A 72,089-nucleotide genomic window follows, 5' to 3' on the forward strand; every position below is an offset into this window, starting at 1 on the left:
ACTACACCGCCCATTGTGGCGAGGTATGGTTAAACTACTCACATGTTCAACACATCATGGAGAGGCATTTTGTTGCAACCGTATCTAGGAAGCCTAAGCCTGCCTCCCACACATCTTTACCACAGTTATAGCAGTGCAGTAGTGACATAAATTTATTTTGTGTGTTCATAAGGATCATAATGCATCAATTCCCAGGCAAAGGATAGTTTCTGTGAGATGAAGAACATTTGCACTTTTGCACACCTATTTTTGCAATTCAACATTCATGAAAAAGTTAACACCAAAATGTTATAGAACTACACCGAGTTTTGGCTTATTAGATTCATATACTCCATTTTTTTTATACAGCCTGCGATAATTGCAATTCCGCTATAAATCAGTGGCTATCATTTAAAAGTCAATGCCAAACCTTTCTGTCAAAGTCTAAAAAGCATGTAATGACACCTGCAAATGCCATGCATTTCAATGGTCTGTCATGTTGGGTATTATACAGAAAGATGATTGCCTTTTCTTACATGAGGCTGACAGACACGATGGTGTCTCACATGAAAAAGAATCAAGGCACGCAATTCAAAAATACTGCCTCTCTCATTGCGTACGCTTGGCACCACTTCGGGTCAGTGCACATATTGTGTAACTTTGATTAGGGCTTACATGTTTTAGAAAAGTACGCCGCGATGTGCACAGTTTAAACTGGCGGTACAATGGGATCAACTTGCAAACAATGATGAAACATAACGTGTGTTGACTCCTGTTAAGAAGCCGTCTAACTTCCAACTTACCTGACACTGTTCCATGGAAAAAAACCCATTGAGTGGTTACTCCAGAATGTCCCATTTCATGGTTCAATTGACTCTCGTGATTCAGTCGTGATTTAATTGAAAAAGCATTCAACGTGTTTTTTAGTTTTGCCATCTATTTTTGTTAACAAAAAATGCCACACGGTGCCCTTTCTGGTACATTAACAATAATGATAGGCGTCTTCTTGGTTCTTTCGGTAAAGTCACGTAGAAGGGAAATAATAAAACAATAAAAATAAAACATAATAAAATAGTTATTATGTTTAATAAAATAATTATTATGTTTTATTTTTGTTATTTTATAATTTCCCTTCTACGTGACTTTACCGAAAGAACCAAGAAGATGAATCCCTGCAGTCACGAAAGCATTAAATCGAAAAATATTAGGCGTGCGATGATTCACCACTCTCCACCCCGAAGCCTGCGAATATTCAATTAATCACCACAATTTGAGGGTTTTCTTGCTTCGGAATGGCAGGGAGTTGATCAGCAGCCTTTTATATGTTCACCTCGAGTTTGGTGTTTGAGCCAGTGGTTGGCTTTAGGAGTGGCCCGATTGGTGTCTGAAATACTGGCGGTGAATGACGGACAGAGTCCATGGGTTGAGAATGGTGGGAGCAGTTGCACTGTGGGCTACTCTTAATTATCCATCCACGTGGGAAAACGGGGCTGTCATGGTTCAATTGAATAATTGATTTAATTTAGTTTGTGCATTTTATTTCACTCTAAAATTGGCATAACATTAGTATATATTTTAATACATTATTCTAAAACGCATGATTCGATGCATGTATCTTGAGCATAAGAATCGATTTTAATTTACAAATCAACACTTAATTACGTGCCTAAATAGCAATATTCCACATGGGCACGGCCCTTATGCAGAGTATTATTATTTTGTTTACAAATCTCTTCGAGCAACCCAATTAAACATTTATTCTTTTATTAAAGTATCTAGGCCCAAATCATGTAGACTTTGTTTTTACGCTTGTGTGAAATTTGCTTTAGCGCTTTTGTCGACTTCACAGCTAACACCATAAACACCCACCAAAGGAACTCTCCATAGTTCATGCATCATTATTTGGCCTATTTTTCTTTGTAGAATTAGTGGAACACAATTCCGCAAAAAAACTCCTCCACAACCAATCAGGAACTGGAAAAGATTTCAATCCATCAGTCGGCTCATCCTACCAAGAGACCGAGCTGAGCAGTCAAGCTTTGAGCTGTGCTACGAACCCGGCGACCCGAGTTCGATTCTCGCTCATGGCCAAAAACAATGACAATTATTGAACCGGTCCTGGGCCTCCTCTCGATCGACTCAGCCTCAAATTAATACTTGGTGTGATGTGTAAACATTGCCACTGGGGAGAAAAAGGTGGCCGTGCATGGTGCTGGTCACGCACCCCCTCGTGAGCCGTGCTGCCCTTCATAGGTGCTCTCTACCTAATGCACCACCACTGACACACTAGCGCGGTGGTCTTCACTCATTTTCAGAGAGAGGGGGTGGGTACTTTCGCCAATAAGACATCGACGTCAGGGCTGCCACGCCGCCTGCGAGGGGTGTTCTCACATTTGTGTGTTGTCGGGGGGTGGGGGGTGGTCATGTCAGGGGCTGCACTAAAGGCCCCCAGGGGCCCCCCAGTGGCCCGTAGGCCTTGCAGCCTTGCATTGGCGAACACTGCCCTAATGCGCGGCTGGGACTTGCTCCGTCCTCTTTAAAAGTGTGGAATGGTGACACTGAGCCAAAGGTAGCTTAACACTTCCCACAAACAATTATGGTGACAGCAATGGTGATAAGAGTTCCGAATGAAAACGATAAAGGAAGATGAAGATTGGAATGAAACATGACGGTTTGATGTCGATGAATGATGATGACAAATGAAGATGATGGCAATGACACTGTCGCAACAATTAGAGCTACTAACCATCAATCCCCCAAATCACACGAACCCCTATCCTGTGGCGATCTGCAACATATTAGCTCCAAGGTACACACCACACAAGGCACCCATTTAAGGCTGAATCACCCTTAGGGGGGCTTCGGAGTAGGTGCCACTGAAGTGTGCCATGGCTGGGAACTGAACTTATGTGGGCAAGTATGTGGCACGGCATGCAAACTACTGTGCCACCATTCCCCATTGCAATGGAGACAACAAACGCACGCGCAAACTTGTACGGAGAGGGCGGACATGACCCCAGTGCTCTCTGTCCAAGCCACGCCGAAAGAAAAAAAAACATGGCTGATGCAATTCCACACAATGGCGGAAGGTTTCCACATATTTGTGGAAATCTCTTCTGACCACACAATTAACTTTTAAAACAGCCGTCATTCCACCAAAAAAATGGTCGCCAAAATAACTACATAAATTGGGCCCAGAATGTCTACCCTACATTCAGGCAGTCACTCCGAACTACCATTGACCTTTCATGACGGCCAGCAAGAGAAGCAAAACATTATTGGACTCCCCCTGTCCTTTTGGATTGCCTCATTTTCTGAGTGCAGGGCAATGAACCGGCAAAGCATTCATATATTCAGATGACTGGGCAGTGTGTTGTTGTAACGGCCCTCCTTCCCCTCTTCCAGGGACCCACTGGTTGATTTATGCTAGGCATGGTGCTCAGTGCAGGTAGCGTCAATGCAAGCACACACGGAGATATTTGAGAGATATTTATTTCGTGTCATGTTTACTTTTTGTTACAGGTCGTCGGCAAGCCACTTCTGGATGAAGGCCTGCCCATGCTGTATCGGTCATGAGAGTTGTTTGATCACAATTCACTAACCACACCACTGTTCCACACATGATATACAAAGTATTTATTTTACATACATTATGTACAGAAAATTTGGGCAAAGCGGTGATGCAGTGGTTCGTGAACTGCTGTATGAATCCAATCAACCGATTTAAATTCGCAGCCACGGCCTGTATGAATGGTTAGTGACATCTGAACTGTCCATGGGATTCCCTCCTCACTAACTCACACTGACCAGCATGAATTATAATCAAGCAACCTCCACAACCGACAGTGTGTTGAAGCCTTCATTTAGCAGTGGGATCAACAAAGGGCTCTGTTTTTTTTTAAGTTATTATATGCGAATAGCGATGGTCGTTCCGGCACATATGGTCGATTGCTTCATTTTTGTTGGGGCAAGGCTTAGCAATAAAGTATGAACCGTAAAATATGCCCACAACAGAGAGATATAAGCACAGAGTCCAATAACATTTTTTACAATAAAGGGCTCTTTGAACCTAGGGTTTCTGAGACCTTGAGTGCATTACCTACGTCCCAGATGTGTCAAAGCAAGAGGGTTAAATGAATCAGAGTTGCCCTGCTAGCCACCTCTACCTGAATACACTCCGCAGAACATCGGTTGCTTTCACATGTGTCTGTCTGTTTTAGATTCACTTTGAAGGTAAAAGGCGACTATCAATGTTCGGGTGATTTTTTGTTGTTGCAGAATCTCACAGGAGACAGATATGGTGGTTTGCTTTGCAGACATCCGTATAACTCCACGTGCATTCCAAACCGAGTGCTTCCACAAACATGCCGAGGGTTTTTTATATTCACATTGAAGCAATTTTCTCATGACACACCGGTCGGGGAGTGAATTGAGTGTGCCGATAATAATCGCACCGCGCTTCTCTGACTTTCATCGCAAACCCAATGCGATCAAGAGCTGAACAATTAAGACTTGGCCCGGCAGCCGCTGCACAAGGCAGGCGTACAGAAATTCTGGGCTATACCCGTCTCAGACGTGGTCCAGGGCTCCTGGGATTGCGTCGGCATGGGGATGAGCAGAGTGTCGGACTCCTACCACTAAAATCTACGAGCGCATCAAGAGGAAGATCCGTCTACCCCGTAAGCACTGGCAGGGAAATGCCGCGTGGCTGGAGTTTCATTGCCACTTCTTTCTCTGCCTGAGGAATTAAAGAACGATGTGATAACATTGTGTTTGGGAATCATGAAAGATTGTTGCAGATTGGAGAGGGTGTCATCAAGCAGTGTGTTTACCATGGCTGCAGATGATGATTAATATAATAATGACTATGACTATATTTTACAACTCTTTGTTAATTCAACGCTGGATGAAGGCCTCCCCCATGCTGTGTCAGTCATCCGAGTTATTTGACCATACTTCACCACGCTGGTCAATGCTGATCGGCGAAGGAGGGACCTAGGGCGAGTTGAGATAACACTCAGCTGTGATGTTATCTTCGGCTGGGGACTGAGCTCAGCAGGTTCATGGCGCAGGGCGTAAACCATTGTACCACCGCCCCACTTCGTCAGATGAATTGCAATGCCAACTATCACTATTAGCCAAGGTAAACGGCAGAGTATTTTCCAGCAGGCATGGTAATTGTTTGGATAGTGTTGCATTGGTGCAGCCTAGGTGCTGAATTATGACGATGCGTGCGTGTGTGTGCGTGTGGGGAGCGGTGGTGTATCGGTTAGCACGCTGCGCTATGAACCTAGCTACCCGGGTTTGATTCCCGCTTACGGCTAACACCTGTGACGAGTGTCTGAACCGGTCCCGGGCCTTCCCTAGGTCGACTCAGCCTCTAATGAGTACCTAGTGCGATGTGTAAACATCGCCACTGGGGAGACAAAGGCGGATGGGCGTGGTTTTGGCCACCCACCCCCTCGTGTGTCGTGCCGGCCTTCAAAGGTGCTCGCTAAAAGCACTTGCCCCTACAGTCTGTTAAGGCTATACGGGGGTTCTTTGTGGTCAGTACAAGTTGGTGAGGGGGGGTTGGATTTTGGGGGAGGGGGTGGGGGTCATGATAGATCAAGATGTTTACTCGCCACTGATGAGAGCCGTGGCTTGGGAATTTTTTTTCACACCAAATACTGCACTGTGGTTGTTGATATACCCCGGAAACCACTATCATTTAAAAGTTAATAATTAAATGTACGTGCATACGTAAACATTCCAACAGATTTTAGTGCACTAGAAATATATTAAAACGCTGGTGGCGTATACTTAGTTGACGTTGGTTTCTTGATATTTTACAACAACTAAAATTGCCAAAAGAAATGTGAACGAAACAACAATGTGTGTGTGGCGTCATCTACTATGTACGTGTCGCCTATCTTCACGATCGTTTTTTGGGGGCATGTAACCCAAACATTAGTTTAGTAATCAAATCTAATAAATGGGCGTTCATCAGACTGCTTGCTTAATTAACTGCTGCTTGAAGCTGAAATCCCAAGTGTATTCTGAACGGTCATTTAACAACTGCACTAATTTGCAACATAATTAATCACAAATTAAGTAGTTCATTTGCTCACGAATGAAAGCATTCATTGAATGCAATATTCTGTACAAATATTTGTATAATTAATTACTGCACACATACAGCATGTCCTGTACATTTGAAAGTGACCTTCGAGAGGAAAAATATTACTAATTTACAAATAAAAGGTAAAGGTGCAGCCCTGCAATTTCTTGCTCATTGTTACTGCTGTTGCCACCACTAAAGGGAAGCTCTAGTGGGCCCCTACAGAGGGCATTTGTATAGAGGCATTTAGTCAATGCTTCCATGCTGCCCAGACATCTGGGAAGAGGTTGGAGCACCCCACACTTTACCCTAACACATGCGGCGTGCCAGCTAACTAACTATGTTGCGCCTAAAATTTCGATTTAAAGCTTTCGTGACTGCAGGGATTCATCTTCTTGGTTCTTTCGGTAAAGTCACGTAGAATGGAAATGATAAAATAATAAAAATAAAACATAATAACATAATTCTCACGACGTTTCGGCCACAACGCAAGCAGCCGTCCTCAGGTGAAGAACAGGTCTGTCGAGAAGACATGTTGCGCCTATTTTGTACTGCTGGGTGGACCGATGGGGGGGGGGGCTGATTCAGGAAACTTGCACCATTGCTTCGACTGCCATGCCGAGAGATCAAAGGGAACCGGAGGCTAATGAATTGCAAGACCATTGTGATAACCATGACACCGTGGTGGCATCCATATGAATGTGTATACAGAGAAAATATGGTAAAAAATATAGTTCTGCACCTGAAAATATATTGCGGTCACGTTGATGTTTCGCTGTCATTTAGGAAACGAGGCTGATATTGAATTGAGTTTTCAAAAGACATCGCGTCTGGCGATGGCTGTGTCTGCTGCACAGCAAGAATGGCTGTGTCTGCTGCACAGCAAGAATGGCTGTGTCTGCTGCACAGCAAGAATGGCTGTGTCTGCTGCACAGCAAGAATGTGCTTTAAACTTCACGAACTCCAACCTCAAAGCCAGCAGGTCTCCTCTGAGACTCCGGGACCCTGTCACCCAACAATATGACCGCGACGGATGTGAAGTCGCACGGAAATATGTTTCGTCCAGACGCTGTCAGTTGGGAACCTTGGCAAGGTTAAATAAAGCATGGTCAAAGACATAGCTTCAGGCACTGTGCATTTACTATGCGGCTGGGGACTTAATTTGTACCTGCCTCATGTCACTGTCAAGATTGTATTTCACACTGAACCAAATCCAGTTCCGCTTTTTTTGTCTGCTGTGATGACGATCTGCATCGGGTTTTCCAAGTTACAAATGCCAGCCATGGCAAATCGGGTGGCGATGAACACATCGGCGAAGCATTCGGTCGAAATCCGATTTGCCGTGCCTGTAATGCAAGGGTGTAACAAACATCAATCGCAGTTAGGTGATACCAACTGATACAGACATGCAGCACCGCACACACAAACACTCGTCTGTATAGCGAGAGAGTAAGGGGGTAATGATTCACCCCACCCCCCACCACCCTCTACTCACCTCTGGAAATGTGATGAATTGTTCTTAATCAGGGCTGTAATTCAATTTAAGTTGTTTGATTTTTTTTCCCCACCCCCGTATTTCTTATAAAGTTGCATTCTATCCATTAATGTACATTATTTATGAGCATAATATTTGCATATACTGTGTATTAGTGTAACCAATTATACGTGTACATCACGAGCCTTAACTATTCATATTTATTATCGATTGGATGCATCATCTTTAAAGGTCACCTTTATCAACAATGGTGATATACGTGAGAACAATGTACGATGTAAGACGTCCTTTCTTTACCATCTCATTCAGTGGCTGCGAGGTGTTGCAATGCTGTCTATAGGATATCTTTATGACATAGGCTTTGCTTTAAAAGTGAAAGTGTTAGCACGTTGAAGTGGATACTATATAACGAAAGTAAGAACAAGTTCTAAAGTTATTTTATTATGCATTAAAGTTGAAAGTGAAATCCGCGTGCCATATCGCTATTTTGATTTAATATATTTTAGTACAGTAGTAAAATGTATAGGGTGGGTACATATTCCATGAAAAGTCTTCATCTCATGTGTTAGGATGATGTAGTTAATAACAGGCGCAGCACTACGGACACCTTGGCAGTGTTTTCAATTGACTTTTCAGTGTGGAATACAAATTAAAAAGGACACGGGGAAATGAAAAGTTAATCAAAAGGTTGGGGGAACGTGGGTCAAAGTGTCAAATTCATTTGACTGAAGATTAAAATATTGCATTGAACTCAAAAGTAATTGTCGCAACACAGCAAGATGAGTCTGGTTTTAATTCCTGACACGGGCACCTATCTGTGTGGAATTTGTATGATCCCTCTCTGTTCTGTGTGGGTTTCCTTTTCGTTGTTTCGTTTCCTCCCATAGTTAGGAAAGAAAAAACACATGTAATGTAACCGGTAAAGGCCAACGTTTCAGATTCTGAAGATTTACTTGTAAATTACTCAATTGGTTTTTAGCGTAGTATATCGTTTATCCTGCCTTCCTACAAAACTTCACAAGACTCTCCTGAAAATGAGTATCGAGGCTTTTATGGGTAAATTCGCGTAAATAATAGAAACGCAAATGAAAGGATGGCATTTGAGAGATCACTTGTGGATTTGGAAGGGCAAAAGGGTTATCTAGAACGAGTTGATCCACCTAAGGGTCAAAAGGTCAATGCTCAGTTACAAGGGAGGCAAAGGGCTCAGAGAGAATTACCATAATATTATAATTGTTAAAATGTGCACATTACAAATAAGCATACACATACCATATTCTCCGGAAAGCAAACATTGCCACGGGGCATCTTCTAGCCCGGTAGGCGTGTGCGTGCATGCATCTGTGTGACCAGATTTGTGTAACCTTGTTGTCCGGCAAAAACAACCCCCTACCTCCTCGTGGTGCCGGACGGCAATGCTGTGGTGGGCGGTGCCGTGGGAGGAGGGCCAATTTAGATTGGTTTTTCTCTTCATGGCGTTTGTAACCACCACAGCAGCCAAATAGGGGCTCTGGATGGGTGCGAGCGGCTGGTAACCCCTCCACCTTCAATTAACTACCACTAAACTACGATGCAAAAAACATATTAAGCTTGTGCCGGAGGCCCGGGGGAGACAGGCGTCTATGATGTATTCTGGCCAAATCCCATTTGACGGAGCCAGGAGACTGAATCCTTACCCTCAGGGCTTTTCCAGAAACAACAAAAAACCACTTTGGATGGTCACGTGGAATGTTCGAACACTCACTGTAGAGGAAAGGCTGCCACTCCTCTGTCGGGAGCTGGACCGGTACTGCCTGGATCTCTGTGGGATTCAGGAGGTCCGGTGGACCGGCTCTGGCTCCTGCCACCATGAGGGGTAGACAGTCCTCTACTCTTCTTCTGAACAAAATAATGAAGGGGGTGTGGGAGCGTGGCGGTGAGGTGTGGGAAGCTGTAAGCCCCAGGCTACTTTGGGCTCGCCTTCCCATCAACCAGAGGCGAGGAGTGGTTGTTGTGGTTACTTATGCCTCCACCGAAGACGAACATCCGTGGAGGGATGTAGGCAATGCCTATGAGGCAGATGCCTTCTATGACCTCTGTCACAGGTGCTGGCTAAAGTGGCCCCTCGGGATAGAGTGGCCCCTCGGGATAGTCATCTTGTTTGGTGACTTCAATGCCTGAGTTGGCAATGATGCTAGCACCTGGTTTGGAGTGATTGGAAGACATGGGCCAGATCATCTCAATAACAATGGTAGGAGGCTGCTAGATTTTTGTGCAGCCCATGGGCTTGTAATTACCAACATTTGGTACAGATACAATGGGAGGCTGATCGATGCCCGGGTGCGGTCAATGGATGGCTCCCTATTGCTCAACCATGTTATGTATGCCCATGATCTGGTAATTGCTGCTCACTCAGAGGAGGAGTTGGAGGCGCTGCTGCTGAACCTGGAGCTTGCCACTAAGAGGTGGGGACTTACCATCAGCCACAACAAAACTAAGCACCTGTCTGGGTATTTTGTACCATCGGACACTCCACCCCCACAACTCTCAATTGGTGATAGGGCAGTTATGGAGAGCGTGGAGAGTTTCCCATACCTGGGAAGTGTGCTCATAACCGCCTCCGGTTTGACAGCAGAGGTCTCACTCCAAATCAGTCGAGCGGCATTATCTTTTCATTGGTTGCGTAACGCTGTGTGGAAGCTACCTGGTCTGTCACTCCACACAAAGCTTCAGGTCTTCTCGGCCACAGTCATTCCCTCCTTTCTCTACGCTTGTGAAACCCCCTAATGGAACATCTTTACCAGTTAGATACATTTAGGCTGGCCTGCCTACGATACACCAAGGGTTTAACCAGGCTGGATTGTGTGAGGAGCTCACATATCCTTGAAAGATCTGGACAAAGTCCCATTGGTGAGCTCTTCCGGCAGGCAAGGCTGCGTTGGCTGGGTCATGTAGCCCACATGCCCAGCCACTGCATGCCTAAACAGCTTTTGTTCGGCCGGATCGAGGGGGCTCACCGGGCGCGGCACAGGCTAGAGAAGAGATGGAGTGATGTGGTACAGGAGGATGTGGAGCTGAGTGGACTTGCCAATGACTGGTACTAGCGGTGTCAAGATCGGCCTCTGTGGAAGGAGGCTCGTGAAGGACGCTACTGGGCAGTTGGAGGCAGTCTCCCTCCAACAACAACGGAGGGGGGGGAGCGACGCTCAGAACAACGAGCGGAGCGCCGGGTGGCTAAAGCACAGCAAGTTGGCACAGTAGGGGGCACAGGTGGTGCAACAGCCAGTCATCTCAGTCAGTCGACCCGTGGCACCTGGGCCTGCCCCTTGACCTCCTGCTCGCGGGCGTTCGACACTTCATGTGGCCTCAACGTGCACATAGACTGGCACACGCGTCATGGTGACGTCACTGCCACTTAGTGGCGAATGGCGGTTGTTGTTGTTGTAACCTTGTTAACACCGGGCACATGTTAAGGGCAAGTCTTACTTTCTGGATTAAAAAGGCACATCCATACATGGGGCAGCATGTGTTTGTTTTGTGCGAAATCACGTGCTACATGGGAGGTGAAGTAAGGCTGGAAAAATTGAACTATTGTTTAAGAAGTAGGTTTACTGACGTGACATATTTAGAGAGTTTGATGGTGGTATGGGAGGGTAATACAATGGAGAGCACATCCTCTCAAGACGCCATAGGATGTGCCAGTCGTTTACCAACATTACACAGAGGCTTCTGTAAAACATGAAAAAAAACCTTGTGAGCACGGAGACAGATTTGGTGGCATACTCCCACATTGATGGCGCTTTACATCTGACATCATTGCCCGTATTATGTCACAGCCCCTGCGCCTCACCCAGTGTCAGGAAACTCTGACCTTTCATGTTAATACAGGCAAGCCTGTAATCGTTCTCTTATCTTTTCCCGATAACATCTTTTCAAATGAGTGGGCGTATGTGGCTGGCTTGTAAGATGTACTCACATCCCAGTTTGCTGAATGTGTTCTGTCGAAGACTTCCCGCTGATCTGCGTTCGGCTTTAATCGCAAGACATTTTAAAAAAAATAAACTAATAACATCACCCGTGACAGTAGCAAGCTCTGTGAATCCTTTAAAGTCACACTTCCCCCACCCCCCAGCATTAAAATTGTAAGTTATTTGGCACCGACAGTTCTGCGTGCTTGGTGCAGCTGTCGTGATAATTGTTTGCTCGGCAGAATGTTTTTTTTTTGTTAATATGCATTTAATTAAAATGGAAAGAAAATCTCTTAACAGATCGGGCTTTTTTGCGTGTACGAGCGCAGATGTCTTGATCTGATCGTAATTCTTTTACACGTTGAATAGAACAGGCAAGGGGCGGTGCTGTGGTGGTGTGATCCCGAGCACATCGGATATGCAGAAGCCGTGGGTTCGATCTTGCGGGCGCCTCTGTTGTTAGAAGTTTCTTAATTCCCCTGCCTCTGTCCATGCAAAACTATGTATATATGTGTATCTTTCTGCGTCGCCTTATCGCCCTCTACATTCTCAATCTTTGCTGTCTCTCTCTGTCCCAGATGCTGGAGGGTGACACTGACGGCTGCTCTGTGCTTCCAGTGTTCAGGGGCCTGCTTAAGGCGCGGCTCCGGCTGGAGCACGCATACCACACACATGTTGGTGATGTGCACGTCTTCTTCGAACGCTGGGGAGCCGGAAAAGCCCCTCTCTGCACCAGCGTGGACGGCACCCTCGTGTTCACCTTCTGAAGAGCTCGCTCGTCACCGTGGCGTGCGCGATGCCCACCACCACGTGACTTTCCTTTCGTGTTGTGCGCGGTGCTTTTAGCGCCACAGCGCGTCGATTTGTAGCGTTTATTTTCATTTGTTTGCTGGTGACTTTGTGTATTTCATATTGAAATCGCCTCCAGTGCTTTTGCTGCTGGCTGCAATAAAAGTTGTTTAAACGTCTGTCCATGCAAAACTATATATATATGTGTGTATCTTTCTGCGTCGCCTTATCGGCCTCTACATTCTCAATCTGTGCCGTCTCTCTCTGTCCCTCCTCCTCCTTGCGCTCAATCCACGCTATCGCTGCTTTTCTCTTCTCGCTCCCCTTCACTGGAACAACCTCCCCCTCCACGTGAAGCAGTCACCTCCAGTCACTCGTTTCCGCTCCTCACTCAAAACTCACTTCTTGTCCCTCATAACCACCACCTTTAACTGTTCCCTCTTCATATTTCCATTGTATGGCTATCACTCATTCCCCATTCATCCATTCATTCATTCCAATCATCATCGTCATTATTTACTGTCATCACTTCCGCCTTCGCCGAATTTACGTATCACAGATTTGCCCATTGCTTCCTCTCATCTATTTCATTCACCTCATCTCCACCATTACATTCATATGTATCGCTCTTCATTAATAAGATAATATGGGTAGCTACACACGAGTCGATTGGAGTGGCAAGGGTGGAAGATGATATAAAATTTCCTTTGTAGGGGCTCTCCAGAGCTTCCTCGATTGGAGGCCCTACTGCCAGCAATTGCAGAGCCGCACCTATACCAGCCCTACCCCTTACTTATTCGTAATAATCGTTGTTCATAGGCGCACCGATTAGTAAAAAAATACGTATGGATGTTGAACTTCTTCCACACAGTACGTAGCCAATCGCGCTAATAGGAGGTGCGGGATACAATAACAACTACCGGGTTAAACCCCCCCAAAAATGGCCGTTTAATCCGAGTGTTCCATTATGAAATGTGGGTGTGCGGTGTTTTCTGTAAGGTAGAACGAAGCAGAGGTTTTTTGGGGGTATGGATTCAATGTTGGAAGCAAGAGCACAGCAATCCGCACGGACGCTCAAGGTTTGCCTTTGCATCGCAATGGAACGCATCTGGGGGGGGGGGGGGGTAGACCAACGCCATGGGCTCCACTGTTACCAAAAAAACGACAAAAATGAGCACACACCACGCTTCGTTTGTTTTTTTTCTTTCTTCCATAAACACCTTTACATATTTCAGTGGTTATTAGAAGCTTAGGGAACTTCAAAAAGTTTATAAGTTGCTTCATGACTATTTGAACAAAGTCAATTAAATATGATGTCAATCCTTCCAAGCAAGCAGTTTGCTTAAACATGATGTGTTCTTTGCGGTGAAGATTACAAAGAACTAAAATCAATTTTGACAACCAACCCTGAGTTTTTTTTTTATGTTAGCTACCGATACATGGCCTACTGCAATACGCATACACAGTGTAACATGAATAAATCCATTATATTCCATGCAAAATTAATCATGGATATTTGGACTAGCCATCAATCAGCAAGCATGCCTTTCCCTATGCTAATGTTTGCACACACACACACACATATATTACATATATACAGTGTATATCACATGCACACACTATATATGAAACGTTTGCAATACATTCGTTTTTCATCACAGGTAATTTTATTTGTAGGTCCAGAAAATGTTTGGACCGGAATGTATGAGGCTATCCTGCATCTGCCCCCATGTCTCTGATACTAATTGGGCATGATGAAAAGACATTTGGAGCTGATATAATGTCGGTTTTTCTCCACGTTATTACTATTTCCATGTTTTTATTAAGGCGATCGCTTCAAGATGTGAAGCGGACCCTGAACCTGCCGAACACAAGAACAGTTGCCTCTACAGAAAACCAACACTGCGGTAAGTAATTTTTTGATTGCAGGTTACATTTCTGGCTGCCACATGTCAACTGTTCAAAGTAATGAACAGCATTCGCCTTATACGCTCCATATGGTATTCTCAGAGTGCAATTATAGCTAAATAAGGGATTGTCTAGGTAAACCTATAAAAGTCGACTGTTAATGCAATTTTGCAGGGCTTGCGTGAATAATAACATTGCGAAATTAAATGAAGGTATTGCCTTGCTGGGAGTGTCGCATGTTGGTATATATTATTGCGTTCAGAGTCCTAAAGGATTGTGCACCTCACGTGTACTTTAATGGCACTCAGTGCCAAAACACACACATTACACAGAACACATTATTAGTTGCTCAAAGTGAATAATCAAAGCACCAATTTACCAGTATCGTAACTTGTAAACTGCCGTAACACCCGCGCACAGCATGCAAATGGGCAGTTGTCAAGTACATTTGTATTTATTCATTCAGAATAAGTAAGCAAAAGAGGGAAGGAGACGAGAATCTATTTACAGGTGAACACAAGCCCTTATTAATATATCAGCACGTTAGTTCATAGAGTAACATTTAGAAATCTCAACATGTATTGAATTGAATCAATAATACTGTATGCTCATAAATATGCTTGAATACCCTTCTGTAGATGGAAAGGAATTCTCCACTTAAAGATATCCAACAGGGACAATCCGTCAAAGTTAAAGATACAGCCGCATTTTATTTCAAAGTCCTCTGCACGTCTCCCACAAGTCTCGGGACACGTATTAAATAGTTTAACTACCTCCTCTGTGAGATACGGCGCCAGTGTCTTCACAGTTTCCAATCAGCCGTTGAGAAGAAACGACGAAGGGTCCTTAGGGAAACACTGAATGTAAACCCGAACATTTACGCATCACGTGACACATTTGACAACGTTTATTTCCACGTCGTTTGGTGAAAAACACAAGATTGCTATCAAATATTTAGAAAGCCGCTTGAACAATTAGTAGTCGAACTGCTTGGGAACTAATCATCAATTGTGTTCTATCAGATTCCGGCAAGCAGTGTCTTAACCGTATAGATTTAAACAGGGCTCGCTGTAACGCATTCATTTGGATGACAGGGTGTCACGGTGGTGACGTTTGTGCCGCAGAGTAAGAAGTTTCTGGGTTTGATTCCTGACTCGGATGCGTTTCTGTGAAGAATTTGTATTTTCTGTGTGGGATTCCCCCGGGGTCTCCAGTTTCGTTTCACAAAAGAAAAACATGAAATGTAACTTGGAATTGGCCAAACAACCCAATGCTGAACAATGACCTGCATATGACAGAACTGGGATTACAGATGGCAACATCGCCTCCTGTTGCAAACACATAGCAAGACCCTCTGCGAAAGAAGAGTCGTGAGACTCAATGAGACTTTCCTGGGCACACAAGTGCCACATTGATTGATAATGGGAGACTTTGTATGAAGAAAATGGGTGTTTTTTAAAGCATACATCACAGTATCTACAGATTACGCGGTGTTATTTTATTCAGCAGTGGCCCATTCGTCTGCACTTGCCAACATACGTCACACAGAGAAAGACGCAGAGCGAAAGTGATTGTGAGGCTGATTCTTACAGAATGCGAACGGCTGAGTGGGACGTGATTGGGGGAAGAGGAAGGAAACTCAACATCGAGGAAACAAGAATAAGAAGGACTAAATGAGCGGGGTAGAAGAAAGGAAAGGATGTTGTGGCTGGGATAGGGTGGAGGTGGTTTTGTCGACAGAGTGGGGCACGGTAGTGTAATGGTTAGCACGCTGTGCTACAAACCCGGCCAACACCAGTGATGATTATCTGAACTGGTCCTGGGCCTCTCCGAGGTCGACTCAACCGCCAATGGTGCGGTGTAAAAACATCGTCACTGGGGAGACAAAGACGGCCAGGGGTGGTGCTAGCCAACCACCCCCTTGCGTGCCGTACCGCCCTTCATAGGTGCTACTCGCTAATGGAACTTGCCCCAACAGTCTGTTATGTCTTTCCACGGGGCGGGGGGGGTCTTTCTCTTTGTCTTTCGGTGGTTTGGTGGACATGGAGCAAACCGAGAGAGGATGAAGCCTGGAAACATGAGGACGGAGATGCATATCCGTGCAACATGGGCACTGCGGGCCTCCAGCAAATGTGCAACAGAGGTGGTGAATGTCAACAGGAGGTTGCAGTGTCCTACTGCATTGTGATTGACCCAAGCTGATGTAAGAGCTGCGGGTGGAAATGCAAATGACGTACCGCTTAATTTTATAACCTTATCTAATTTCATATTTGTAATAATAAAAAAGCGGTAATATGCAGGGAATGATTTAGATGGCAGGGGCGTGCAAAGGATGAGGAATGGGTGACCACAGTAGAGGGTGCGTAGGGGTTATGAAAGAGCGGGGGGAGGGGGGGAAATAAAGGAAAGTTGGCGGTGAGGGCAGAGGAAGAGAACGGGCAATGGGAAAGAGGTGAGCTATGATGCTAGTTTAGCGGAGAAAGCCTCGTTGAGTCGCAACACTCTTTCTGAAGAGGGTCCTGCCAAGTGTTTATGTTTTGTTGCTGTCGGGAAATGATGTTACTATGCGTAATCCCAATTGAGTGATTTGTATATGTATATTTTCAGCATTGGGATGTTTTGACCAATACCAGTTACATTGTATGTTTTGTTGTTGTTGCTAAAGCTGTGGAAGGAAACCAGAGAACCGAGAGGAAACCGATGCAGAACAGGAAGAGAACACAGAAACTCCAAGCACAAAGGTGCCCCAGTCAGCAATTAGGCCCAGGCTCCTCCTTACTGTGCGGCACAAGTCTGGCAAAATGCGCCACCCCGCTGATTGTGCAATCGTGCGTTTAATTATAAACGCTCCCGATGTTTGTCACCGGTGACAGCTCAAATGAAGTCAACTCATTGATGGAGGCATCTAATAGGCGATGTGCAATCGTTTGCAAAAACATTGTTGTACATCATAAAGGAGGGCGATTGCGAACGATGCAATTCGAGATAATAACGTCATGCCATAGGCACTAATCGCGTCAGCAACGGTGGGAGCTAAACTGTGTCTGCTTAAAAAAAAATCCCATTACCTGCCTGTATCAAATGGTCAATACGGGCTATTACATCCGTTACATAGGAGTGCCATGAACATGGCTGCCATCTATGACGTACACACAGAACCGGCCCTAGACCTTTGGGGGCCCTAAGCAAAATTTGGTTGGAGGCCCCTTTGATGTATGATTTTTTTCACCCACTCGCTAGCAGTGACTCTAGGGGGCCCTCTGCTGGCCACGGGGCCCTTTGCAATTGCAAGGGTCGCTTCGTGGCTGGGCCGGCTCTGCGTACACAAAGACAGGGGGCTTATCGTTGGAAGGAGAACAGAGTGGAGATGTACATGTCACGTGGCTCTCCGTGTTGTGGGTGTGTTATCGCGCCCTGACAAAAGCAGGGTTTTCTGTTTTACGTCCCCGGAAAACAGATTTCCCAGGACAAGCAACCGCTACGATGAGGAGGAAGATCCTGGGAAAACCAAGACAGGTGGCAACCCAAGTTACGAGCCAAACTCTGTCCAAGAATTCGTGGGTAGGACATTCCCAACTGAGATAGAGGAACTCGGATGATATCAATTGATCCAATTTTTTTTTTGGTATTTCTCCCTTCTCCCCGCTGCTAAAATATGTAAGCACAGTGTTTACTATCCTAAAGTGTTCGTGCCACTCTGACACAAAACTATCCCTCCCATGCACGAAATTAAGTTACGTGGATCACTATTATCTGGGGGAGGGGGGGGGTCCATTCTGGCGTCACTAGTGAGTAAGAAACATTTGATTCTCATTACCAGCAAGTGTTGAAACAACTGTGCATTGGGCAAGGTTGTGAAAATCTGCAATAGCTCTCACGTTCTCAGTGACGGCGCGCTCTGCACCCAGACCTTGGGAGGCATCGGTTTCCCAAAGGCGCAAAGCCCCAAAGAAGATCTCGACAGCAACAACTAAAAAAATGAAACAGCTGCGGTGCGGCCGACTGTGACGGCGAGCTGTCTGTCACCGGGTGCAGCTGCGGAATGCCTTGCGGGGGAATTTCTTGCGATAATTATGTTACGGAGTTGCCGTGCGCGCCCGGCAAGTGTTGGATGTGCACAGCCACCCGAGTGAACTGTGACCTGATGCTGGCTGGTGGAGTGTGTTCTCTGCCCAGCTCCAAGCCTTCACACCCGCACACAAAGATCCCCCGTATAGCCTTAACAGACTGTAGGGGCAAGTGCTGTTAGCGAGCACCTTTTAAGGCCAGAACGGTACACGAACGAGGGGGTGGGTCACCAGCACCACGCCCGGCCGCCTTTGTCTCCCCAGTGGCGATGTTTACACACCGCACCAGGTACTCATTTAAGGCTGAGTCGACCTAGGGGAGGCCCAGGACCGGTTCAGATAATCGTCTCTGGTGTTAGCCGTGAGCGGGAATCGAACCCGGGTCGCCAGGTTCATAGCGCAGCACGCTAACCGCTACACTACCGCTCCCCACACACACACCCGCACACACACACCCACAAACACACCCGCACACACACACACCCACATACCCACAAACACACGCGCACACACACACCCGCACACATACCCACACACACACACCCGCACACAAAGAAAAAGATCCCCCGTGTAGGCTGAACAGGCTGTTGGGGCAAGTGCTGTTAGCAAGCACCTATGAAGGGCAGCACGGCACACGAGTGAGTGGGTGGCCAACACCACGTTCGGCCGCCTTTGTCTCCCCAGTGGTGATGTTTACACACAACACCAGGTACTAATTTGAGGCTGAGTCGACCTAGAGGAGACCCAGGACAATCGTCATTGGTGTTGGCCGGCAGTGTAGCTCACCGCTACACTGCCGCTCCCCACTACATCCGCACACACCCACACACACACACTCGCACACACACTCACACACACTCGCACACACCCACACACCCGCACACACACCCGCACACACACGCCCACACACACGCGCACACATCCACATCCACGCACACACACCCGCACACACAAGCACCCACACACCCACACAACCACACACACACACCCACACACACCCGCACACACCCCCGCACACACACCCACGCACCCGCACACGCACCCACACACCCACACACACACACCCACACACACCCGCACACACCCCCGCACACACACCCACAGGCCACCAGACAGCTGGCATCTCTCCCTTTGGTCTCAGTCGTTGCTGATTTGCTCGTCTCTCTCGCTCTCTCCTTTGAGTGAAGCGCGGCTCTCAGATGATATTTCCTGAATTTGCTCAATTGATCATCCAAGAGTGCTGCCAAACTGAGCTTCAATAAAACAACAGTTGCTTTTAAAATATTTTTTTCGTTAACTGCAGATGACAGATAGTTTGTAACGTGTTCATATTTTTTTTGGTTTCAATTGCATGCATGCATAAGCACATATATAAAAACATATAGTTGCATTGATGGCTTAGTTCTCCTGCAAGGATTTTAACTCAGTTGAACATGTAGGCTTTCGTGACCAAAATTATTCATAACGAAGGTTTTGTGGGTTAGATCGCATAAGTATAAATGTGTCTTCTTGGTTCTTTGGGTAAAGTCACGTAAAAGGGAAATTGTAAAATAATAGAAATAAAACATTTTTATAAAACATTTTATTTTAATTATTTTATTATTTCCCTTCTACGTGACTTTACCGAAAGAACCAATGAGATGAATCCTTGCAGTCACAAAAGCTTTAAATCGAAATTTAAATGTGTCTAGATTTGAAGCTTTCGTGACTGCAAGGAATCATATTCTTAGGTTTTTTCGGTAAAGTCACGTAGGTAAAACATCAAAATTAATGAAAATAAAATAAAAACAAAAAATCACGACGTTTCGGAGGCAACACAAGTCTCCGTCATCAGGTGGGACCGTCACAGCCAGATTAGCTGCAGCTAATCCTAAGAATATAAATGTGTCGTCACCCTCCACCACCCGACACAGCCAGTAAGGTTTGTCACGTGAACAAAACGTGCCAATTAGTTTACTACTTCAGCCCACTGGTGTGTCGGAGAGTAAATCCGCAACATTTACAATTTGAGTACGATGAGTACGACGTTTCACGACCAATACTATTCTTAACAAAGGGCGATAATGCTGGACTTAATCACCAGCGAAACGTCGTACTACTCAAATTGTAAACGTCGTGGATTCACTCTCCACTAATTGGCGCGTTGTTTACGCGCCAAAACCTACTGGCCATCTATACTTACGCTATCTAACCCAAAAACTTCTGTTATGAAGGATTTTAACTGCTCGTGACCACCTATAAAGACCAATAGGGACCGAGTGGAATTTTGCTCATCTTTACCAGCGAGTAAGCATATCTCATTATTGCAACTGATGTTCATGAACAGGAATCAAACCTGGGTCACTGGGTTAAATTAGCCACAGTACCAGAATTTCCACAGGCACACACATACGCATGCCTCTGCAGATATGACCTACCGACTACATGAACCCCGTTAAACACTTTATTTCTAGTTTATCATACATTGTATTATTTTACACCAGGATTCTGAACTATCAACATTTCAAAGTGTAATTGACAAATGTCTTGATTTTGTTGTTTTGTACACCACTGCCAATGTAGAATCCCAACGTATTTTGTGATTTGCATTATGACATGTCAGTGTATTACTAAATCAAAATAGTTTTCTTTTTACTGGACACTTATAATGTAAACAGTTTAAAATGTAACATTTACAGTTTAATAGCAGCCTTCTATCTAGATTTACTTTACCTAATCCTTTGACATAAAATATGCTCATACAATATCTCTAATAGAAATATTTTCGAAAGTTATTCAAACAGTCTCATATACAAATATCTATATGTGTACGTGTGTATATACAGGGTGTCCATAAGGTCACAATCCATTATTACAGAATTATATTTGGCGGCTTGAGCTATGTAGTGCTGCCGTGGTAGTATGGTTAATTCGACCTTCTGTTGAAGCAGTTAATAAGTATAACCCGTAAAAACAAAATTTTTCACTATAAATCCTTTATATGCGTGGCGGCTAGAGTCCTCTCGTCCTCTGGCTTGAGATGGCTGCCACCTATGGGTCAGATGATTGCATTGCACCATTAAGCAATTGGTAATTAAATATAATATTTTTGTCCTAAAAAGTGTAAAATTTTTGAAAAAAAATTTCACGAACATTAATTGTCACGCACAACGAGTCAGTGTGGAAAATATCAGCTCGATTGGATCACGGGAAGTGGGTTAAAAAACGACCGAAAGATTTGCACGGTCCTAAGCAAACAAGCGAACTTAATATAAAGGATTTAAAAAGATGGCAAGTTTCTTATTCCCCCCCGTCACAAACAGCCCAAGGGTGCCGCAGTGGCGACATGTTAACTACCTCGCCTGGTACATTGGAGGTTGTCGGTTCAATCTCTACCCTGACGACTTTATAGTTGGAGCAAGGCGTGTCTCTTTGCCGGTGGCCACACAAGTTTTTTTTCTCCGGGTCCTCCGGTTGTTGTCCTCCACATTTAGAAACATGCGTTTAGAGTATTTGGCTGCTATACATTTCCACGTGAAAAGCCACTTCGTTGAGCTATCATATGTGGCCAGGTCGCTTCCGAAGAAAGAGCTATACAGCTCAGTGGGCCTTTCCTGGTAACATAAAAGTTGCGACGTTTTTAAATGGGTATGCCACTGTTAGCAAGTCGTGTGTGGCGGGGTAAATTGTTGGTATTACCCCTTCCAAGACGCTTGTCCTCTCCAGGGTTTTTGAAGGACTCCCTCAATTGGAGGCCCTTCTGCCAGCAGTGGCATGAGCAATTAATGGTAGAGTTGCACCTTTACCTTATTTCGCTTGAGCTGTGTTTGAAAAGTTCACGAAATATTCGTTATACTGCATACCCAAGAATTTTAAATCCAAAATCTCGAGTTATCTTCAACAGCACACAACACAAGTGTTTGAAACAATCGCACCTGAAATGTTGGCGCACGCGTGGGACTTCTCAAATCTTTGCGCGACGTATGTCATCAGACGCTATGGTGGACATGTGGAGGTTTAGAGGGATGGAATTCATACATTATTTTGGTTATTCTACACAGTGTGTGCCTATGTAGTTTTATTGATGTCACTACATTTAAAATGTAACATTTACAGCGATCACCACACTCAATAATGCTAATTAATTATTAAGTAATAGTATTTTCAATTGACTGTGAAATAGAGATGTGCAATGACAAAATGTAACCTTATGTGGGTATGTGGGTATACTTGGGCTATTTTTATATATAGTATAAATTGATTATCTTTCATTTAATTTTATTTTTATTTTCTTGTTTTATTTAATTTAAATTTATGAATGATGCCCTGACTGGTGAGCATTTTAAATTTCGTTGTACTGGTGACAATGACAATAAACGATCTATCTATCTGTAACATTTCACTTCTTATAAAAATGTACGATCCGTTTGTGGACATCCTATATGAATATATATAAACACACACAAACCCAGTGTCGCACATATTTATTTATTTACAGCATTTTGGCAAAAGGCTAAGCACCACATTTTCAATGCAGTTATCCTGCTGTGCTCCAATTTTGCTTGATGCAGGGGGCTAAAAAAATTATAAGTATGCCCTAATGAAACGCAGCTGTCGTGAATGTTCACACACGGCAGACTGCATTTTGATCTGATTCTGGAGACTGCGGTACATCCATTGCCTGGGCTGCAGCCATAAGAACACAGACGTGCCTGCTGTCCTTTACGGCCTCAGCAAGGTGATGTCTGACATGGCGTTCAGGTCTGTTTTACCAATCCCCTTGTCACTGTTAACTCTGCACCGTCGCAGATTGAGATCCTTGGTGGAATTCTGGAATTGCAATCGGCTTCTTGCAAGGATCGGAGACATCCCCCGTGCCTCGCCCCTTCCCAATCTTCAGATGTTCTTCAGATGTGCTGCTATTCATTTTGACGGAAGGTAGACTATGCCAGAATAAGTTCTGAAACTTCATGAAACATTTTCCACCGTTAGCCTGAGGGATTTTGTTCGTAAAACTTTGGGATTTTTCTACCACCTATCTTTCCACCCCATCGTACCAGTTAATGCAATGATGGCAGAATATACGGGTTATTTTAGCCAACAATATATATTATTTTCATATAAATCAGTAAGATAAATTAAATTGTGGAATAGATGTCGAAATAGATTTGACAACATTTCATTCTTTACGTGAAAAATCAAGGGGATTTTCAAAAGGTTTTCCAAAGCCATACGGAAGGAAATTGAACAATGACAGCATTAAGCACTGGACTTAGTGGATGCCTGTTCGATCTCCCGGCATGGTATTTGAAACAATTACAAGTTTCGTAAACTCGCCGTCTCTGTCCAGTGTGCAGTATCCATGGGTCCATCACCACAGTGAATCAATCAAGAGATCGCGTGTGGTGGAGTAAACCGTGGGGTAATCTCACTGCTTCCAAGACATCTGACCAACGTGGATGAGGCAGTTCGAAATTCCCTTTTAGAGGTGGTCTCCAGAGCTCCCTCTAGTTGCGGGCTTGCGGCCCTTCTGCCCGTAGTGGCATGAGCAAGTTATTGCGAGGCTACACATTCAAATTAATCCACTTTTTTACTGTGCTAAGGCGGGTGTCGCGTCAACATCAAGTTCCATTAAAGCCGTGAGCTAAACTGTATAGCGTATATATGCAATACATCAGTCAGCTTGAGATTTTCCATAATCCTAGTATCCTACAAGAACCTTTCACACCACCGAGGGAGAAATATAAAAAAGTCCATCTCATAATACGCGCTCGCAAATAGAAAAACGATGACAAATGTGTTCCGTCTGTTGTGTTCCCGTGACCTGGCATGGAAGAGTACGAAAAACATCACTGGGGCAGGCGGCAGTTGGGAGCATGGCGAGATGGGACGACCACGCACGACCGCGAGAGATGCATGGATAAGGCCGGCAGGACGTGGTGTGGTCTGGAATGACAGCTGACACGCTGGAGCACTTGGCCGAGACCAGACTGCAGGAGTCGGTGGGGAGAGGGATGGGGGGGAGGTATCATGGGGGGCTCCACGTGCAACGAGCCTTTGCTGTGGATTGACGTGCAGAAATCAGACAGAAATCTGCTAGCAATCATGTGTAGCGCATTACTTTGACTAATGGGTGCCAAAAATAAAATGTACTTCACTTTCTGGACACAGTACACACCGGTGTGGGTGTTTGTGTACAGCCGTACTCGTAAGTGTTACGTATGGTCGTCACACATTCATCATGTAATAACACGTACATTATTTTTCTTCATGAAGGAAAGGAAGAGTTTATGTTTCAGCTCACGTTTATTACAAATTTATATTGGATATGTATTCACAATAGCCATGTCCAAACACACACACACACATATATACTCGCTAGAGTTGGACAATTGCCCCATGAATACTATCTTGGAATCACAATTGCATTCTGCCAGGTTGAATATGATTCTTATCAGTATTGTGTGTAGGAACGGTGGAAGTGTGGGTGGTAGGGAGGGAACGTGGGTGTCTAGCCGGCTGAATGGATTCACCACTAAAATGTATGGCTGATAATTAAATGAAATGTATTAATAATGATTATGGCCATTCCCAAAAAAGGTGACATTTGCATGCGTAAGTGTATTATAATAATGTAGCATCCTTATGTTGTATGAGGCTGCCTGCAAAGAAATTCTCATTCTGGCCAACTGAAATCAGTGAAGCTTAAATAACTTAAGCACGGCTAAAGTTAGCTAACTTATATATCCTGCTGTCGAATATGATAATGTGTTGTTGGTTAACTGAACACATCCCTTTTGGGTATCGTCTAACAGTAGCTATTAGACAAAAAAATACTCAGCACAAATCGCACTTAAATACCATTCCGGTAACAAATGCGGGAAATTCATCACTACAAAGAGTGAGTTTTTGAAACGTATCAAGTGCACAGGTTATATCCCATAGTCTCTGCCAATGATTCACCGTGGTATTAGGGATATGTTAAGGAATGGCAGGCTACTGGTTCAGCTGAAACATGACCGGCACTGATTTCATGCCAGGGGTTCTGCCTATTTTCAATTCACATTTAAGGGGAAAAAATCGCATCACACTGAGGAGTTAACTTTGTGTCTTGTTCCTATTTATTTTAAAGTGTCATATTAATAATACATGTCTTGCACAATATATGTTTTTATACTCAACATTTTTGTGGCGAACATTGTTTCTGTTTGCCACACGTCTTATTTTAAAACCATTAAGCAATGCAATGACGGCCAAAAGATAAACAAAACGATTGTGGTAGCGACAGAGGCACACTTTCAATTAGATTACCAGTAAAAGCAAATTAAACCACTAATGAGATAGATGCCATCAATTTCCATTAGGTTGTTGGCGTGAGAGAGCAGTTTGGATGAGCATTTTCTGATAGCCTCACTTTAAAACTGGAGCTGAAGATCATTTTCCTAAAGGCAGCCCCTCTTGATATCTTACTGATGCAATGCCGAGATGGCAGACTGAAATGTCTCAAGGACTTTAGGTTTGAGCACTCGGTGTTGGGAAGGGATTATGAAGATAGTTTGAGTTTATGTGGCTCGTGGTACGATAGAGCCTAAAAGTTTGTACACTTCATGTGAAGCATTTATTTATTCCGTTGCATGTTTCGAGTTGGGAATCACGACTAATTGTAAGCTTCGATGAAACCAACACCAATAAGTCGATGTGTAAATATATTGATATTCAGGAAACTGAGCTACTTGTCTTAAATTTATGAACAAGGAGAATTTAAATTCAAATCAATAATGTATGCAATGTGTCACGTGTATAGCGGCAATGATGTTATGGTTTACATTCTTTTGCGATAAGCAGCACTTTTACAATATGAAGGCATCTTCTCTTCTCGTAAAATGTGCTGTGTGTACTGTATGTGGATATATATCTGAAATCTATAAGAAAATACTTTTATTCCTGATCGTAAAGAATCTCGTGAGAATTGTGGTCAGGCTGCGAGACATTACGATGAGGTTGGAAACTATAATCCTCAGGACCAGCTAGTGTGGCTTGGCAGGGCTTGTCGTGGCAGGCAGCCCATACATTACAGCACCAAGTGCTCACTGTGGCAGCTGGGATGTGATTGACATCGTGCTCGGTGCAACAGCAGACCCAGCTTTTTGTGTGCGCGCCAATGCAGAGCAAACAATACGTTATATCTGCGATGCATTGCACGTTCGCTTCGCAATGTTTTCACAGATGCAAGCCTTAGGTTGCGAAGGGCAGCGAAATCTCAATATTTTGCTTGCAGAATGGTTTGTGTGTCCTCAAGTACCCCAAAGGGTATTTAAGCAGACGCTTCAACTCTAATTCCTGCTAGCTTTTGTGAGGACATTTTGTAATGATGAGCAATATGCTGCATTTTATGCATGAGAAAAACTGTAAATTGTGCATATTTAAAGCAACTGTTACTACAAGTAAAAGGATGTTTTAAAGACAGGCTCTTTGTTTGACACGAAACACATCTTTACGTCCACTATTATAATAATGTTTCAATTTACATATACACACACAGAATTATAGAACTTAAATTCGCACGAATAAATTTCAACTCACCTATACGCTTTTCTTCGTTTTAAAAATTAAGATGTAACCAATTATTCAAACAAAGAGGCAAAAGAAACACCTCCTTAGCAATTTGGGGGAAATATGTGGTTCATTGTGACCTTAGCTCAACATGAACAAAAAAAAAGCAGGTCCTTTTTTGCTGCCAGCTCATACAAGAATAACGTTCCATATTTAGGTGCAGATGTTAATTTTCACAAAACACACATATATGAGTTACATATGTGATATCTGGCCTCTGCTGCCTTCAAAGCTGCATTTCCTTGCTAGAAGAGGCCACAATTCTGAATCTGCAGTTACATGGGTGTGCGCCCCTGGGAACTGTGGTACTTTTGATGTGACTATGAAGGGCTACAACTCAAACACTTCTTCCACACGGACCGGATGCTAGTGACGCCGCGCCAATTACACCGGCGTTTGAACAAGGCCAGGCTTGTTTGCAGGGGGAACGTTCTGCAGAAATGCCCGAGCTGGAAGTAACTCAGCGAGCAATGAGAGATTTGATGACGCTTGTCAATCAAAATACAATCCACATCTGCCTTCACCTGGTCTGCCAGAGCACTCAGTGAGCTCAGACACCGAGAACAGAGCAGGTTTCATGGCAGAAACTACTTCCTTATCTCGCTTTCTATAATGACGCTCGCAGAGACTGGACGCATTTAAGAAATGCAGCCGGGGTTCCCCTATTCAGTTTTTCACGCTCAATCGTGCGTAAATGGCATTTGTTTTGTGGCAGTTTACTCAGAAAAAAAAATGAAGGCAGATACATTTCCCCCTACACTACAAACTGCTCTTTTGCACTCTTCATGAAAAATGTGTCTGTGTTCAGCTGCGTATTGTTATCAGTAACCCTTGTGTATATTTTGTTTGGCTTGAATGTAAGACTGATAAAGCAAGAGCTGGTGGAAAAGCATTTGAAAGCTTCTAGATCATGGGACCTCCTTTGCCAGTACCAAAATATGAGAATAAGTTTTTCCCATTTTATCTGGCAACAAAACAGGTGTTAAGTTGTTAAAACGCCAAACTGAAACCTTTTACAAGGAATCATGCCTGCATTAACCACAAAACTTGTGGTCAAAATGCAAACAAAAAACATACTCTGATAATATATGCATTGTGTTTGAAACTGATTGGTCCACACCATAGACAGCTTTCTTTTGAGCCTCGTCTCAAACGGTGTTAGACCAGAGGACGCCAAAAGGCGTACGGCACAAAGACAATGCCACTATCAGAGTAATGAGGGCTCGGGGTGAGCATCTACATCATGGGACCTCCTTTGCCAGTACCAAAATATGAGAATAAGTTTTTAAGTTGTTAAAACACCAAACACCTGTTTTGTTGCCAGATAAAAGGGGAAAACGTATTCTCACATTTGAAAGCTGTTTCACTAATATTAATAACACTATGTAACACAATTTTTGTTCCTGGGTAGTAAATGTTATTTCGTAATTGCTTACGCCTAAAAAGTATAGAAAATTGCTATTATTCCCCACAAACTTTGCTTTTGTGACCAGGACAGCGATATTTCGGAATTTACCTATTTTGAATTGGAAAACAGGCGAATTTGTGTCTTTTCGTTCACATAAAGTCAGAAAAAAACAAGTGAATCAAAATGTACAAGTATTTATAATAAAGTAATACAAAATGACTAAAGAAATATGTTGGAGTGAGTAGTTTTTCGACATTTACGATTATACTGTAAATCACTGTCACGAATCAGCCCCCAAATGTAGTCTCCCATCATGTTCTCGTGATACTGTCCCTGGTTGCGGCGTTCAAAGTCCAGTATATCCTGGTGGAAGCGCTCGCCCTGCTCCTCCGAGTACGCTCCCATGTTCTCCTTGAAGTTATCAAGATGAGCATCAAGGATATGGACTTTGAGGGACATCCTACAGCCCATTGTGCCGTAGTTCTTCACCAGAGTCTCAACCAGCTCCACATAGTTTTCGACCTTGTGATCGCCCAGGAAGCCACGAACCACTGCGACAAAGCTGTTCCAAGCCGCTTTCTCCTTACTAGTGAGCTTCTTGGGGAATTCATTGCACTCCAGGATCTTCTTTATCTGTGGTCCGATGAAGACACTGGCTTTGACCTTTGCCTCAGACAGCTTAGGGTCGGAAGAAGTCTTGAAGGTACTTGAAGGCTGCCGACTCCTTATCTACAACTCTGACAAATTGTTTCATAAGGCCCAATTTCATGTGCAGTGGTGGCATCAGCACCTTCCGGGGGTCCACCAGTGGCTCCCACTTGACGTTGTTCCTCCCCACAGCGAACTCGGTCCGCTGTGGCCACTCCCGCCTGTGGTAGTTCGCATTGGCGTCTACATATTTTGTAGTAATTTTTGTATTACTTTAGTATAAATACATGTTAATTTTGATTAATATATGTTGTTGTTTTCACACTTTATGTGAACGAAAAGAGATAAATTCGCCCGTTTTCCAATTGAAAATAGGTACATTTCAAAATATCTCTGTCCTGGTCACAAAAACAAAGTTTGTGGGGAATAATATCCATTTTCTGTACTTTTGAGGCATAAGCAATTAGGAAATAACACTTACTACCCAGGGACATAAAATGAATACAAATTGTTACACAATGTAATCTTTCATAGAGAGGTTTAAATGCATATTATTTGGTCCGTTAATGTATTATGTAGCCACGAGGGCTACTCATACAACGTGATGCTTAATAACCGCTCTCAGCTGCAAGTATTGATGTTCAATTCTAATTTAGACATGTTGTGTTTCTTATTTTTAAATAAAATGTAAAAAACAATTTTTATTAGAAGAATGGAAATGATAAAATATTTAATTCTTTCCTGTAACCCAATGCTCAGCCACCCTGCAGTTGACCCATTGATGATTAACACAATTTTGAAATAACCAATTGAAACTAAAATAGAAACTCTATTCCCTTTCAAACAATGCATCCTGTTACCGATAGGGTTGTTATTCCCTAACCCTGCAGCAATCAGCTTCTTGCCAAATAATTGCATTTGTAACGTATATCCTGTGGTAATGCTACACAAAACATTTTCTTCAAACACAATAAACTAATAAGGATTCTTTCTTTAGTAGAAAACAAAATAAATTAAAGAACAGCCAAATGCTCAAAACAGGCATTTGCATTTAAAAATACTCACAGAGCTGTGTACAGAATGCACTGTCTCAATCGCAAAGGTCAGACCAGTGACACTAATTGGGTTAATCCTCAGCTAGTTAACACGCATTTAAAAAGAGATGCGTAAAACCCCAAAATCCAGTAACGACATTTAGGGTCACAACTTAATTTTTGGACTCAGCCGGCGCCAGAAAAATAAAAAAGCCCTCCCATTTAAAGTGGCATTTGCCTTATTACTGCATTCTTGAGGGTCCCAAAGCTTTCATGTCTTGACACCAATCAGGTCACACCAGCTCCCGCCGTGAATGCCGCTGCAAAACGGCTGGGCCAATTTTCACAGAATTCTCTGTTTGCGCTGGGACTGTGCAGGACACCTGGTGCCCACAACAAGCCAGTCCTTTCAGGAGGCACGAAAAAAAGAAAACGAGGGCAGAAAAGTGATCTCCACGGTAGATCGAGTTGCATTGGGCCTCCAAGAGACTTCATGGAGTTCCTCCAGGGCTGAGGGCGTACGATCTCCCTGCTAATGTGTCCATTGTTACCTATCGGCAATGCAGGTGATGAATGATCGACCCACTCGGCTTACATTGGGAGCCGTTAGCAATATAGTATGAACTGCTGTATGTTTAAGCAGTGCAGTTGTAGTTCTCAAGGCCTGCACGGTGCTCTGCTTCCAATATTGCCTTCACAAGCAGAACCCTGCTTTCTTTATCCAAATTTTTATGAAAAAAATCTACATTGGCTCCATGTGAGTTGTTTACTTTTCGGTATGCTTGGATGACCGAGACAAATTTGGAATGTTCATTGAATAAACATTAATATTCAAGCGTGGTTAGTTAAAAATAAAATTACATTTCTCGTGCTGCTAGGAGGAAGCAATGTTCTAAGGAGGTCGAAAATAACCAATGCAAATTCAGCGTTTGCAATCACATGAGTGGTCGAAACTAAATGAACTTGAAATAGCACAATGGGGGGTGGTACAAATAAACATTTTTTTACGAGAGCATTTTATTTACTTTGGAACCCAATGAGACCACAAATGTCTGCACACGAATGGGTGTCCCCACCTTCGCAATGCAAATACCACACACCTCTTTGCACAATACCTGATATTGCACTGTGTTTGAGTTGTACGCCTTCTGGTGTCATCTGGCCCTACACCAATGGGGACTAGGCTCTAAAGAAAGCCGTCTCGGGTGTGGGCCAATCAACTTCAAGGACAGTGCATATTATCATCTTTATCAGAGTTGCTTCTTTTTGTTTGCTTTTTTGACTACTTGTGTTGTGGTCATTGCAAACATGATGCCTTGAATAAAGGTGTCAGTTTTGTACCAGTTAAAAGGGTAAAAACCTACTATTATTACCACACACCTTTTTGCACAATACCACGGTGGTGGCGGTGTCAGGCCACTCGGCAAGAGGCCCGTGAAGCAAAGCGGGCTTAATGCAAGCTGGGAAAAAAAAGAAGTAACTACGACGTCGGTTTATGACGACCACACTTTTGGGAAGAACATGAAAAGGATCTCCGTTACAAGTGGTTTACCACCTGTACATTCCATTCTCTATGAGGGGGTATGTTTTTTTGAACAAAGAAAACTCTTGTATGAAAGGAGAGGTTAAAAAAGAGTGGACCTTCTGAGACCAGGAATGCGTGACCTACACTGTCAATACTGCATGCCATGCTGCTCATCTAATGGCAAATTCCACCAGTGCGCATGAGCAGCCCGGCGCTCTCTCTAAATCCGCGGAAAGTGTTCATAACCTGCTAGCACGGGGCTCGAGTCATCGATTCGTTTAAATAAACAAAAAAGGTGCTCTTTCTAACCATGCTGTTCAAGACAGTTGACGAGCCATCTCGCTGCACAAATAACCGTAATCTTGGATTGTGGATCTTTAACGTCGATTTATTTTCAGAGTATTGAGTACAGTTCTATATTTCACGTTCCGTTTGTGATTGCCCCTATAGGTATATTAAGTTCGGACCAGTTTGTCCAAAGTTGTGGTTGAGTATGGAGCTCAATAAACCCTGCCCGCAAATACAATCCGGCACATCCTTAAAGAGACGTTAGTGCCCCAGTCATCTTGATGCATGTTGTTGCCGATGGCGCAAACGTGATTATACATTTTATTTTACAACCATTTGTCACACTACTACGGTCATGGGGTTGTTTTACCATATTTCACCACAGTGGTAGTGGAGGTGCATGAAAGGGGAGGCTCCAGACCAGTTCAGTTATCATCTGCCACTGATATTAGCCATGGTCAGCGAATTGAGTCCAGATAACCTGGTTCAGAGTGCTGGGTTTTTGTTGCATACTGGTGTGTTTCCGTAACTTGGAACAGGTTGACACGAAGCCACTAACTTAACCTGTAAAAATGATTAGTACAGTTGTAGGGAATACAAGAAACAAACTAATCAGACAATATGACACCTTAGTATTTGTAGTTTTGTTTATTAATTCTACTGGCCACTTGGCCTTCAAGGCATGATGTATTTTTCAGGAGCTTTGGTTTAATAAAAGGAAACTCTGGACAAGTTTTGAAATTCAGTGTCTCTTCAGCAGTCAGGCTTCCTAAAACAAATACTGGTGAACGTAACATATTTGTCGGCAACGACCACTTCCATCATATTTGGAAAATAGTGTGGATTAAAACTATAAATTACATAACACAAATTATAATTTGCATCATAGTGCACAACATATGCAACAAAAAATAAGCCGTAGGCCTGACTCGGCTGATGAGAAACTGCATGTCGAAACCTTTCTAGAGTTTGCTTGTATTAAACCAATGCTTCTGAAAAATAAAAAATAAACCCTTCCAAAAGACCGTGTGGCGGAAGTAAATGTGTAAAAAATATAAATAAATATTTTTTATGGAGGGACCGATTACATTGGTCAACACACTTTTTTCTGGCATAAGGTGTTCCAACGGTTTGAAGGTAATTTTGGGGTGCTGATTCCAAATCTGGCATCAGTTTCTGTCTATCACATCAGGTTTTTGAGATATCAAATATTGAATTTTCAATAAAAACTGCGGAAGAAAAATATTAAATAACTGTGGATATCTACATAAAATTATATTATAAACACACTATCCTAAAAATACAGCACCATATTTTAACACTAAAGCAGTCACTGACTCGCAACAACTTGCAATCATAAGTGACGGAGTTAATTTCGGGTAAAATCAATGAAAATGGGGTATGCCGATAGCATAAAAATGAGATGTGATAGAGCAAATCGGAGATCAGATTTGGAATCAGCACCCTGAAATTAGTCTAAAACAGCTACAAAAGTCCAGGCCAGATTTTTTTTTTGACCAGTGTTATGGGAAGGAGGCATATTGTCTGCTTATCTATGAGATGCCTGTCGAAAGCAGGCCATGAAAAATATATAACCTGTGTGTGCAGCACAACTCGTGCCACTTCGTGAGAAAAGTTCATCAGACATGCGGCCTTTAAAGCACACGCAACATTTGTCTGAATAACTCCCAGACATGTGACGTACTTTCTACGGCATGTATATGTGTGATTACAGAATGATGGCCAATAGGCCATAGATTGCTGTCAAATATGTGCAGATGTGTCTCAACACACATTAAGATATAAACGTTAATTATATATATTTTAAACGTAGATTAAAGGACATTCTGCGCGAGTGCCAGACTGATTTAATAAGTGGAACCAATTGTGTGACAATTGCTGGAATAGGATCTGTACCAGTGACTAATTCAGTGAGTTTTAAATAACCCAAAGGGCAGACAGAGTGACGGGGTTGGCTAGTCGATACAAAATGCTTCAAACACCAAAGACTATTCAACTTTAACAGGGCTACTTATGAAATACTTTCCTCCCTGATATACAGAAGCCTGGTCTCTTTCACTGATATCTTCACATGAAAACTGAGGGCTGGTGATCTTAAATGAAGCACCGGAAATTTTAAATGAACGCACTTATTCTATGATTAGGAGACTTCATAACACGGCAAACGTTAGGGTTGGTCTGACCTTTATTAAGAAGAAGAAATGTTTGCTATTGGAAATGTAATACGGGGTCTGGGTCTGAATAGCTTGCCTTTATTGCACAACTGCATTCATAGTAACTCTTCAACCCTCAACTCTGCAATATCACGTGTTACAGGCACCCACACACACACACAAAGATCCCCCGTATAGACTTTAACAGACCGTTGGAGCAAGTGCTGTTAGTGAGCAGCTATGAAGGCCGGCGCAGCACATGCATTTGTCTCCCAGGTAGCGATGTTTACACACTGCACCAGGTACTCAGTTGAGGCTGAGTCGACCTAGGGGAGGCCCAGGTCCGCTTCAGATAATCGTCACTGGTGTTATCTGTGAGCGGGAATCAAACCCAGGTGGGCAGCTTCCTAGCGCAGCGCGCTAACCACTACACTACCGCCCCCCACAATGACATCGATCCCCTTATAGCCTTAACAGACCGTTGGGACAAGTGCTGTTAGCGAGCACCCCGCATCCACATGCACACATACATACACATGCTTAGTCATGCATGCACCGGAATAACATTTTTGATTTCATGCCCACGTAGTCCTTTTTAAATGTTTCAGATCCATCACACTCAGTAATTTTATAGACATTGCTGGATTCAGCCCCCACCTACCAAGTCGCGTGGCCGTCTCTAACAGTCTTGAGATTCGATCCATCTAGCACCCGCACACGAGCCGATTTCATCGCTCCATCTCTGCATGTTTGTTGTATAAGTCGTGTGTTCCTTTTTGTCGCTCTCATTCTAATAATAAACGTGCAAGTCTCCAGCCGCCTTTGCGCACATTTCAGATTTAGTTTCATTTTTTTGTCAATATCCAAGTTTCTGAAATGTGTGACATACATAGGTAAATATTCGATAGTGAAACTAAATAAATAAATAAATAGGCCTCCTTCCTCCAGACTGCCCCACGTTGCACTGTTCTGTGCTGCATCGTGAGATGTGGCTGCCTTTAGACGCCATACAGAGAAGTACCTCGGTCTGCATTGGACACGGAAGGTGCGGCGACGGATATCGAAACAACGTCAATCAAAGCCATTTCCAGGGTAGTAGGTGGAGGCGAAGGCCCAGGTGACGGATACGAGAAAGGACAGACGAAGCTGTCAGCGACGTGAGAAAACCTGTCAGCCCCTTACCAGTGCGCTACCTTATTACAGACCAATTCAGACCTTATTGGTCATCCCGTGCCCCTCATCAATCTCAACGTTTTCTTTGGGTTTTTACTTAAAACACGTGGATAGGTTCAAAGAAAATAACAAAAACTACGACGTTTCGATCGTAACATCCGATGAACTTATCTATGTGACTTTACCGAAAGACCCAAAGAATATGAATTCCTGCAGTCACGAAACCTTTCAGTCAAGATTTAATCTCAACGTTCATCCTACAAAGTCCTATCACAAGAAAGAAACACAAACAAATAAGACATAAAATGTTTTGATCGTATTGAAACGGCTGTACACCTCATGGACCTGAAAACTCAAATTTTCTCTACAAGAATACATGTAAACCGCATGGATTAATAGCTATGGGTTGATGCGACGCAAATCATGTAGTGGAATTTATAAAGTGACGACGTATTTGCAAAACGACGTGGAAGTAGGAGATGCTAATCGGGGTATTACTGCATTGCAGGAACTATCTTATACTTAAAGTAAAACAAACAAATTACAGCTGTTCGATGACGGAAATAATAAGACATCATGGAGCTGAGCTTATGAGTCTATATGCAACTATGTACATGATGTGTTTATCATCACATTATTCTCAGAAGAACAGTGATTTACAGTTGTTTATCATTGGTAAATGTAGTGCATGCACACTTTTTTTACACTCTTTCGCCAGCCTTTTCAAAGCTGTTTAATCGGCTAAAATGTATTTCGACTGTTTTTTTTATTATAATAGTTGCAATAATATGTGCATCGTTTTTGATTAGGCCGAAAAGCACTTAAATCAAATTAGAATTTCCATAGCAATTACGTTTTCTGAAAGACACTGCATTTGGGCACTCATGTTCCTCAGTGTTCCCCAATGAATGCATCGGTTAACAGCGTCAATGAAGCATTCAATGCATTGTAATGTGAACATTTTGAAAATAGAGTTTGCTTTGTGACAGCCCAACTCTAGAATGCTGCCCAGCAATATTTGCATACAAATAACTTGGCCAAATGCTCTAATAAGAAAAACATTTTAATGAGCGGTGTAATTAAGCACATCCTCGTCCAGGAAAGGCAATAATAAAAGTTTGTCTGCATTTAACATTTATATGAACTATGTAATCGTCCAGATTTTTCACTGGTCAAAATTAAACTAACTAAATAAAATTTACATTTCAAAGCCGGCTCTTTTAAAACGTGAGCAACTGCTGTGTAAATTGTAGACGTGAATATTATTTATGTTGGAGATATATATTTTACAAGGTCCGCTTAGTGTGGGGTTCTTGTGTCGTATAACATTTCAATTTGAAATATGCATTTGTATGAAGTTATGCATCGTCATGCACACGTATAGATGCATAGTTTTAGAAGAATACTTCTGCCGGGCATTCATGTGTGTGTTCATGTGTGTGTTCATGTGCGTTCATGTGTGTGTTCATGTGGCACAAGCGTCGTGGTGACGTCACCGCCACTTAGTGGCGAATGGCGGTTGTTGTTGTTCATGTGTTTAATGGGGAGCAGTAGCGTAGCCCACTCTGCTACGAACCCGGCAACCTGAGTTCGATTCGTGCTTCCAGCCAACTCCAGTGACGATTATCTGAGTTGATGTTGTGCCTCCCACAGGTCGACTCAGCTTCAAATGTGCGATGTGTTACCATCAACGACAAAGGCTTGTTGCTGGCCGTCCACCCTTCGTGTGCCATGCCGGCTTTGAAATAGGTGATCGCAAACAGCACTTGCCGAAAAACAGTCTGTTCAGGCTATAAGGGGGATCCTTTTGCTTTGTCATATGTTTACTATCCTTCCAGACCATGGCTAATCTGCTCCTGGAGTCTGAAATGTTTGAACAAGCCAGGGCAAAGCCTTGTAGGTGAATGCGAGCAAGGACAGGGTGGGCGCTGCCTCCGCACCACTCACACGGGCCGGTGTATTGGAGAGGCGGAGCCTGGTCGTCGGGGTGAGTGGGGGCGGAGACAGGGGCAGTAAGAGAAGGTGGAGTTTGGGTCACGTGAGAGAGGGGATATAAGGAGAGAGCCGGAAGAGGAGAGGGGGAGAGAGAGAGTGAACCACGGAGGGAGCCACGCTGGCGGTGGGAGGAGAAGTGGCGCCATTGCCACGTGGTCGGGGGTCATAGGCGCACCGGGATCCAGCATACGCGGGGTGCGGAGATAGAGAGGGCCAGCGGAGTGTGCGAGGTACCCGAAGGGCGGTGTGGCCAGGGCAGGTGAGGAGAGGGCACACGGAGGGGCCGACGGAGACGGTGTGGGCGAGAGCCACACGGAGCGTGCGCGGGGCGCACGAACACGGAGACGGCGAGGGTCAGAGAGAGGACCGGCAGGTTGCGAGGAAAAACCCAATAAAGGACCAACGGAGAGCGACATCGTGTATGAAGGAGTCCTTTATTACATAGGCATCCACGATTCGTATTAATTCTGATAAATATTAAAAGTGTTTATTTTATTTTGTGAAACGGTGGCATTGTGGTAACCGCACCGGACGATGAACCCGGCAAGTTGAGTTAGATTCCTGGCCACAGCTATCATCCGTGATGAGTGGTATCTGAAATGGTCCTGATTCACACCCACCCCTTCACCAACCCGCACTCCCAAGCATGGTGAAGTATGGTCAAACAAACTCCATGACCACTAGGATGTGGGGATGCCTTCATCCAGCACTGGATTGACAAAGGGCTTTGGATTTTATTATAGTGATACAACGAAACACTTTGTTGTACGAAACTTGGTAACTGTTTACAGGAGACAGGTTCTTATGAAAAGCTCCACACGAAGGTGGACATATGCAGATGGTGTTATTCTTCAGATATCAAATCAATCGATTGTAAGCACTCGTGTTACGAGGGTACTCTCAGTCGTCAAAAAGCAGCCTTCATATGGGAAATGTGTTTCATGTGATTGCTGCATACACTGGTTTCTGAGACACAGCAGGAACGTTTGATCCCTGTATCTTCATTAGCTGGGAAATGTATTAAATTAATTATACCTTCAGCTGAAAAAAAATAATGTTACCAATAGTGTTACTGGTCAGGGCTTTACTTCCAAATAAGGCATTTTAAAGCAGTGCATTAACGGCATGCCAAAGGCACGGGTAGCTTTGTGTGTTTTATACGACCATCTGGATAACAATACCTCTACTTGCAACAACTGTAAGGCATCAGTGCATCTCCCAAATGCAATTACTGATCGAAATGAGAAAAGGCCAGCATGCCAGGCATTGAATCATGTTGGTTTATCTTGCATGCTTTCTGTCAAATCTCCACTTCTAAATCAAAAACTCATTTAATAGAATGCAGTGTGCCTGCTATGTACGAAGACAGAGTGAGCTAATAAGTGCCACAAATGAATAGTTACATTTATTGCATTATCGCGGTGGAATTTTTCTGATTGCTAATGTATCCAGGGAATATTATAAAAGCGAGCTGCACAAAGCGATGTCACTCACCGTGGAGAATATGCTCTCACTTTAAACCAGAGTACTAATCCATAAGTGACCTTTGATGTCCAGAAGCCCTTTTTTGTTAATGATGAACCACATCAGTTAATCCATTCTTGCTGTCTTTTGGGAGCGGCAATACCAATACCATTAGAGAATTTCTTCAATATTTGGCAGCCAGTTTTGATCTTGGGCTCCCGTCACTATGCCTCGCTGCAGCACAGTAATGCATAGGGGTGGCATTGAGTTGAAACAAGATATAGAATGTTCTGAGAAAACAAGAGATGTTTCCCCAAAATATGAGACAGTTGAGACAGCAGGTCACTCTCCCCTGCTCTCCCCTGTGGTATGGAGAATATGCCCACATGCTCTATTTGTTTTAATGCCCATCCATTTCTGGCAGTTCCAGGTAAAAAGATCCTTCATTGTTAACATTTTAGTGTCCCTGACGCCGGCCCATCCCAACGAACATCGGAGTGCTGGGGCAGGGACGGCGTGTCCACGTGTACTGGCTCTCCCCCCGACGACGGTGCGGGCAGCTCCTTGGGGGCTACGCGTTGAGATCCTGTGGGTGTAAAGGAGGGAGTTCCTTTGACGCACCGCTTCCCGACATTTTCAGCCCGGATCGTCGGACACACCATACGCTGGCCGCTCCGGGATTAGAGATGGATTGTCAGGACAGGGTAACACATACCGTTTTAACCTAGAGGGGTGCACGATCCAGCGATGCTGACTGAACCCGATACGCATGCACTGTGGCCTCCGGACCTCAACAACCTTGCCAAGGATGATATAACTTAGGGGATGTCCCTAGGGGCACATGTGGGCAATGCAGCCATTTTTTGTCGCCTATCATCCACGGAACTGCTCGTTCGCCGCTTGCCGGTGGGCCAAATTGCTGGAAGCGGCCTCGTGAGCCTCGCGAGCCTCGCGCAACCTGTCGAGGCTCATTTTCATAGAGGTGGGTACGGCGGCCCCCTTCTTGGATGGGCCCATGCCCAATTGAACCTACATCGGGGGTTCTGGTTCCCTCCCGCACATTTAATAAAAAGGGGAAAATCCCATTGAGGCATGAGGGGCCAGTCGATATGCAGCAAGGACACTGGGGACATGCAAGTCCCAATCCAAATGAGTCATGTTCACTTGGTGGCACAACATGGATGTGAGGGTGCGATCTAACCGCTCTACCATTCCATCAGTTTGAGGGTAATACGGCGAAGTTCTGATTTTCCTCGTGCCCAGGAGGTCACAGACCTCTTTCAGTAATCTAGAAGAGAAATTTCTACCCTGGTCTGTAAGGAGTTGCTCAGGGGCTCCATTGTCCAACACATTTCCCTGCAAAAATTCCTCCGCAATGGACGTGGCTGATTGGTCAGGCAAGGGCCAAGCCATAGGCCAGCAGGTAAGGTACTCCACCCCGACCAAAATATATGTGTGGCCCCTATGTGAAACTAGAAATGGCCCCAGGATATTGAGTGCCACCAGTTCGTGATAGATTGCAGTGGGGGTCGATCGTGCTGGGCCGGCTGCTTACGGCGGGCGCAGACATGACAACTCTTGACGAGAAGTCCCACGTTCTCTTCCATACCCGGCCAGTAATAGTTACGTTTAATTGTTAGCAACGTTTTTCGAGCTCCCAGGTGCATCACCTAATGAATTTCACGGACAAGCTTCCCTCGGAGGACCGTAGGCACAACCGCACAATATCTTGGCAATTCAACATCCCACCGCATGAGGAGGCCATCAGCTATGGCCAGGGACCTCGTTGATCGACCCGCGCGATGCGGCGTCGCAATCCCAATAGCGAGGCATCCTCCATCTGCAACCGGGACCATTTGTCATGAGTGAGGCCTAGCCCGTAATCCCCAGGTAACAGCCCACTATCGGATGGAGCCACCACGGCAGTTGCCACCAATTGAGGCGTACCCACAACTGCAGGCCTACAATGACTGGCGCCCTCTGTACAGACACACCTGCAACTTGGCAGAAGTCACAACAAGGCATCTGCGTTACCGTGGCACGCCCCTTTCCTGTAGATGACCTCGCAGAAATACTCCCGTAGTACCTCGAGCCAATAGGTTCTTGCGCTTCGGTCGACTTCGACATGGCAGTGAAGTTGTCAGTCACTTTTGGCACCAAATGTAGTGCAGTCCAACCACGCAGAGACGAGGAATTATATAAGGGCTGGCAGCCGCTTATTAATACACGCTCTCACACTGCATCTTACACTCACACTAGTGTAGGTGCACTCTATTCTCCATCCTTTACCTGGACCTGGGATAACTATATACGTCGAGACTACTTCGGCTACCGCTAGGCTCCCTCAGGGATACTGTATACATCGGGATCTCTTCGGCGATTGCTAAACTCTCTCACCCATCTGCCTGGGGCAGGGGATCAGCCAACACCGCCCCACGATGAGGAGAGAGACCTTTACCAGCCGATCCTTACCCTGGCTCCCCACGACGACCACGTGTCCCTCACGTGGTCTCCCATAAGAACCCTCTCAGTAACTCCTCCCCCTTAGCTCTGCCCTGCCCACTTTCTGGAAAGTGCTTCCCGAACGTCCCCCTACGTGGCCCGTGACGTTACGTCATCCTTGGCCTCGCATAGCCCTCCATGTACTCGGCCTTCCTTATGCTCATCCCTCATTGGCTACTCACAGTACTCCTCTACACAGATATAATTCCTTGCAAAAGGTTTCAGTTTGGTGTTTAAACATCTTAACACCTGATTTATTGCCAGAAAGGGGAAAACCTATTGTTGTATTATATGATGGGGATTCCGATGCTGATACTGATGCCAATTCCTGGTGTTGTTTACAGTAATTGATATTGGTCAGGGATGGGAGCTGGTGGTTCTAACATCAACTAACATCAGTGGCGAGCAGTATCGGAATTAGTCCGAGGTAACCCCTTCAATAACCTGCACTTTACCATTATAGTTAAACAATCTCCATGACTGGTATAGTATGGAGAGGCTGTCATCCAGCAGTGTAAACATAATTATGATAATTGTTTTTTTACCCTTCTATCTGGCAACAAAACTGACACCTTATTTACAAGGAGTCATGTTTGCATAGACCACAACACCTGCAGCCATAATGCAAGCAAAAAACATAACTCTGATAATATATGCACTGTCCTTGAAGTTGATTGAGCCTAGTCTCACATGGGTTGGACCTTTTGGCGTCATCTGGTCCAACCCATGTGAGACTAGGCTCTAAGGAAAGCTGTCTCGGGTGTGGACCAATCAACTTCAAGGACAGTGCATATATTATCAGAGTTATGTTTTTGTTTGCATTATGGCTGCAGGTATTGTGGTCTATGCAAACATGACTCCTTGTAAAAAAGGTGTCAGTTTTGTTGCCAGATAGAAGGGTAAAAAACTAATTATCATATTTTTTACTGGCAAATGAGGTTCCAAAAATTATGATTACCCAGATTTTACATAGGAATATATATTTAAATAGATGCTTACATGCATAGATGAATGCGATGCAAACGTGTTCGTTGAATAACAATGGAGATACACTTATTAAGACATAATTCATCTGTAGGTCATTGGAAGAGGCTGTCCCTGATGGCACTGCAGGTCTAGCCATGCGGTGTGTGGATGTAACAAAGGCAATATGACTGCACCTTCATGTGACAGCGTGGCAACTCTGTTTGAAAGAGGCTTCTGCAATTGATTACTTTATCCCCATGATCTGAAGGCACACTTGTCAAAAGCAAGCCAAAGTTTGTATCTGCTGGCCAAATTAGCCATCCACAACGCCAGACTCTGTCTCCAAATCCGATTAAAACAAAAAATGAAAGTATCTGACACTCCCTATTATTATAATATTCACAGTAACAGGGTATGCCACGAGATTGAATAATTAATAGGCAAGACTGGAAATTAATTTTCTGCCAGGAGAAAGTTGCGGAAGTGAGAGGATGATGGAGATATGATGGAGTGATACAATCCAGATGCTCGGCAAGTATATTGTAGAAATAGTAAATCGGGCACTGAGATGAGAATTTTGAGACTTTTAAAACAGCCAGATAAAACAAAAATGTATACAGTCGAGTTCTACTTATTTTTAGCCAAAATTATTGCAAGGCCTATTATTTGGGGAAGGTATCACAGCCCTATTCTTCCCATTATCCGTAAATAATCTAAATCCCCCCCCCCTTCCCCCACTGATGAGTGGAGTAAAATTACGAATAACCCCACAGATAATAAGGGGTGTGTTTTTGATCTCTGGCCTAAATCACCACAAATAAGCGAAGTTCTTCTGTAATAATGTTTATACAAAAGCAGCAGCAGCAGTCATTCGGAGTTTAAATGAAGGAAACTCCTGCAGTTTTGAATCCCACATTGTTCTACTGCAAGAAAAGAAAAAAAACTAATTTAAGGGAAACAAAATATATCGTTTCTGCATTTCTCCTGCTCTTAACCCATGAGGCCCTCGCAATTAAATGGCGTCCGCCTGGGTGAGCGGATTGCTCCGGCGTGCACCACACACGGAGGGGATCCCCCAAGCATTGCGAGTATTAAAGCGCCGTGGCATTAACAATTCACGGCACCAAAACGTCTAACTCATAGTAGCCGATGTCAAAAGGTCACATGTATTCATGTCCCCGGACAGAAGTGCTCTAATTAAATAGATTTTGTTTGCACAACATAACTGCAGTGTTTCTGGTTAATCCTCGTAACCTTTGGAAACGACTGCGCTCAAATGGCACACTTTGAAACGCTCTTAAAGGAAGAAAATAAAAGCATGCGTGTAGTGTTTATAGCCTACACAGTTTCCAGCCACCGTAGAAGCATAGGACAGTCTTAACTGTGCAGCTGCCTTCTGCCAAGTGTTTCCCAAACATAAGCCTCACTCAAGCAGCAACTGTGAGAAACGGCGACATACATTTGTCCGTTCTTTCGTGCACGCCATAACTTCAATGTCTCGTATCAAGTAATTCATCCTTTGTCTAACTCTTTTAAACGAGGGCATCAGAATGACAAAGACAAACAGGCAGCTAATACGTTTGCCAATAGAGTTCCCTGAGCCGCAGTGCAATGCTTGATAACGTTCCCTAAGTTTCCCACGCCGTGAAAGGTAAGAAATCTCCGCACAGAGTTCAGACCCCCACCCACCTCCCACCTCTCCTTCCCACGCTACTCAGCTCTACCTGCACCCGACAAGCCCCCACATGGCATGTTACCTGCAGCAGCAGTGCGTGCGTGCGTGCCTGTGTGGCAATGCGGAGTTTGACCGGTGCTTTTTTTTAAATCAAAGTTAGCATGGAACTAAATGTATTGTTCGTGCAGCAGTTTATTTTCATGAAATGTAACATCCGTTAGGGAGGGAGTGGTGGCTCAGTAGTTAGTGCAGTGCACACTGAACCTGGTGACCTGAGTTTGATTTATGACCACAGCTATCATCAGCCGCGAGTTGATATCTGCAATGATTCTGGATGCCCCTACCGTCGCCAACCAATGCTGTCGAGCATGTTGAAATATCGTGATAAACAATGCCGATCACCAACGCAGTGTGGAGGTCTCCCGGTCTAGTAGGGGATTGACAAAGGGCTGTGTGCCTGCATAGTGATTGGATTTAAAATAGCCACAAAAACAATCACGTTCACTCACTTTGATTATGTGATGGGATTAAAAGCCTTCATGAAGAGGGCTGCATCATGATTTAACTGTTTTAGTTTAATTTCGTTAACCCGGCCGAGTTGACACAGAGGAGCGCAGGTTACTAAAAAGAGGCATCGGAGTTAGCAGCCAGAAATCAGTGACCAAGCGGAGGACCAACGTGAAGAGTGGACAATGCAGGCCGTGGTGTCTCCTTTACAACAAATATTGTGCGTAGTCAAATGAAGGAAGTGATGGCGATTTGGGATGTCACCAACAGCACTGGTCATGATGACCTCTTGATTTGACCTTGAACACATATACCAGAAATAAATAAATGACAACGCTTAATTATTCATGGGGAGATCATATAACTGCTTTTCGTGTTAAGTTTGTTGTCATTCTGCCCGCACCATAAAGTCCCTATCTATTTTATTGAAATCAAAGCAATTTAGGGTAAATTATGCAACAATAAAATCAGAGGTATATTTATTAATAAAACTTAAGCACCGGATTCTACACGAGCACCGTAAATATCTCTGCACAGCTCAAAATCTGTCAGCTGCATTGGAGTTATTTTAGTAACTGCCTCCCCCTAAACGATCTCGTGAATCTTGTAGATCTGTAACTCAACGTTTGATACACCTCTGACTTGATGAAGCCCAGTGCGAAGAAACCCGAAGGCGTTTCAACCGGAGATGGAGCCGTCCAGGACCGGTTGCCGTCACGTCCAATCCAGCGATTTGGAAATCATGAATTGAGGTACACTACGCCCGAAACGATGTTTGTAGAATGACATGGAGCCCCATCTTAATGAAAAGCGTCACTGCCATCACACGTTGTTCTGCATTCATATGCATAGGGTCCTGCAAAGAAACATATACGTAATTATTCGTTCAATAACATAGATATGGACTTCATGGACACCCTGTAAATTGTGCACATAATAGGGGACTTAGCAGGGAATAGCCTTTTTTCCATAGCATTGTCCCAAAAAAATGGCTGTACAAATACGTGTATATATATTTATTTTATGACATTGATCAATTGAAATTCAGGATCCGTGAATTGCGCAATTTTCGCAGAGCCATAGGTGCCAGAAAAAGAGGCTGGCATAGTACACGGGTCACATCTGCCCCATGAGCACACCTGCTCCAATTTTGCAAATGAGGATTATTGTGCGAATGCCCTTGCCCCCTACTGGCACACAGGCAGCACAGCTTGGCTAACACGCCCACGATATTTATCAATTTTGGCGTTGCGACAATGATGCTAAATCTGGAGTGTTTTTTTTACGCAAACCCCACGTGATATGCTCACTCAGAGGTGACGTAGCAATGAGTAATTTACACATTATATGGGGTGTTTTATGAGCCATTTAAGATACACTCTTCCGCAGCTTGACACTATAAAACCACTGAGATATTTTATTGGTTATTATACTTGTACTATCGCCCCTAACTTGGCTCACGTATGTATGTGTACACAAAACGTACGTGTGATACAATGCCTCTGAGTGTGCTGACTTCTCATAAAAAATACAATATACACCAGGAGAGATTGCTCTTAGATAATTATTTAAGAGCAGTTCATAGTACATCATGGTCAAAGTACCGTAACCGTTCTAAAAATATGTGTATTTATTTATTTATTTTGGGTAACTTTCACGTATATCCTTCTTCAAGTGTGTTTTCTTTTAACCAAGTGAGAACTCAGCATACCAGGATAGTCGCATTTGCAGGAGTGACCTTGGGGCATTCGAATGCCAGTAGGGAGACAATGCTTGCTGTGGGTAATCCCGATTGAGTAATTTGTGGGTAATTTTCGATGTTGGCAACATGTGGATGTCCGGTTCTTCTTGTTCGTCTTTTAGCCTGGTGTATTCAGTCTGGTTCATCTAGTCCTGAGCAGCTGACATTCTGTGAGAAGGTGGTGATATAATGAATAATAGGGCACAAGACAAGGGTGCAGCCCTACATTTGATGTATCACACCACCGATGGCGAAATGGTCTCCGCTGTTGGCAGAAGGGATATACATACTTTGGTTAATGCTACATCTAATGAAATGTGATATCAATACTTGGTACAAATAGCAGGTAGTTAGACTGGTAATTTTGGGTCTTCTCGTGGCTCAGGCCCAAACTTACAGACGAACCAGGTGAAGCCACCAGCATGTTTGCCTGTGAACGTTTTGTTTCTTTTAAATAGTGTGAAATAATTGTTACATTATTATTCATGCAATTCTGTATTCATTTTAAGGACGCTTTATACCTTAATTTATTTTTGGAATAGTTTGTCTGGGGTTATTCGTTAAACAGGTGCAGTGGTTCGCGCACAGCGATATGAAAGGGGTGACCTGAGTTTGATTTCTGACAATGGCGAACATCAGTGGTGAGTGGTTATCGGAATCAGTCCTGGACCGCATCCTTCTCCAAACCGCACTGACCACAATGGTGAAGTATTTACTTATTGTTAAAATGATTAGTCTGACAATATAAACCCGGGGGGAAAATCCCCTTATTTTCTAATCAACAGATTGATGCCCGCAGGGCAGTGCTTTGCATCTTTCCTTCAGACTTGTGCTTGAGTACAATAATCAAACTCTCTCAGTTCTACATTTTAAAAAAAGTTGGTATGCATTTTAAAATGAAGGGCATTGTGTATACCACTGCATATTCAAAAAGTTTATCATTGTTTTGTTATTGATCAATGTAGTTTCCTAATGTAGACTTTGACATATGAGTAACTAAAGACTGTTGGCAATGATCACCATGATCGTTTGATTTTATTGCCATAGCTTGATCCCTTAAGTATTCCACTGATGTCTCATGGAAACACAATGGTATCTGGACATGGTAAGAAATATGAGATAGGACTGTTTTATATCTTAGCAGCTGTGGAAATGAATTAAATAATGTATCTGTTAATTCTGCCAAAGTGAAATTCAGCACTAAGAATCGTGGTCAAGAGGCACGATCTATATAAAACACTTCGGCCAAATAACTTTCATCAGGACGTTTAACGGTGTCTTTTGGACACGAGGTTAACGCAGTGCGAATTCTTTCACTTGTGTTAAATGTATTAATGCGAATGTGAGTGTCCATGGCCCAGACACATACCGGAAAGGGAAAATAAAAGTTTGCTTAGGTTACGGTTACGTGAAAGTTGCACTGCTTAAATACAGCAAAATATGGGGATGAAAAAATAGACTAACATTTAAGAGTAAAGATAAATGTTTTAAGATTGTTGTTCTAATCTTTACAGTTCATAATCATCGTCATCGTCATCACAAGTTGAAATAGTTACACTGAGATTGCTTGCATAACTCAATATAAAAATCATACGAAGAGTCAGTCAAAGCACTCCACTCTCGCCAAGCTTTCCATAGCAATTCTAGATTTGAAGCTTTCGTGACTGCAAGGATTCATTAATAAAAAATATTTTTAATTTTAATTTCATTTTATTTTACCTACGTGCCTTTACCGAAAGAACTAAGAGTATGTTTCCATAGCAACGTTAAAATACGTTTTCTGTAAATTATTTCAGAATTAAAGGCCAAAAATATAAAATCGAGAATAGTTACAGTTGAAGCAGATAATATGACTCTGTAACATAGCGACTGCCAAAAATAAGTCACCATTGTTCGTTTTGTTATTTCCTACATTTCGTTTGGTAGTTTTGCTGCAGTTGTGCCCTTCGTTGTACATGTATGCATACGCTGCCCCTGTCAATGCAGTCAACACCGATTGCTAATGTGGCCGTCTTACAGTTTGTCTCGCTTTAACTTGCTTGGTAGCAGCGCATGGCTGACTGGGAAATTGCAGCTTGAACTCAGACGTCACTTGGGAGAAGGCGCTGGGCTCAAACCAGTGCACTCACTCGATTCACAAGCATGTTGCCTGTTTTTTAGCTGAGTGCCTAATGACAAGTACGAAGCTTGATTAGAATTGAATCCTCATGGGTGGAACGCATTCCTGTGCTAATTAAATTAAAAGCTCTAATTTGATGGAGGGTTGCAATAACGAATGATGTTTTTGGTCACTTCAAACGAATTGCAGAAATACAGTTTTAAGATATCTGCAAAAAAGATTATCTGTTGTCTTCAACAGCACTAACAACAACAAAAAACATATGTGCACACGTAACTATTTTACAGGCATCGACAGTCTGCATATTCATGCATCTTAGCCCGGAGTTGTCAGTTGACTTTGCGTCCTCGACTGCTTTCCCCTGAGACTGATTGCAGCCCTACTGCAACATGAAAGCAATATAAAGTGACATGGCAAGGGTGTTTCTGTTTCCACATATCCTTGTCCCTCTGGCCAATGGCCAGAGCTGCTAAAATCAATGTGGACATGACTCAATCATTTTGGCAGTTGTGAGCCGATTGATTGTGGGTCCTAATGCCCAGCAATTGATGCATTTGTAACAGTCTTTTATAGCATAATTGTAGTTGCTTCCATTATTACAAAGCCTATTCGAGAACATAACTTTTCTTGCAATAGCACGGGTCACTTTGAAGATCGACACTTACGGTGTACAATTTCTCTGCTATTTAGATATTGAGTTTCACAGTTGTGATGCTTATTTTTAGAGCCAATAAAATGTAGTTTAAAAAAACAGTAATGCTGTGAAGTTGCCTGCTAAGTCAAGTCAAAGTGAAGCACACTAGACTATATAAAAAAACACCATTTAAACCAAAACCGGCGTTTAAAATCCTTCCTGATGTTTTGAAAGCAGCGGTCTAGCGCGCATTCATAGATGGGCTCTACATGTGCTGTTCGTGGAAAGCTATTGTACCCCTCATGGGTGAGAATTGGGGAGGGATAAAGAGAGCGGCACAGAAAGCGATGGACACGCACGGATTTCTACTTTAACGATGAACAGATGAACTGTGCAGACGACTTGCTCAGAGTTCTTGCTGTACCATGGGGCTTGGGCACACCATATCACGCCTGTTGCGTAGATTAAACACTTGACGATGCTGCCGCCGCTGGCAGTGGAGGACAAACACAATTAACAAAATAACAAATCAACTCAACACATGCGTCATTAACGCTGCCTGAAAGGAAACAAACATAGGTAACGACGACCCCTCTTTTGGTCTATGGCCCATTTTTAATAGCACGCAAAAGGTTTTTTTTTCGTTTAATTTTTTTTAAATGTATGACGAAGAAAGGGCCATTGTCTGAAACCATCACCGATTATATATTTTGTATATTTTGTTTGAATGTGTTGATTGTTTACAATTGGTAGTTTATGAGCACGCGCATACACACCCTGCAATGCAACAGCTAATGCGGCTTAATACAGAGTTTTAAAAAAACACTCAGCTGGAGCAACAAGCAGCCTCCTAAAGTAGCCTTTGCTCTTCACGCATGTGAATTAGTCAATTTAGTTGAAATGGTCCAAATCGTGTTTCATGACTGAGATCTACAAAAAGATATTCCCCAATCAAAAGTCAGGTCCATTTTATATTCCAAAATTAAAATACTCATAATAAACGGTGGTGGAATAAGTGCATTGATATGAATCATATATTGTAAATTGAACAGAAAAACACACTGCAATAAGACAATTACCCCGATTCAAATTTATGCCACTTAACAAATTAGAGTATACTCTTAGTTCTTTCGGTAAAGTCACGTAGGTAAAAAAATGAAATTAAAATTAATAAAAATAAAATTATAAAAAATAAAATCACGACGTTTCGGAGGCAACACAAGGTGGGACCGTCACAGCCAGATTTGCTGTGATGGTCCCACCTGATGATGGAGATTTGTGTTGCCTCCGAAACGTCGTGATTTTATTTTTTATTATTTTATTTTTATTAATTTTTATTTAATTTTTTTTACCTCCGTGACTTTACCGAAAGAACGAAGAGTATGAATCCTTGCAGTCACGAAAGCTTCAAATCTAAAATTAGAGCATGGCAAAAAGGTAGAGACGCAGTCCTGCAAAGTTTTGATCATGACGCTGCTGGCAGAAGAAGAGGCATCTCAAGAGAGTCCTGCCCGAGGATAGTCTGGCCTACTCTTTCATGCTGCCCAGATAACTCGCAGCACATGACCTGCCAATCATCTGCGGTCTAGATATTCATACTGCTGTATGGGATAAGGTGGGCGGGAGGGGGGGGGGTTAAGAAACTTGCCCAGGGTCTCAAGTGCTGCCTTCGGGGATTGAAACGATGGCTTCTGCATGGCAATTCGAGCGTGCTAACCACTCGACTGCGCCAACATCTCTACCTATTCCAGTGCATTGAAAACATTAACCTTGCATTTTTATTATTCCACGGAAATGTCTCGTGTTATAAATGAGGATGTTTTTTTTTAACGACTGAATGAATGTGAAAACCAATTAAATAATGTGAACACGCCAATGGTACACAATGCCCCTGGCCCCCAATGGAAATTGTCACGTCATCTCTATAGGAACGGTACTGGAAGGGGGGCGGGGGGCGGCAATTCAAAGTAACCGCTCCTACAAGAGATGCCAGATGGAGCACTCTTATTAGAGTGCCACACCTGGGCTTATTTGAACAGTATGCAGTGCGTGCAGGTGTGGGCAGGATGTACCGTGCCTTTTAAAAACAAGCTTGGCTTTAACGTGCTCTCTTCTAAACTGACATTTGTATACGAACGAAGCAACAGAACTAGTCACTGACTGATATGCCATATTGTATCGCATTTGTGAAGAGCAACGCAAATAAGCAATTGCTCTGATTGTGCAGGTAATGTCCAGAAAGGTGAATACAAATGTTTGGGACCACAGAGGTGCTTGGACTTAGGGCTCTCTCGTGCATTGTTACACCTTACGGTGTAATTATGTGATGCATGATCAATTATTACTCTGCGTTCATTTCATATAACATTAATTTACATGAAATACAACTTTGAATAGATCAGCATTTTACAGTCACAACGAATGAAACTGTGGGTTGGGGGCTGGGCAGGAGAGGGGGAAATAAAATTAATGGAAAAAGGAAATAGAGCCTTGGGTTATGTTGACAGCAGATTTATGTTATATTGAAATATTTTTTTTTGCATTCGGTCATGCTTTAGCATTGGGCTTAGCCGCAGACACTCCCAGGCTGTTACAAAAGCGAGTTATCACAAAGTCGGTCAGCTGTGGAAAAATAAACACGCCTCTCTGCCCTCCCTTCCTTCCCGCATCAACTTGCACACCACACTCAGCAGTTTTGCTGCTCCGTGTGTGCGTTCACTGGCAGGCTTCACATACAAATGCTCTAATGGTCCTCAAAGCTCTCTTTCTCAGTGTGCACCTCCGCCACCACTACCACCGCCACACATAAATATAATCGCGTTGCAAAATGGAAGAGTAAGAAAAAACGAAAATGCCTTCGAAATGGAATTGCGGCAATGCAAAGAAACATGGCTAGCGATGTGCATAGATGGGCCAAAAGAAAGTGAACGGGCACTTTATTTGCGTTGTTTTATAGACACGTTTAATTTAAAAAAAAATGTGATGAGTCTGCTGCGGTGTAATAGTTTGCACACTGGACTGGACGACTGTGAATCCGTTGAAACAATGGGGCAAGTTTATTGTATTCGCTGTACAAATGGGTACACCATACAGAGACGTTTCGGCGCTTCATGTGCGGTGGGGTAAAATGCCGGTGTACTCAACTCTTCCAAGACAATTGGGCAGTGTGGATGAGTGAGCCAAAATGCTTCCCAGAGGGTTTGTCTAGAGCCACCCTTTAGTGGAGGCCTTCCATCAGCACTGGTATGAGCAAGTAATTGCAGGGCTGCACATTTGCCTATTATTTATTATTTTTAAAATGTCTTCAAGAAGCACAACAAATGTAACCGTACCTCTCCATAACAAAGGCTCACCCTCTTAAGCCTCACCTTACCATATGAATAAAAAGTGTGCTGTACTTGCCCAGTCCCCCCACCTCTCCAACCATTATATAAACGGAGTGGTAGCTCCTACAATCTCTCATTTACTTGATACAGCTGTCGTGGCTGTGACGGTTCCACCTGAAGACGGAAGCTTGTGTTGCCTCCGAAACGTCGTGATTTTTATTTTATTTTACTTTTATTAATTTTAATGTTTTACCTACGTGACTTTACCGGAAAAAACCTAAGAGTATGAATCCTTGCAGTCACGAAAGCTTCAAATCTAGAACTAAATGACCTTTCCACAGCTGTATGCGCAGCATGCTGGGAAAATGAGGCCATTGCATTGCTAAGTAAAAATATATCCGATTCCTGTGTGCTTAGTTTTTTTTATATATATTGTTTCTTAAATTAATACTACATGTAAGCAAATATGTATATGCATTAGTGCAAATTTAGCCTGTATATGGTAAAATTGGGCTATAAAAAAACAATTTTCAGCGCAGTAAAAATACGGTTGAGCTATTTTTACTCCCATTATTGAATCACAGCCAGCCATAAAATAACAAAAAGAATCTACGCTGCAGGGCATGCGATATGGGAACAACAATTCACGGCTTCCGTAAATCAACGAATTGTTCCAATGAACATACACGGGTCAAATTACTTGTCTGCCATTATGGTGCATGCGGGTTCAAGAGCAGCGGTGGGCAGCCTCCGACACCGTGGGCTGCATGCGTCTCGTGGTGGCCCCCCTCGTGGTGGCCTGGTCTCGGCGTGTCTCTCGGGCGATGCGTGCGGTCATGGTTAGTGCACAAGCAATGGTGTCGAGCTTGCGGCCCACTGAGGTGGAGGAGGGCCGCTCACGTGGCCCACTGCGTATGCGTCGATGACACCTTTTTGGCAGTATCAAAATGATGAAAATGTCAGAGTAAGAACCACTCAACCCGAGCTATCAATACTTTGATACTTGCATTGCCGTTGTTACTATTCGTCTTTTGGCGTTCTCTGGTCTAACACTGATGAGGCAAGGCCGTAAAGAACGCTGTCTCTGGTGTAGGCCAATCAGTTTCAAAGACAATGCAAATATATTAGCAGAGCATGTTTGTTTACACGTTCAGCCACAAGTACCCTGTGTGGTTCATGCAGACTTGATGCCTTGGAATAGGGATATATTTCGTGTTTGAACATACGAACACAGCTGTTTCATTGCCAGAAGGCCTATTCTTATTATTTTTTTTACCATAGACGTATTCATATTCTTGGTACTTTCGGTAAAGTCACGTAGAAGGGAAATAATAAAATATATTTATTACTTTATTATTTCCCTTCTACGTGACTTTACCGAAAGAACCAAGAATATGATTCCCTGCAGTCACGAAAGCTTTAAATCAAAACATAGACGTATTATGTATGTTGAACTTCTTTCGCACCGTACGTACCAACCGCACTAATCGGAGGTGCGGGGGGGGGCAACGAACTAACCACAAAAAGCAGTTCTGCACTAATATTGGGATTAGAGGAGTCAACGGGACGCGATAGCAGATTCTTCACAATATTTGCAAGTCGCTAACCACATGGATAACACACTAAACACAAAGATGAGATCTTAAGAAAAAAAAAACTATCAATTTAAATGTCTTCAAAAACCGCAAAAATGTAACTGGTGGAATATGGCCACTAAATGACCTGCCCGCAGCTGTATGTGCAGCATGTTGAGTAAATGGGGCCATTTGGTGACAATTGCACAGCTAAGTAAAAATTCCTGTGTGCTTAGTTTTAATATTATATGTAAGCATATGTAAGCATATGTGTAAATTGGATGGCATAATACCCAAGGATGTCATGCACGGCGAGCTGGCATCAGGCACACACGGGTCACTGGTCGCCCAGTCCTGCGCTTCAAAGATGTCTGTAAACGGGACATGAAGAGCTGCGACATCAACCCAAATGACTGGGAGAAAACTGCCGGCTACCGACTCAGCTGGCAGCAGGCTGTGAAAACAGGCCTCAGGAGAGGCGAGGAGAAAAGACACACCGCTTGGCGGACCAAGAAGGAGCGACGTAAAGAACAAGCAACAAACACCTCTGGAGCTTTTCGATTTAAAGCTTTCGGTAAAGTCACGTAGAAGGGAAATAATAAAATAATACAAATAAAACATAATAAAATAAATCTCACGACGTTTCAGCCACAACACAAGCAGCCGTCCTCAGGTGTCTTCCCGACAGACCTGTTATTCACCTGAGGACGGCTGCTTGCGTTGTGGCCGAAATGTCGTGAGAATTATTTTATTATGTTTTATTTTTATTATTTTATTATTTCCCTTCTACGTGACTTTACCGAAAGAACCAAGAAGATGAACCTCTGGTGCTGCCACCGCATTCACTTGCAATTGCTGTGGCAAGGATTGCCACTCAAGGATTGGACTACTAAGTCATTCTAGGCGTTGCAAAACATACAGCTGACCTCGTAAGGAGCAAAAGAATCGTCTCTCGAGACACAAAGACCTATGTGTGTGTAAAATGCATTAGTACAAATTGAGCTGGTATAACTTGTCGATGTTGCACATCACTGTTCTAAAGTGAATGCAGGACTTCCATGAAGCTACGGCATAGAATGCATACGAACCATAAATAATTGAGTCTATATACACACTATACGATGCATGTATTGCGAGCGTAAGATGGTATTTCAATTGATTAATAATACAAACATGTCCTTAATTTTACTTTGCCTCAAAACGCCCCATGGCATTTTCAGGAGGTTCCCGCATTTGGGAAGCATGCTCAATTTTTAGCCAATTTCATTTTGCATTTTGTGGCATTTGGGAGGAAACGGGAGTATGAAGAGAAAACACACACACACGTACGTAGCATCTCATGGCCACCTCACAGCCCACGCCTACAACAACTGGTTGTTCCTGTGCAGTCTCTCATCTAAATACCACTCAAGTTCAAACCCTGCTTAGCTTCCAGGATTGTATCAGACCAGGTGATTCGTTCAATACGATATGAAACCGTTAATATTTATATAAAATACAAAGTGTGGAAGAGTATCGATTTAAAGCGTTCGTGACTGCAGGGATTCATCTTCTTGGTTCTTTCAGTAAAGTCACGTAGAAGGGAAGTAATAAAATAATAAAAATAAAACAATAAAATAAAATTCTCACGACGTTTCGGCCACAACACAAGCAGCCGTCCTCAGGTGAAGAGAAAACCAAGAAGATGTGGAAGAGTAGGCCAAAAAAACGATCTATGGATCTTCCTGTCACAGATGCTTTTCCTCCAGCAGTTTCGTCCCTAAAATGTAAATAATAAACAATTATATTGTAGAGTGGAACACGGAAAATGCTGTAAGCATTTACAAGTACAGTAACACTACACGATATACAATTGCTTCGTTTCGTGGTGCATAAAACATTGTGCCGTGCCACATTATTTATGGCATTAAGCTAATGGTTAGGCCTGCAGGACAGGAACAACAATGAACCCCAGACACCCAATATTTTGACACATTAGATATCTCTCTGTGGACAGGCATGCAATGGGAAGTAACACTAAATGTCTACAGCATAAAACCTTGCAAACACGTGGGTTATACGAGCTAATTGTAAGCAATATTTTTTCAAAATTGGTGACATCCAATTAAAAACCTTATTCATTTCCCTTCTGTGGCCAGGTGAAAGCCCCTTTATGGTAAGTATGATGTTTATTTGTTTAATGTATTTTCAACATGGGGGTACTTTTACTGTTTTAGATACGGACTATGGCACCAGTGCAGAATGGCCTCATCTTGGAAAAATGATCTCACGAAGATTTTAACATCAACCCTATGACAGATGATTCGCTCTGATAACTCTCAATAAAACGTTGATGTCCGATGGCCTTTTGGGTTGTACCCTGTGCCTGGAGCTTCTTTGCTTGCGGGACACCGTGTCCTCTTACGTGGTCGTACGACCCAAAAACACGTCGGGGAGAGCTGTACAGCGCAAATGTGAAAAAAAAAACTACGCCAGTGCTCTCAATCAAATAGTACAGCGGGTGCCTTCGGGGAAACAAACCCTCGGCTTGTAATTGGCAATCACCGTGTCAGTGGACCTCTCATGAAGCATCGTGCAGAGGGTCCCGCCGTGCTGTTCGATGCGGGGGCGGCGGGCGGGGGGGGGGGTTTCTTCGGCTGCTTCGCTGCACGTCCGGGCCTGTTCATCACACAATGCACCACCACCACCACCAAGGCCGTTCGCAACTCGAGGGGAGAGAGAGAGCGCGCACTGGAACAGAGCTTAGTGAATGGCATGCTGCATTAACACACGGTGTGTGCTTGTGGTCACATGCATTTCTTTTTTGGAGCACCCAGCCCCCAATCTCTGAGCAACCCGATTAGAGATGAGTGTAGCCTCACCCAGCCAAGGCTGTTTTTTTATTTAAACAATGTAAGCCCAACCCTGCCTGTCTCTCCCAAACCCCGTGGTGTGCACTCCTGACATGTTACAGCATTGGCTGTCAAGAAGCTTTAGAGTTTAGAGCATGCCAGGCGTATCCCCTGCAGGCGATGGCTTGATGCTGTAATTGTTGGTGTGCATGCAGTAGCATCATAACACTTTAGCTCGTTGAATTGTATACAAAGCATATATGGTACAAAAGACCTACTGTATGACACAGTACTGCACACAAGTTACATGCAGACGCACGCTGAGGTGCAAACGTGGAGACAAACACATAGACGCGATGTAAACGCGTAAAGAGATAGCCAACTGCGCTACAGCATACCTTGAGACAACGCAGAGAGATATTAACCGGTACAAAATACAACGCTAAGACAGCACGAGTTATATCTGCAGTAGGTTTCGTAAAAATGACAACAGTCGTATAATTAGACATCGTTCTGAAAATACTGGAGGCCTACTGAAAGTGACATAACATAAATTAACATTAATACCGTGAAAGCGAACGCGTCACTTAATTAAACCACGTCCCATCCCGCACATGCAATCTGCAGCAATTGTTTTAGAGTGCTCGGCTTTTGAAGGGTTCCATGCGTTTTAATTAAACCTTCAGAGGCAGGAGCTGCAACGATGGCTCCATCAACATTCTTCATGGCAATTTAGTGTGAAAATCCCTGCGTGGGGGTGTTGCACCTTGCAAGCATAGCGGCAGGTCTTCTGCTGCGCCGTCCCGCTGTGCGGCGAAATACTTGCTCATGAGAAACGACGACGACACCGCAAGCACCGCCAACACAACAGAAAACAAAACAAAACCACAACACGTGTGCCGAGCTGCATTGATCCATAATAATAACAACGAAGCTGCATTGGCTTCCAGTTGCCGAGCGAATACATTGTGAAGTCGAACTCACTGCACACAACGTCCTCGCGACAAATGAACCAACAATTCCTTTGCTGATCTAGGCAAGGAGCGTAAATCGTCACGCGAACGCCGTTCTACCTCGCAGCAGCAGCAGCAGCGGGTTGTAGCTAGCCATCGAACAAAGACAGACGCTGCATCGAGCGCTTTCAGAGGCGTTTCTGCGGCCGTCTGGAACGCTCTTCCTTTCGATGTTAGAAAGCCACTGGAGCTATGCACTTTGAAATCATCTTGTTTGAAAACGAATTTCTTCAAAACTGCTTTTTGTGGTTTAGTTTCTTGACCTTGCCCCGCACTTCCGATTAGCACCGTTGACTACGTACGGTGCGAATGAAGTTCAACATACGTACATCGCCGCTCATCCACGCATGCTCGTTAACCCCAACTGATAAGCACAAATCAGCCTTCATTTGGTACTCTGCTCAACATCGACACGCTCCAAGAAAAAAAAAAACACTCTGAGACGTGTCTTCAATGTCCATGAAATAATTTATGCTTATACGAACGAACAACGGCCATCTGATGAGCTGCAACAAAATCTCATGTTTGCATCATACTTCTCTGGTGAGAACTCCGAGACTTAAAACAATGATGATAGAGGAGAGCTCAGCTTGTTTGATTTAATGAGGTGAGGTGCCTTGTTGTAAGAGGCAATTTTCGCCATAGAATTCGCCATTATTGCTCCTGGAAACACCCAGGAGTCACCAGAATTAAATATATTTGGTGGAAACAAGCCCCTGAAATCAGCTTTCCATGGATTAAGCATTGCTTCCTCTCAATCTCAAATTCTCCTCCCTTCCCATCTTCCCTTTCCTAGTTATACATCCCTCCCCAATGTTTATGACTCTCTCGCCATATAATTCTACCTCTTAATTCCAACATCGACATCATCCCTCAATGCCCTTGCCTCCTGTTTACCTTGCTTTATCAGAATCTGTCTCAATTCTTCTCTGATATCTTTCTGCTGAAAGCCCATTTACTTGTTCATTTTCCGGCTAAATCGCCTTCTATCTGGCTATGAATTATATACACACACACGAACATGTAGCTAATTAATTATATAACCTCTCGGTTAAAAGCCTGACTGCATATCAACTGACAATGTCCATATTAAAAGAAGTCCTTTGATATTATCCAGTGATGTGTTAAATTAGGTAAAGAATACAATTACATTGAGGCGTATTATCCTGGTCTAGAATCTCACTCGGCCAAACAAACTTGCCAAATATCAAGCAACATGACAGTCTCAATATGCAATATATTCTTCCCTGCTAAAATAAAGTGTGCTGTTTTAAAAGGAATACATTCAAGGACGCTGGCTAAAGTGTCGTATCTGCACGTGTCAAGAGTAATTTCCTGTATTGGTTAACACGTTTTGTCACTCGACGGTAATGGAGAAGCGTGATGGATGCTCCGTGTGTTGTCTCTCTATCTTCCACGGCTGTAAAGATAAGCCACTGAGTAAGCGCAAACGAACAAGCAGCGAATCGACTAACGCCGTGCGCAATTAATTCAGAGGAAGTGGGGACACGAGCTGCGAGCGCCGCATTGAACGGAGCATTTACCGCAGACGCCCGTGTCGCTTGGCTCCCCCGAGTGCATCTTCTTGGTTCTTTCGGTAAAGTCACGTAGAAGGGAAGTAATGAAATAATAAAAATAAAACATAATAAAATAATGCTCACGACGTTTCGGCCACAACGTCGTGAAAATTATTGTATTACGTTTTATTTTTTATTATTTTATTACTTCCCTTCTACGTGACTTTACCGAAAAAAACAAGAAGACGAATCCCTGCAGTCACGAAAGCTTTAAATCGAAATTTCCCCGAGTGCAGTTTGGGAGTTTGTCTCCCATGTCGCTGGGAGTTGTAGCCGCGGGCACTGCCCGTGTTTTATCTGCTTCATGCCCGCCGGCTATTTTCACCATTTCCTTTATTTTAATTACACCTATCATGCAATCGGAAAGCGGACCCCCCCCCTCCATCACCTCGCCACGCATAGAGGACTTGCAGCGAAAGCCATGAAGCGCGCGCATACGCACGTGATGGTGTTGAAACAAAGCAAACAAAAATCAATTGCGGTCTAAAACATTCGATGACCCAACGTGAGGTTTAGCCAAGTAAAGCAACAATCAGATGCAGTGCGCACATCTCTCAGGCTGAACTACAGGTTGCTCCAGATGTCTTGCGCTCCCCAATTAATTTAACCCTACTTGTTTTCTTTTGCATATTAAATCGTGTTTTAAATGAACAAAACATGAAGTTTCAGAGAATTAAATGGGGTCACAATACATCTAGACCACCTTGTATTGCCTTTGGCAGTCAATTCGTGCCATGAATGCAATGTGATATGCACAAGCCTTTCCATAAGGATGAATGTACAATTAAAAGCTCGTTTTAATTCAATGATTATTTCACCATTACAGATAAATGCATGGAAAGATGCAACTTAAGAATGGCAGCATACACGAATAACACAGACATCGAAATATCGAGGGCATTGCTATGACAGAGATGGCCAAGTTAAGTTGAGCATTTTTTTAAACATTATTTACAGCAGAACAAAATTACTGAACAATACAAACACGTAATGTAAACAGCGCACTTTACTGATATTACATAAATCATGCACTTTATAGCACAAGCCATCAAACCTTGTTTTAATAGGAGTCATAAAGTGTAAGGTTACATTTTTTTACGGTAGCATGCTTAGTGAACACACACTTTAACGGTACGATGACACATGGAAAGTGCCTTTAAGTCCAGCAACAACTAGCTATACAGATGTAATGACAGGGTGCCACCTGTTGGCCTTGAAGGGTAATCACGGGTATGGGCAAGGTTATGTAACAACTAATCAGAAGGGGGGCGTATCTGGGTTAAAGGTGAAAGGTGAGGTGAGTCGGGAAGCTCTGGGAACCTGCTCGAAGGTTCTGGAAATGGGAGTGGTCAGAGGCGGGGCCTGGCCATGCTGAAAGGTATAGAAGTGGGATGGAACCAAAGGTTCAGGGTTGTTGCGGCGGGGTCCCGGGTGCTGGCTGCGTCGCTTCTCGCCGTCATCTCTCTCCGACTTCCGGCCGCGTGGAAGATCCTCTGCACGGCTCCCAGCGCCGTCATCGTCACACCAGTCAGTCAGCCGTGTGGTTGGATGTAGGCGATGGGGCTATGTAGAGAGGTCGCCTGTGCGTAGCTAAAGTAGAGACGTTTATCTTCTTGGTTCTTTCGGTAAAGTCACGTAGAATGGAAATAATAAAATAATAAAAATAAAACATGATAAAATAATTCTCACCTGAGGACGGCTGCTTGCGTTGTGGCCAAAACGTCGTGAGAATTATTTTATTGACTTTACCGAAAGAACCAAGAAGATGAATCCCTGCAGTCACGAAAGCTTCAAATCGAAATTTAGAGACGTTAATATATTACCCAGTGTTGTGCCCAGTGAGAGGAGACGCGTATATATATGTATCGGCCTGTGTGGTGCCCAATGAGAGGATAAATAAGAAGAAGGCCTCTCTACGACATGTATACGAAGTACCCCGTTATACGTGCATCCCTGCGAATCCACGATGCATGCAAGCTTAGCCGAGTTTAAACACAGTCATGAGGATGGCACGTAAACCCGCCAGCTCTTCCATGCACTGCCATGCATACCTTCCTTTGCCACTAATTTGTCTCACTTTCTTGAAAGTAAATATGCATATAAACTGAACTTTTTTTTAGAAAACTGTTGCAAGGAAGGGTATTTCAATGCAACCTACAGCATTGTCTGAAATGGCTTTAAACTGTAGGATGCTGAATTAAATATGATGCATGTTAATTAAGCAACTCACACGGTGAAAAGAAAATCAAAATAATAATTCTACACCCTTTATCCAGGTGACAGTCTACTGACATTCAATGTCTCACCTTCAAAGAGGCCCGGGTCGCCATAGTTGTGTAAGGTACAGTTGCCTCGTACATTTACTTGTGGTTATTTGTGGTTATTTGTTGGCAATATTTCTAGTTTAACTGCCATAATTCATATTTTTAAGTGCGATGTATTCATTATTTAATGTACACATTAGCTGCAACAAAACCTGAAAGTCAACAAATGTTGCATTAGTTTCTCTCGAAATCTGAATTGCAGTGATAATCCAAAACCGCAGCGTTCAGAGCACACACAAATGTACAGACCACAGCTTTTGTTTACACCTCAAGGTGCACACGTGCACTGGTATGGTGCGCTGGGACAGTGGTGAGTCCACTGCGTTACGAACCTGGAGACCTTATATTGATTCCTGGGTATGGCTAACATCAGTGGTGAGTGATATCCAAACCAGTCCTGGCCGCCATAACCCCCCAGTAGAGATGCAACGTCGGGCCAACGTTGGAATGTGGTCAGAATTTTTGGAGCAACATTGGCCTAAACATTGCATGTTTACTAGGTCTTTTACCCACCTGCACTGGCGAAATATGGTCAAGCAGCCAACGTGACTGGCACATTGTAGAGCGGCCTTCATCCAGTAGTGGATTAATGAAAGGCAGTAAATTACATATTAACAAAAAGTAAAAAAAGAACGAGATAAATGCCCAAAACAAGCTTAAACAACTGTAATACCTTTTTTTTGTAGCGTCTCTAAATGCAGTAGCAGCTACTGTGTGCAGTGTAGTCTGAGTTATTTATAGCTTGAGAGAGTCCTAGATATACAAGGGTCAAATTAAATTGATGATAATGTGGGCCGTAGAGGCTAGAATAAAACCGGGCTGTTTGGAATGAGAACACAGCACTCTACTGTGTCATTAAACACTACGTCTCTGCTACCGGTGCCTCGCACAGGCAGACGTTGAGAAAATATTAAGAGAAGAAAATAATGAAATAGGTAAAAAGGTCACCGGTGTTTTAACAAACTCCCCAACTTGCCAAAAAAATGTTCAATGGATAATTGCCGTTTTCCTGGGATATCTTTAACAAATCTTGAACCCACTTAAAGGGCGGTCGAAATAAAAAAAAGTTTTGTGTAACAAAGCAAATGCTGCCGAATGCTCTGCCATGACATTTTGCGTATACCAGCGTGGTCTACTGGTGGTTGCACAAGTGAGCGAGTGTTCTCCGAAGAAAGAAAAAAGAATGCCTGGCCTTGAAGTCTTGCCATGAAGGCATTGGGGGAGACGCCAGCCCGTGACCTCTTGACCTATATAATCTGCAGGCCTGGGGTTGTCCAGCTAAAGGGACCCCCCTGATTGTCGGTCTGCTTTAGCCATGCAGCTCTGCAGACACACAAACGCCCTTTGTGTCAACACGCAGCACCGCACTATTCTGTGCAAGTATCCACAACAAGCCAATCTAGCGTGAAAAAAAAATTCACAAGCTGCATAAGATATATGCCATATATATATCCAAGGTTTTATGATAAGTTCTTGGTATTTGCTGCCTGGAAAGAAACGAACAAAAACAGTGAATGCTGGCTGGGTGGTTCAAGGTGCCGATGCTGCTTCGTTTGAGATGTTCAGCCACCTGGCCTTGCACTTGATATATAAACCAATTTGCCATATTCTTAGGTTTTTTCGGTAAAGTCACGTAGGTAAAAAAATTAAATTAATAAAAGTAAAATAAAAAATAAAAATCACGACGTTTCGGAGGCAACACAAGCCTCCATCTTCAGTTGGAAGCTTGTGTTGCCTCCGAAACGTCGTGATTTTTATTTTTATTTCACTTTTATTAATTTTAATTTTTTACCTACGTGACTTTACCGAAAAAAACCTAAGAATATGAATCCTTGCAGTCACGAAAGCTTCAAATCTAGAATCAATTTGCCATATATAAGAGTTTGTATTGGCTTTTGGAACAAATAGTAATACTTCATAGCGCCATATACATGTTGAATGTAAAAAATGTGCAAAAATTACGTAAAGCAACTAATCTTTATCCCTGAAGCAGTGGTTCACACTTTGAATCTGGTGACCTGAGTTTGTTTGCCAGACACAGCGAACATCAGCGGCGAGTGGTGAAGTATGGTCAAATATTTGTCTTCTCGACAGACCTGTTCTCCACCTGAGGACGGCTGCTTGCGTTGTAGCCGAAACGTCGTGAGAATTATTTTATTATGTTTTACTTTTATTATTTTATTATTTCCATTCTACGTGACTTTACCGAAAGAACCAAGAAGATGTGGTCCAATAACTTCCATCATCTACAACAGTGCGTGAAGGAAGACCTTCATCCAGCGGTGAATTAACAAAGGGCTGTAAACTCCCCAAAAATATATAATTGTTTAAATATTTATCTACTGTAGGTCATTGCTTCGCATGTCGGTTCTGAATAGAAGAGGCAATTAAAACAAGATGTCCTGTGGCACAGAGCCACGCGGCAGGATAACTTGCTTGGCGAGATTGTGCTCAAGATCCTTGCGGGGAAGCGAGGCTCTTGCACCAGAACTCGGTGGGCACGCCTTGGCACATTGCACGCTTGTACATCTGTCTCTGCTCCAAACGAGGGGGGTGGGGTGTGGATGAACGCACGTATTAGTGCGCAACAAATGACCAAATGATAAAAGATTTCTGGTAAATGGGCAATTTCCAGTGCGGTTTAAACCCAGAACAAACTAAAGATAGCAGGGTGGGTGGGTGGGGGGAGTCGAGCATGTCAGCGCTGTTGCAGCTGGAAGATGGGCAACGGTGACCATTGATCTTCTTGGTTCTTTCGGTAAAGTCACGTAGAATGGAAATAATAAAATAATAAAAATAAAAATAATAAAATAATTTATTTTAGTATATTATATTATTATTTTATTATATTATTTTAGTTTATTATGTTTAATTTTTTATTATTTTATTATTTCCATTCTACGTGACTTTACCGAAAGAACCAAGAAGATGAATCCCTGCAGTCACGAAAGCTTTAAATCGAAAGGTGACCATTGATTTATAACCCACTACTACTATACATTTGCCAAAACACATTCTATCATGACGAACCCGTGGAAAACTACGCGTGGCAGGCGAGCAGCATTCTTCAGACTGCGAAGAGCTATCGGGTTGTGGAAGGAAACAATAAGACCAGTGGAAAATAGTTTTAAACATACCATTATACAGTACTAAACACCTGCCTCTGAAAAAGATGCTGGAAGGTGACACTGACGGCTGCTCTGTGCTTCCAGTGTTCAGGGGCCTGCTTAAGGCGCGGCTCCGGCTAGAGCACGCCATGTACCACACACATGTCGGTGATGTGCACGTCTTCTTTGAACGCTGGGGAGCCGGAAAAGCCCCCCTCTGTACCAGCGTGGACGGCACCCTCGTGTTCACCTTCTGAAGCGTTCGCTTGTCACCGTGGCGTGCGCGATGACCACCACCACCACGTGACTTTTCTTTCGTGTTGTGCGCGCTGCATTTAGCGCCACAGCGCGTCGATTTATAGCGTGTATCCGTTTGTTTGCTGGTGACTTTGTGTATTTCATATCGGAATCGCCTCCAGTGCTGTTGCTGCTGGAGGCAATAAAAGTTGTTTAAAAGTCAAAAGTCTGTCAAAACCCAGCATTAGAATTGGGTGCCCCACAGATATTCGATTGGCAGGTCCGGGGGGAGTGATGGGGTACAAAGTGTGGATACTCTCCCACCTCTTCTTGGTTCTTTCGGTAAAGTCACGTTGAAGGGAAGTAATAAAACAATAAAAATAAAACATAATAAAATAATTCTCACGACGTTTCGGCCACAACGCAAGCAGCCGTCCTCAGGTGAAAACCAGGTCTGTCGAGGCGACAGCGTCTGAATGAAACAGCACACGTGCTTGGAGCATATATATAAGCTGGGTTGGAAGGGGGGGAAAGGGCGCCTTGACAAAATAATTTGCATATCAAGAGGAATTTAGCATATTTATGGGGTATGTGATTAGTACTACTTATGCCCGTGCATTATGCAGGATTAGCAGCATCAAAGGGATGGGATATGGGAAATGCAGGTATGTGATTAGTACTACTTATGCCCAGATTATATATATGCTCCAAGCACGTGTCGACAGACCTGGTTTTCACCTGAGGACGGCTGCTTGCGTTGTGGCCGAAACGTCGTGAGAATTATTTTATTATGTTTTATTTGTATTATTTTATTACTTCCCTTCTACGTGACTTTACCGAAAGAACCAAGAAGATTAATCCCTGCAGTCACGAAAGCTTTAAATCGAAACTCTCCCACCTCTTCCGAGACGTCTGGCCCAGTGTGGGAGAAGAGGTCAAACCCCTTCTAGGGGGGTGCTCGAGTGTTCCCTCTGGTGGAGGCCCTTCTGGCAGCAGTGGCGTGAGCAGGTGATTGCTGGTCTGCACCTTTAGCACCTTTTTTATTTACAGTATAGGCAAAGCTATATTGTCATAAATGTCTAACAGACACACACAAGTGCATCTGCTTTTAGCTTCAGTGAGGCAATAGCAATAACAATTACTTTTATGTTGTACGGAGACACGTTTTTGTCGTGACCTTCGCAACATCAAACGTTTGCCGGTGCCCATTATTGTTTCGTTGTTAAAAGTGACATTTCATAATAGACTGCATTATCAGAGCTTTAAATAACTTTTGTGTTCACCTGGCTGGCTTGCTGTGCTGGATTTTTATGAAATGTCTCACTGAGGTGTGGCAACCAGAATGAATACAGGGACAGGCACAGATATATATATTTTATTTTTATTTCCAAGTATAATTAAAACATTTCAATTTGCCGATCAAGGTCAGTTTTGCGATAATTTCGCTTTATGAGATGTAATTTAAAGGGACCACAAAAGATAATACAATCCAGGTGGATGGCTAATTCAGAAGGCTGATATTTTCATTAAGGTGTCTTGTGATACAATTGAAATGTATAGATAATCTAAATAAATGAATGACTCAAGATGGTGTGCAGATTAGGAAAAGTACTGATCCAGCATCATGGAGACTTATGCTGAATGGAAATATAATTATAATAGTAAACATGTAGACCTTTGTCAATCTACTGCTGGATAAAGGCTTCTTCACACCGTGTTGGTAATGGGGATTGTTTGAACATAATTCACCACATTAGTCAGCACTGGTTGGTTAAGAGCACCAGGGCCCGTTCAGATACCACTTGCCAATGATGTTAGCCATGGCTGGCAACCGAACTCAGTTTGCTGGAAATATACAAGGCAAGAATATTTACTTACTGCCTCGGATGTGTGTCTTGGGATGTGTGACGTTAATTTGAAGTTTTGTTCATGAGATAAAATACTTTATAGTCTGTGATGTAACTTAAGCAATCGAACTCGTGTGGTTTCCATTCCGTTTAAGTTCAATACAACATCACAGCAGTGCTGTTATTGTAGCACATTCCATAAATATACTTTAAAGTTGTTAGTTTGTGGCAATCATCTATGTCCACATTTATCTCCCGATAGATTGAGGCATCGCCAGACTGAGGGGAGGCGACGGCTTCGGGAGGTCTTAATTCAGCAGTAGATAGATCATGGCTGCCAATGAAGAAGATGATGATGATTGATGATGATAATGATCATCATATCTCCTGGTTACACACATTACATCTGACGCATTAAAAAAATACTTTTCTTTAAAAAAATATCTACATCTGCAGTGAAATGAAAGGATAAATTCCTGAATCGTGAGCCAAAATTAAAAGTAGTGTTGTGATTGAAAGTTCCGTAAAACAATAAAAATTGTCTGAATTATATCCAATGGCTATGGTATTAAACAGTTAAAGCAAATGTTGTAGGCCTTGGCAAAAATAATGTGAACATTGCCACTTTATGCTATATTGCCAATGTTAGTATTTGTCGTAAAAGAAAAAAATTGCTCCTTCGTCAAATATATGCCACCAGCTGCATTAAAGCATGTGTAGCATACACGTAGCTATCAACTTACTTATTTCTTTATTAAAAAACTCCAACGTGTCACATCAGAGGCAAAGTCAGCTACCTATATACTGAGGCACCTTAACTTAAAAGGCACCTTAATAAGCTGGACAGGTTGGAATTTGCCATAATTAAACTGAGTCTTAGACAGGGGTGGGAGAGGGAGGATTTTCAGGAAGAGGGTTTAGGCCTGCACAACGGTCATTTTATTGCATTGTTCCAATGTTGATTTAGGAAGATTGCCAATGCTCGTTTTTTTGCCTCCATCGGACTAGACTTCATTCACAGACATCGCCCTTGTGTTTTAACCTATGCTCTGATCAATACACACTTTGACACTTCATACAACGAAAGTCATTAGAGCTGTCAATCAACTCAAAAGTCGAACAATGCTGTTAGTGAATCATCTAACTGCTCTACCCCAGTGGTGTAGCTGTCGCGTGTGCAGGTGGTGCAACTGCGCCAGGACCGACGGGCTATAAGGGCACCAGTCAACCAGGCTATGGAGTAGGGGAAGTTAGACAGGGGTGGGGTGGTGGGGGGGAACTGAATTCCTTGCACCAGGGACCTTTCCAATCATTCTTCACCACTGCTCTACAATGTGTAGTAATTCAGAGACACTAGTAGGAGGCACTCTCTCTTTTATTCCGGTCTTTATAGCCATAGGGGATAACTATATACCGGGTCAGGACAGCCAACATGCTTCCAGACCCACAGCTTCGAAGAGGCGAAGGCTACGACGACGGCAACACGACGAGTTCCACTCCAGATCGCAGCAGCCACGACTGTGAGTCGGAGCTCGCCTTTTATCCTCCCCAGCGTGGCCAGGCTCCGTCCTCGGCCAGGCGCCAGAGGTCGCAACCGGGTACCCGATACCCGTACCCCGGGTACGGGTACGGGTACCCGTTTGCGACCCTGGTGCGGCCGGGTACCGGTATGGGTAGGCCATGAGTCACTGGCGAGTAACCGTTTGTCACTCATTTCCCAACGTCTTGTCTCTTCTCACAATTCAAGTTGCTAGAATCAACCCACCCGCGCCTGCAACATGGCTTCATCCCAGAGGTCGCAATCGGGTACCTGATACCCGTACCGTACTCGTACCCGGCCGGGTAAGGGTAGGGTACGGCCGGGTACGGGTACGGGTACCCGTTTGCGACCCTGGTGCGGCCGGGTACGGTTATGGGTAAGGAATCAAAACCCGTTTGCGACCTCTGCCAAGCGCCCTTCTGGATCCCACCAGAAGGCTCCGGGCTTCGCCCACGGGTCCAACTGGTCGTACGGGCTGCGACCCCCACTCCCATTCTCAACCAGTCCCCAGCGCTACACGCTCCAGTGACTTATTCTATGTCACTACAAATGTAATCACTTGACCAAACAGTATACAGTATCCGTTTTAATACCTTGGTGGCTTTTCCACAGTGCTGAAGTTTGGGATGAAACAGTTGGCAAATTATATTTAAAAGCATCGCTATTAAGGCAGTTGCGTGGCCTTCTAGACTTGTACTCATCATCAGTATTTAAGAAAATATATTCTGGATTAGATTCGACCATCTGGGTCTCATCAGCAGTCAGGCTTGCTAAAGAAATACTGCTGGTTTTCCAAATGTTATTGGTGAGAGCACTCCCTCTTTAAACGATGGGATTCTAATGAAAATTAATTATCTTGCAATTTTAAGAGTAAAAAATGCTTCTGCTGTTTTTCATTACCTGTGCCAATTTGCCAAAATTATCATCTGCTACCGTCAGATAATGTTGAAATAAAATACAGTAATATATTTAACAATGCAGGCATGACGTGGTGGCGAACATAGCAAGACCCTCATAAATATAAAATCCTTTCATTACACTGAGTATGTAATGTAGTCTTCAACATTTGGCCGAAACCCTAAAGTTTGGTGGAGCTCATAAGACATGCAATAATTGACTTTTTTCGACAGGTGGTCAAATGACGGTGCAGCAACTTCTTCACCGTTAATGTGTTCCTGAGCCTAGCCCTGAAGTTTCCAACCAACTGCACGGTATGCCCAAGAGACCCTTGCCTAATTAGAAAGTTTTAATTGCAGCAGATGGCAGTGGTGACTGCTACGATTGCTGTGGTGATAACAGCGACTTTTGTTATGAACGTGCACAGCCGATGTTCACGCGTGTATCTTTAAAGATTAACTATAGTTTGCTGGTGCCGCTAAAAAACATTTGTCCGCTTTTATTTAATTTCACTCGTGATTTCCCAACTGCGTAGGCGGTGAAGCATTGGTTTATTTGAAATAGATCCCATGCTGCAGAGAGCACTCTGGTGTTATTACCGTTGTGTGTTAGCCAGCTGTCATAAAATGTGATCAGGGATTGGGGAAGCTGCTAAACTCCAAAGAGCTGTCAGGGCATGTGTAAATGTGTTATTTGAGCCATTTAAAAAATGAGTTTAATGGAACGGCGAAGCTTTCCTTCCTCATATAATGTTCTGTTAACGCATTAAAAGTTGTGCTCTGATTGAAAAAGCCACGGACTTGCCTTTTTTTAAATGGAGTGGTGGGATCGGCCAGGCAGCAAGGTCGCAGACGCTGTGGGTGTCACGGTGTGTGGACTTGTAGACTTGGCTAAGAGACACCCGTGAAATCTTAGACAAAATCGCGGTGCAGTATTTTTGAGTTTTTCTCCCTTTATTAAGGTGACATCATGCTGATGAGTGAACCTTTAATTAAACAAACAGCAGGTTCAGTACCCGGATCAATAGCCAGTCGTTGCATACATTTCATATATTTATAGAAGTTCAGTTTAGTTAAACAAATGAGAAATAGAGTTTGCCAGTACTACATATCGCGTGACAGTAATTAAAGATGAAAATAAAAACCCGATTCCTTCCTGGGTTGGCAGTGGTGCACAAACAAAAACCCCCAACTCAACACACTTGTCAATAATAATAACACTGCCATAAAAGGAAGAAAGAAAAAATCGACTTTTCAGGCCTTGGCTCTTTTTAAATCATTTATATTAAGTTCGCGTGCTTGCTTGCTTGCGTGCTTGCTTGCTTGCTTTGGACCGTGCAAATCTTTCGGTCGTTTTTTAACCCACTTCCCGTGATCCAATCGAGCTGACATTTTCCACACAGACTCGTTGTGCCAGACAATTATTGTTCGTGAAAAAAAAATTCCCAAAATGTTACTTTTTAGGCAAAAAAAATGTATTTTACATATATTCAAATAGAACGCATTCATGGCTTTGGCTGAACGTCAGAGTGTAAGAGCCCAGAGCGTAACCCCTCCACAGGCCGTGGTGGAGTAGTGCAGTTGGTAGCGCCCTCGCTTCCCATGCCAAAGGTCGCGGGATTGATCCCCGCGTCCTCCACAGGCGAATATATTTTTAAATCCTTTATATTAAGTTCGCTTGCTTGCTTAGGACCGTGCAAATCTTTCGCTCGTTTTTTAACCCACTTCCCGTGATCCAATCGAGCTGACATTTTCCACACATACTCGTTGTGTGTGACAATTAATTTTCGTGAAAAAAAATCCAAAATTTTACACTGTTTAGGGAAAACAAATTAAATATGTAATTACCAATTGCTTAATGGTGGCAGACAATCATCTGACGCATAGGTGGCAGCCATCTCAAGGCAGAGGACGAGAGGACTCTAGCCGCCACGCATATAAAGGATTTATAGTGAAAAACTTTGTTTTTACGGGTTTACTTGTTAATAGCAGAGAACCATTTTTATTGACGAAAAATGTCGATGAATACGTAGAGTTTTTTTTTTACTAATTGAAATTAATGATAGTATTAGCAAATAACTGGTCAATGTGAGGCAGCAATCTAAGCAACGATTGTCGAGAACAAATCACGATTAGGATTTCCCCAGCTTCCAAAAGTGTCGCTGAGCCCCCGGCCCAGGAATAGGTGTAAGTTGCAAGAGCAGAAAATGTCAGCCGGTAATACCCACCTTGCTGTCAGCAAGTATTTTGTGGGTAAATCGTGGTGTCGCATGTCCGCTACACGTGAGTGAAATGTTTAGGGGATGTGAGCGCTTGACCTGCTGTGAGTAAAAGCAGATCGAGGCTGGCGAGATAGTGACGCATTGCCTGAGTACAAACCGCGGAGGTGTTTCGTGTTGACGGTTCGTATTCAACGCCGACCCCCAAATCGAATCGGTTTAATTACACTGCAGCACTGGCTCAGCCAGCAAATAACATTGGCGTAGGCTTAAATGCAATCAAATGTACACATTTCTAGTGTGACAAGGAAATGGCCCTGTAGCGTGCGTTACAAAGACGTGAATTTGAAAAATATTTGATTTTTTTTTCTGTGTGTGCAGTCAGCTACAATTTTTCACCAAGTTACGTTTTTCCGCGCTGTTAGCGTTACGCAAACATGTCATGTGACAGTACCGCAAAATCATTTAAATTCATTGCCGCCAGCACATTAAATTCACATTAAACTGCCTGAGTAGCCAATAAGCCTGACACAAAATCATCATTAGGCAACATTGTGGGAAATGCCAATATCAAAAGAATGCCTCCCTCCCATATTCGTCTAGCCAGATAAAAACGAAAATGTATTTGTTTACAAAACCCATCAGCCGCACGGCTTTCTGGGAATGCATCTTATCAGCACCACTGGTTAAACACAAGCACACTCTGGAGTAGTTTTGACATGCATTGTCTCATCAGCAGAGATGCGTGCTTGAGCCAATTCTGATTAACTGCCCGACGCAAATAGTCTGAGCGTTTCCTGCTTTGCGAGTGTTACAATTGCGGTGTGGCACGTGGATAGGAATTGATCAAATCACCAGAGGGCAAAGG

The sequence above is a fragment of the Lampetra planeri genome, chromosome 11 (genome assembly GCF_965212315.1).
Source record: "Lampetra planeri chromosome 11, kcLamPlan1.2.h2, whole genome shotgun sequence".
NCBI classification, from domain to species: domain Eukaryota; kingdom Metazoa; phylum Chordata; class Hyperoartia; order Petromyzontiformes; family Petromyzontidae; genus Lampetra; species Lampetra planeri.